This window comes from Panthera tigris, chromosome B3, assembly GCF_018350195.1.
Source record: "Panthera tigris isolate Pti1 chromosome B3, P.tigris_Pti1_mat1.1, whole genome shotgun sequence".
Classification (NCBI taxonomy): Eukaryota; Metazoa; Chordata; class Mammalia; order Carnivora; family Felidae; genus Panthera; species Panthera tigris.
The window spans coordinates 70,417,307-70,470,800 of NC_056665.1; the positions used below are offsets into that span (position 1 = coordinate 70,417,307).

Below are 53,494 nucleotides of genomic sequence, written 5' to 3' on the forward strand. Positions count from 1 at the left end.
ATGACTTGGATATAATACCTGAAACCAAAACTGTAAGACTCCTGGAAGAAAACATAGGAGAAAATCTTCTTTAGATTGTTCTTGGCAATAATGTCTTGAATATGACACCAAAAGCACAGGCAACAAAAGAAAAAAATAGACAAGGACTACATCAAACTAAAAAGCTTCTACATAGCAAAGGAAACAATCAACAACATGAAAAATCAATCTGCAGAATGGAAGAAAAGATTTACAAACCATGTATATGATAAGGGTTAATGTCTGAAATATATAAGTAACTCTTATAACTCGGTAACATGAAACAATCCATTAAAAAATGAGCAAAGGAACAGCACCTGAGTGGCTCAGTCGGTTAAGCCTCCAACTTCAGCTCAGGTCATGATCTCACGGTTCATGGGTTCAAGCCCTGTGTCAGGCTCTGTGCTGACAGCTCAGAGCCTGGAGCCTGTTTTGGATTCTGTGTCTCCCCGTCTCTCTGCCCCTTCCCCGCTCTCTGTCTCTTTCTCTCTCTCTCAAAAAATAAATAAATAAATAAATAAATAAATAAATAAATAAATAAATATTTTTAAGAAATGAGCAAAGGATTAGGGGCACCTGGGTGTCTCAGTTGGTTAAGTGTTCAACTCTTGATTTCAGCCTAGGTCATGATCTCATGGTTGATGAGTTTTAGCTCCCAGGCTGTGTGGAACCTGGTTGGGATTCTCTCTGTCCCTCTGTTTCTACCCACACACTGCTTATGCTTGCGTTCTCTCTCTCTCTCTCTCTCTCTCTCTCTCTCTCTCTCTCTCTCTCTCTCAAATAAATAAATAAATAAATAAGCAAACTTTTTTTTTTAAAGAGCAAGGAATTGAATAGACATTTCCCCAAAAAGTTATACAAATGGTGAGTGAGTATGTGATGAGATGCTCAACATCACTAATCATCTGGGAAATGAACATCACAGCCACAGTGAGATATCACTGCATACCTGCTGGGATGACTACTATCCAAAAAACCAAAAGATAACAAGTATTGGTGAGGAAAAGTCATCCCTTGTACACCACTGATTGGAATGTAAATTGGTATAGCCACTATGGAAAACAGTACTGAGGGTCTTCAAAAAATTTAAAAGAGAACTACCATATAATCCAACAATCCAGCTTCTGGGTATGTATCCAAGAATTGAAATCAGGATATCAAAGAGATCTCAAAAAGCTATCTGAACATCATTGTTTATTGCAGCATTGTTTGTAAAAGCCAAGACATGGAAACAAGCTAAATCTCCATCAATGGATGAATGGATATATAAAATATGGTATGTGTGTGTGCTATGTGGAAGAAATAATGCTAAATGAAATAATCCAGATACAGAAGGACTAATGCTATGTGATACCACTTAGATGAGGAATTTAAAAATAGTCAAACTCATAGAAACAGACAGTATAACAGCTGTTTCCAGGGGTTAGATCAAGGGGGAAACAGGTATTAATCAATGGGCACAAAGTTTCAGTTATATAAGGTGAATATTTCCTAGAAAACTACATCATGGTGTCTGTACTTAATAGTACTGTATTGAATACTTAAAAATTGCTAAGAGTAGATCTCATGTTAACTTATCACACGCACGCACAAAAAAATAAGAGTGGGAGGAAATTTTGAAAGGTAATGAATATGATTAGGCAATAGACTGTGGTGATGATTTCATGGATGTAGACTTATCTCCAAACATCAAGTTGTATACATTAAATATACACAGCTTTTGTTTGCCAGTCATACCTCAATAAATTGTGTTTTGTTTAAAGGAAAAAGAAAAAGGGATTGGGTGTACATAGCATATTGAAAAGATAATGTCCAGTGTTTTTTAGGTTGTGACTCTGAGCAAGCAATATGAAATCGCTTGTTTCACATTACTTCTTTGAATCTTTACACCCCTTTGTGGTTTTAGTGAGGTTAGAGATATCCAGTAACCTCAAGGCAATACAGATACTAACTGGCTGAATAGAGATGACATGCAAGGATTTCAACCTGGAACCAAATGCTTAAACATAACATATTATTTCCCCTCCCCCTAATTCCTTGGACTTAAGAAAGTTTGGGTGTGTGTGTCTTTTTTTGACAAATGTAATTGTATGTGTTTAAAGTGTACAATGTAGAATGTTTTGATGCGCTTACACATTGCAGAATGACTACCAAGATGAAGATAATTAACACATCCATTACTTGTCATAGTTAACAAAGGTAACTATTTTTGTGTATGTATGAAGAATGCTTAAGACCTACTCTCAACATATTTATTAACTGTAGTCACCATGCTATACATTATATCCTCAGAACTTACTGTTCTTATAACTGAAAATTTGTTCCCTTTGATCTAATCACCTCATATCCACTCCCCCCACCATCCCCTGGTAACCAACATTCTATTCTCATTCTATAAAATTAGCTTAATAAAATTCCATGTATTAATGATACCATACAAAATTTGTCCTTCCATTTATGGCTTATTTTTTAGCATAATGTCCTCTGGATTCATTCGTGCCATTCTATTCCACTGATCTATGTGCCTGTTTTAATGTTAGTACCATATTGTTTTGATTAGTATAGCTTTGTAACATAACTTGAAATCAAGTACTGTGACACCTCTATGTTGGTTTCTTTCTCAAGAATGCTGTGATCATTCAGAGTCTTTTGTGATTCCATACAAATTTTAGGATATTTTTTTCTGTTTTTTGAAAAATGTTGTTAGAGTTTTGATCCAGATTGCATTGGATGTATAGATTTCATTTAATGTGTATAGTTTCAGTATTGTTTTCACAGTATTAATTGACAGTGTTTCACAATATTCTTTCAGTCTTATGACACTATATCTTTTCATTTATGTGTCTTCTTCAGTCTTTTTACTCAGTGTCTTAGTTTTAAATGTATAGGTTTTTCACCTCCTTTATTAAATTTATTGCTATTTTCTATTTTTCAGTGTTGTTGTAATTGGGATAGATTTCTTTTATCTCTTTCAAAGAGTTCATTATTAGTGTATAGAAACACAGCTGATTTTTGTTTTTTGATCTTGTATCCTGAAACTTTATACACACACACCCACACCCACACACCCCCCCACACACACACACATGACATATACTTGTTCCTTTCCTATTTGGATGCCTTTATTTCTTTTTCCTTTCTAATTGCTCTGGATAGGATTTCTAGTACTATATTGAACAATAGTAATGATAGTAGGCACTCTTGTCTTGTTCTTGATCTTAAGAGAAGCTTTCAATCTTTCACCATTGAGTATGATGTTTGCTGTGGGTTTGTCATTTATGACCTTTATTAGATTGTGGTACATTAATTCCTTCTATACACAAATTGCTGAGATTTTAGCTTGAAAGGATGCTGTCTTTTGTCAAATGGTTTTTGAGATGGTCATATGACTTATCAGTCATTTTATTAATGTGTATCATATTTATTGAACGTGTATGTTGAACCACCCTTTCATCTCAGTGATAAATCCTTGATCTTGGTGTACAATTGTTTTTTTGTACTGTTGTATTTGGTGGGCTAGTGTTTTGTTAGAATTTTTGTACCTATATTCATCAGAGACATTGGCCAGTAGTTTTTGTTTTGTTTTATGTTCTTGTGGTGTACTTCTATGATTTTGGTATCAGGGTAATGCTGGTTTTGTAAAATGGATTTGGAATGTAACTTCCTCTTGAGATTTTTAGAAGAGTTTGAGAAGTGGTGTCAATTCTTTTTTATCTATTTGAATTCCAGTATAGTTAACATATCATGTTATATTAGTTTCAGGTGTACAGTATAATGATTCAACAGTTCTGTCCATTTGATTACTCAGTGCTCATCATGATAAGTATATTCATCATTCCCTTCATTTATTTCATCCATCCCCCCACTCATCTCCCGTCTGTTAACCATTAGTTTGTTCCATATAGTTAAGAGTCTGTTTCTTTTTTTTTTCACTTTTTTTTTGTTCATTTGTTTTGTTTCTTAAATTCCACATAAGAATGGAATCATATGGTATTTGTATTTCTCTGACTTTTTTCACTTAGTGTTATACCCTCTAGGTACATTAATGTTGTTGCAATGGCAAGATTTCATTATTTTTTATGACTGAGTAATATTGCATTAAAAAAAAATACCACATCTTCTTTATCCACCCAACTATGGACACAGATTACTACCATATCTTGGATATTATAAATAATGCTGCAATAACCATAATGGTGCATATATCTTTTTGAATTAATGTTTTTGTATTATTTGTGTAAATACTCATTAATGGAATTAATGAAATGCATTGTAGTTCTATTTTTAGTTTTTGAGGAACCTTTATACTGTTTTCCACAGTGGTTGCACCAGTTTTCATTCCCACCCATAGTGCAAGATGGTTGTTTTTTCTCCACATCCTTGCCCACATTTGTTGTTCTTGTTTTTTTTAAGCTATTCTTAAGTGTGAGGGGATATCTCATTGCAATGCTGGTTTGCATTTTCCTGATGATGAGTGATTTTGAACATCTTTTCATTCGTCTGTTGCCCATCTGTATGTCTTCTTTGCAGAAATGTCTTTTCATGTCTTGTGCCCATTTTTTAACTGGGCTATTTGTGGGGGTTTACGTACTGAGTAGGAGTTCTTTATATATTTTGATACTAACCCTTTATCAGATATGTCATTTGCAAATATCTTCTCCCATTCAATAGGTTTTCCTTCCCAGATCTTTTCTTTCTAGTTTCATAATGTTGTGTTCAGAAAAGATACATGGCATAAATTCAGTCCTTTTTAATTTTTTAAGAATTTTTTTGTAGCCTAATTTGTATTCTATTCTGGAGAATGTTCCATGTACATTTGAAGAGAATATATACTCTGCTGTTTTAGGCTGGGATGCTCTGAATATATTTCTTAGATCCATTTGGTCCAATGTGTCATTAAAAGCTAATGTTTCCTTGTTGATTTTCTGCCTGGATGATTTATCCATTGATGTAAGTGGGCTATTAAAATCCCCTCCTATTATTGTGTTACTATCCACTACTTCATTTATGTGTGTTCCTAGCCTTAAGTATTTGCGTGCTTTCATGTTGGGTGCATGAATATTTACAATTGTTATATCTTCTTGTTGGATTGTTCCCCTTATGATTATTTAGTGTCCCTCTATGTCTCTTGTTACAGTCTTTGTTTTAAAGTCTATTTTGTCTGGTATAAGCATTGCTATCGCAGCTAGTCACTTCCATTTGTTTGACAAATGGTTTTCCATCCCTTCGCTTTCAATCTGCATGTATCCTTAGGTTTGAAATGAGTCTCTTAGGCAGCATATAGATGGGGTTGTTTTTTTATCCTTTCCACCACCCTATGTCTTTTAATTAGATCAGTTAGTCCATTTACATTTAACATGGTTATTGATAGATATGTACTTACAGCTATTTTGTTACTCATTTTATGATTGTTTTTGCAATTATTCTCTGTTCCTTTATTCTCTTGCTCTCTTACACTTCACTGGCTTTCTTTAGTGATATACTTGGATTCCTTTCTCTTTATTTTTTTTCATATCTATTATTGGTTTTTGATGTGTGGTTACCATTAGATTCATATATAACATCTTATGAGTATAGCAGTCTATATTAAGTTGATAATTGCTTAACTTTGTACACTTCTTTACTCCTTCTCTCCCACATTTGAAGTATTTGGTGTCATACTTTACATCCTTTGATTTTGTGAATCCCTTGGCTTATTTTTACAGATACACTTATTTTTACTGCTTTTGTACTTTCTACTTTTCCTACTCTTACTTATGGTCTTTGCACTCAAAGAGTCCTCTTTGATATTTCTTGTAGGGTTGGTTCAGTTGTGATTAATTCCCTTTAATTTTTGTTTGTCTGGGAAACTATTTCTCTTTCTATTCTAAATGATAGCTTTGCTGGACAAAGTATATTCTTGGTTGCATTTTTTTTCTTTCAGAACTTTGAAAATGCCATGAGACTCCTTTCTGACCTGCAAAATTTCTGCCAAAATCAACTAATAGCCTTATGGAATTTCCCTGTATGTAGCTTCTTTCTCTTGTTGCTTTTAAAATGATCTCTTTATCATCATATCTTGCCAGTTAATTACTGTGTGGCTTGGCATGGACCTCCTTGGGTTGATTTTGTTGGGGACTGTGGATGCTGGATCTGGATGTCTGTTTCTTTCACCAAATTTGGAAATTTTTCAGCTATTATTTCTTCAAATAAGTTTTCTGCCCCTTTCTCTCTCTTTTTCTAGGATCTCTACAATGTGAACATTATTATGCTTGATTGCGTCATTGAATTCCTTTAGTCTGTTTTCATTTATTATTATTATTTTTTCTCTCTCCTCTTCAGCTTGATTGCTTCCCATTACCTGTCCTCCAGGTAACTGATCCATTCTTCTGCTTCTTCTAGTCTACTACTTATTCCCCCTAGTATATTTTTAATTTCACTTATTGAGTTATCCATCTCTGATTTATTTTTTATGTTTTCTCTCTGTTTGTTGAGAGTCTCACAGGGGTCCTTCTCTCTTTCTTAAGTGCAGTGAGTATCTTTATGACCATTACTTTAAATTGTCTATCAGACATATTACTTATATCCATTTCACTTAGGACTCTTTCTGTGATTTCGTCTTGTTCTTTCATTTGGGAAATATTCCTCTGCCTCCTCATTTTGTCTAACTCTCTGTATCTGTTTCTATATGTTAGGAAAGACAGTTTCATCTCCTGCTGTTGAAAGTTGTGGCCTTATGAATAAGAGTTCCTGTTGTGGCCTGCAATGCATTGTCCCCTATTCACCAGAACCTGGTGCTTCTGGAGTGTTCCTATGTGAGTTGCATGTGACCTGCTATTGTGATTGTGTCACTTTTGCCTTCAGTCCAATTGTCTACTGTGATTCTTTTTGCCTGTTGTAGGCAGGGTTTGGTCCCTGTGCTGTTAGTGGGCTGCCTTGGGCTTCAATTGAGTCAGACTAGGCATTTGCCAGAGATGCAGTAACTTAGAACTGCAGTGCACTTCCCTTGTGTTGTCCCCCGAGAAGCTTTCATTAGTGCGTGAGGCCTAATGTCAGACCCTATATCTGCCTCGAGTCCAGTGCTGGGGCCACAGTTAGACTGGTGTGTGGTTATCTCTCTCTCTTTCTCTCCCTCCCTCCCTCTCCCCCCATCTTCCTGTCCATGGGGCAGGAGTCAGTTTGGAGTGGTCCTGGTGCCTGTCAAGGATACTTGCAAATTGCTGGGTTTGTGACACTGCTTTGAATGGGGTCTCGCCAAAGGCATATTGGAAGGGGCAGGTCCACAGGAGAATGCAGAGTGGGACACATGATGCCAGCAAGGTCCATACTGATTGGCTGTGTGAGGAGACATGCAGGCTTGGGAAAACTCCTACCAAGGCCAACAGGGTTGGAGGGCGCAGATCTGCAGAAGAGAGCTGGGCAGGGAGGGGCATGCTGTTAGCAAGCTAGGTGGAGAGTGTTGGCACTGTGCTGGTTCCTGCAAGTGTCCATGTATCTAGGCTAGGGGGTAGGGGAAGTAAATGGTGCCAGCCCACTCTTTGGTTCTTGAAGTCTCACAAAGATCCTTGCCCCTCCAATTCATGCTCTGAGATTAGTAAATAAATATTTCTATATACCCCAGGTGTTTTTCAAACCACTGCTTCTGTGCAATATCTCTGTGGGTCTGTTTGTTGTGCTGTCTCTTTAAGCATGGACCCCATCCTCCTGGCTGTCCTAGAGCAAGAGGGTCCAAGAAAACCTGGACTCTCTGGTTTTCAAAGTCATATGTTCTGGGGATTCATCTTCCCTGTGTGGGTCCTCTTTGCCTGGGGTTCCCAGTGTGGGAGTCTGGTCCTTTCCCCACTCTCCATGCCTGCCAGATGATCCCTCCTGCAGACAGTCCAATGGGTCATTTTGGTGCCCAGACTTACCGCTGCCCTTTCTACCCTCTTCTGTGAGGCCTCTTTTTCACATTTAGCTGTGGAGAGTCTATTCTGCCAATCTTCAGGTCATTTTACCCTTGGTTATTTTTACCCTGATGTGAGTGTTATCTAGTTGCATCCATAGGATGAGGTGAGCTTAATATCTTTCTACTCCACCATCTTCCCTAGAAGTCTATCAATTCCTCTTTAATATTTGGCAGTATTTACCATTGAAACTATCTCGTCCTGGGCTTTTCTTTGTTGGAACTTGTTTGGTTGCTGATGTAGTCTCTTCATTTGTTATTGGTATATTCAGGTTTGCCATTTCTTCATGATTCAGTGTTGATAAGTTGTAGTTTTTCCAGGAATTTATCCATTTCTTCTAAGTTACCCAATTTGTTGGCATATAATTAATCATAGTAATCTCTTATGATTCTTTTATATTCCTGTTGTACCATTTATAATTTCTCCCCTTTTATTTTAGACTTTATTTATTTGAGTCTTCTCTCTCTTTTTCTTAGTCTAGCTAAGGATTTATCAATTTTCTTTATCTTTTTAAAAAACACCTTTTAGTTTTGTTGATCATTTCTATTGTGTTTCTGTTGTCTATTTCACTTGTATCTGCTTTGATTGTTATTTCCTCCTTCTGTTGAGCTTAGATTATTCTTTTTTCTAGTTCCTTGAAGTATAAAATTATGTTTATTTGAGATCTTCCTTTTTTTATTAAGATTCTTTTTTTTTTTTTTAATTTTTTTTTTCAACGTTTTTTATTTATTTTTGGGACAGAGAGAGACAGAGCATGAACGGGGGAGGGGCAGAGAGAGAGGGAGACACAGAATCGGAAACAGGCTCCAGGTTCCGAGCCATCAGCCCAGAGCCTGATGCGGGGCTCGAACTCACGGACCGCGAGATCGTGACCTGGCTGAAGTCGGACGCTTAACCGACTGCGCCACCCAGGCGCCCCTATTAAGATTCTTTAATGTTTATTTTTAAAAGAGAGAGAGAGAGAGACATGGTGTGAGCAGGGGAGGGGCAGAGAGAGAGGGAGACACAGAATCTGAAGCAGGCTCCAGACTCTGAGCTGTCAGCACAGAGCCCGACGCAGGCCTCAAACTCATGAACTGCAAGATCATGACCTGAGCTGAAGTCAGACGCTTAACTGATTAAGCCACCCAGGTACCCCTTTCTTCCTTCTTAATGAATGCCTTTATCACTATAAACTTACCTCTTAGAAGTGCTTTTGCTGCTTCCCATAAGTTTTAATATGTTGCATTAACATTTTTCACATGTTTTAAGATATTTTTATTTCCCATTGGTTTTTGACCCATTTGGTTTGACCCATTAGTTTTTCAGGAGTGTGTTATTTAATTTCCAGACATTTATGAATTTTCTTTGACCCATTGGTTTTTCAGGAGTGTGTTATTTAATTTCCAGACATTTATGAATTTTCCACTTTTCTTCCTGTTATTCATTTCTAGTTTCATGTCATTATGGTTGGAGAAGATGCTATTATTTCAATTTTCTTACATGTTTTAAGGCTTGTTTTGCGATTTAACGTGCTCTGGAGCATGTTCTGTGTGTGCTTGAGAAGAATTGTATTCTGCTAGTGTTGGGTGGAATAATCTTGTAAATATTTTCCATGATATTTGAAAGTATTCATCAATGGAACCATTTGGGCCTGGAATTTTTTAGATGGCTTTAAGCTAAAGATTCAATAGCATTAATATGCTTGACATTGTTAAAATTTACTGTATTTAATGGTTGTAGTTTGGGTGTACTCTGCACTTCAATTTTTTTTATTCATTGTCTGAAAGTTAAAATGTAATCAAGTGGTTCATAATATTCTCTTATTAATCATTTAATGTGTGTAGGATTTGTAGTTATACACTTTAAATTTTTCTATTATCCTTAATATCTGGGGTTTCCTTTTCTTTTTTAGTACTGTTAGAGTTTATCCATTTTGATTTTTTTTTCCCAAAGAACCAAACTGTTTTGCATGTCTGTCTGCTAATTTGTGTATTTGTGCTTTCATCCTAATTTTTATTCTTTAGTTTCTTAGGATTTAATAGTCTATGACTTTAAAGTTTAGATGCTTGACTTTCGACCTAACCTTTTTTATTATATGAATTTACAGTAAAATTCCCCTTAAAGCACTACTTCAGTTGCATTCCAGAAGGTTTGCTATACCATGCTTTTTATTAACATTCAGATGACAGTATTTTCTTCTATTAGGATTTTTCCCTTAGCCTATAAGATTTTTAAGTGCCAAATGTATATTCTACAAACGTTTGGATATATTCTGGTTAACTTTATGTTATTGATTTCCAACTTATTTTCACAGTGGTCTAAGAACATACAGTCTATGGTTTTAATCCTTAAGACTTGTATTTTGGACCAGAATAGTGCCTATTTTGGTAAATGTGCTATGTGTCCTTGCAAAAGAATGTGCATTCTGGGGTTATTGCCCAAGTATGATTTTACTTTTTACGTATGTCAATTAAAGTTAGTTACTCATGCTAAGATCTCTAAAATCTTACTGATATTTTTTTTATCTGTCTTCTTGGTTACCTAGAGTTGTGTGTTAAAATCTGAAGTGATTATAACTTGTCTATCCTGCTAACTTTTATGTATTTTGAAATTATAGGCTGTATACAAATTTGGGATTATTTCTTGCTGATTAATTGACCCTTGTATCGTTAAGAAATATCTATTTATTTTTGCTAAGTCTTGTATTTTATTTCTTTTCCATCCTCTTATTTCAAGGGTGAAATTCTTGTGTTCAAGGATGTGTCCTTATGTTTAAAGTGTGTAACTTAAACAGCATTTGCCTTGTCTTTTTAAAAAATGGAGTCTCGGGGCGCCTGGGTGGCTCAGTCGGTTAAGCGGCCGACTTCGGCTCAGGTCATGATCTCACGGTCCGTGGGTTCGAGCCCCATGTCGGGCTCTGTGCTCACAGCTCAGAGCCTGGAGCCTGTTTCAGATTCTGTGTCTCCCTCTCTCTGACCCTCCCCTGTTCATGCTCTGTCTCTCCCTGTCTCAAAAATAAAAACGTTAAAAAAAATTAAAAAAAAATAAATAAAACAAAATGGAGTCTCAAAATGTTTACTTTTAATTGGACTATTTAATCTTTTTATATTTAATGTAATTACCAATTTAATTCATTTTATCATTTTGCTGATTTTTATATTTCCATCTGTTCTTTATTCCTTTTTTTTTTTTGCTTTTGCGTTAAGCAAAATGAAATGAAAGTTAATTTGTTCTATTATAAATATGAGTTTTTTATACAAAAGCTCTTTCTTTTTTTAATTTTTAATGTTTGTTTGTTTTTTTTATTTTTGAGAGAGAAAGAGCTCACAAGCAGGGGAGGGACAGAGAGAGAGGGAGACACAGAATCCAAAGCAGGCTCCAAGCTCTAGCCGTCAGCACCAGCTGTCAGCACAGAGCACAAGGTGGGCCTCAAACCCACATACCTTGAGATCATGCCCTGAGCTGAAGTCAGACACTTAACCAACCAACTGAGCTGCCCAGGTGCCCCTATACAATGTCTTTCTTATATACTACAATTATAAAAGTATGCATGTTTTCTGGTGTTTTGATCTACTTTTGAAGTCAATCGCATTCATTGATCTAGGTTTTATCTATATATAGTAAGATACGGGGTCAGAATTTAATTTTTCAACACTTTGTATTTAATCATTTATCTTTTCTCCACATTTTAATTGAATATAACCTTTATCAGAATCTGAACTCTCTGAAATTGAGTATTTATAGATAGTACTATATACTGTCTACTTGGTCAATTAATTGCAGCAGTTCCTATGACAGTTATAATTAATTTAGTTTAAATATAATTTTAGTATATGATAGACCAAATTTTATCTCATTATTCTTTTTCAAAATACATGTCAAATCTCGAGAATTTATTTCAAACAAGATTTTAAAATATCTGTCAAGTTTCAAACACCTGTAACACCTATAACAATCCTCCCACAGTCTGACTGAGATTTGTCTAAATTACACTGAATTTGTATATTGACTTGTAGTTAAATATTTACCCTTAGCACTAAGTAGTCAGTCCATTGAGGAACATGGTATGTCTCTCCTATTAATCAGGTTTTCTTTTATATACTAATGTAAAGATTTGTTATTTTTTTCATGATTCTCAGTTATCTTGCAAAGTTTATTTCTAGGTTATTTTGAATCTGTGTTGCTATTGAAAATGAAATAATTTCCCCACATTAGTTTACAAATTATTGCATCCATAAAAGATAGACTGTATTTTCTACATATTTTATAACTAGCCAATTTATTGAATTGTCTTATATTTTAGTTAATTCTCTTGTTCATGGTATACATCATTTCTCCAGCCAGCAATTAAAATTTCTCTCTTGTAATATTCATACCATAAATTGTTTTTGTCTCATTTCATTTTTGTGGATTGGAAGTTATGACTATTGTATCAATTGCTTTTCCCAAATTATGTTGTCATAAAAATTACCTGTAAATATCAATGATGTATAACAACTTCCTTTTTCTTCCTTAATCATATTACTTGTTGACCCATGACTGGTTCTATATGTTACTTTCATTCTTGGATCTAGGACAAAAGAAAATAACTTTCTTCATTGCACAGGAAAAAGAGTTTTGGTGTATTTTCATAATTATTGTTAAAGTTTTCTTTAGAAATGGCACATTTAAATTTGCCTTACACTACATTGGGCAAATCAAGTCACATTGCCTAGTGTAACATCTGAAGACGTGGATATATAATCTTTTAGAGGAAGGCCATTGAATCACATGGAACAGTAACTCTGTTTACCATGGTGGCCATTCTTGTTTGTACTTGATTTTAATTAGAGTGCTTTTCATTTTACTATTGTATAATTTTTTAGCCAATTACTTCTGGTGGAGATTCTTTGCCAAGTAGAGAAATTTCCTTCTATTTCTGGCTTATTATAAATTTTATGAAGCGTGGACGCTCAATTTTATCTATTATTATTTCTGTATTTAGTTATATATTCCTGTATTTTTCTATCAATTAATGAATATAAAAAATTATATATTCACATATGATACAGTATTGGATACCTCTTAAGGAAATAAACCCTACTTGATCATATTCTATTATTTGGAAATACTCTGCTTGAGATATGACTTAATATTAGATTTAAAATCTTTGGGGGGAAAATAAATAAAAATCTTTGCAGGCGCCTGGGCGGTTCATTTGGTTAAGCATCTGACCCTTGATTTTAGTTCAGGTCATTATCTCCTGGTTCGTGGGTTCAAGCCATGTATTGGGCTCTGCACTTATGGTGTGGAGCCTGCTTGGTATTCTCTCTCTTTCTCTGCCCTCTCCCCCTACCTTAAAAATAAATAAAAATTTTAAAAAATTAACAAAATAAAAATTTTGTCACTCAGGTTATTGTACCTGGGTTTCAAAACCTGGGGATCATTATTTACATTTTTGTTTACTCATAAAATGTTAATGCTATCATATGGAGCCATTAAAGAATATTATCAAAGCAGTTAACTGCATGAGGAATTTCTGTAAATGTCTTTCTTATTTAAAGAAATTTACTCATAGCTAAAGAATGCATATCTCAGTGTAGTGGTGAGCTTGGACTGGGGCAAACAAGTTAGAGTTAAGATGATGAAGAGTCTGAAACAAAAGAAGGGAGTCTTTAATATGGAGTCTTTAATATGTTTAAATACCTAGGCTCCTAACCTCTGTGTTGGTCTATATTCCTCATACTTTTCTCTAAGCTTGGAACCAGGGCTCATTTACTGTCACAATTTTCCTTTATCGTCAGAGAGAATATTGCTTCTGATCACAGTTAAATAGCAAATTTATACCTGCCCAAATAATTTTGTTTCTATTTCTCTTGTTATTCCAAATGAAAATCCTTGAATTAAAGTAGGAAATGTATTAGAATTTGAAACAGATTCCAGCGTGCTAAGTAAGGAGGAGAATAGGAAATATGTTCAATGGGACTATTGTGTTATAAATTCCCTCTCTAGAGAGCCACTCCCCATAGATGATCTTCGCAGAAAGTAAAAAGGCTTAATATTTCGGATGTTCATTTAGTTCTGTGTAGATCATGAGACTATGATTCTCTTTTCAACTGTCAGGTTTCCTGTTGCTTTATTAGTTTATATAAATAACCAAGAGAACTGTAAGAGAGCAAGTCCAGAGAAGTCCATGACTGATTTCATAATGTTCTTGCTCCTAAAACGGTCAGCAGTTCATAGGAATCACCACAATAATGCATGGAACACTGTTATATTTGGCTTTTCCAAGATCTGAGATTAGAGATTTCACTCTGATATAGAAGATGATGTTCATCCATATGGGTTTCTATGATACCCATCATGTGTCTTCAGGTAAGGTAAAGCTCATTATGGCTCCAATATTCTCTAGCTTTATATTATACCCCTTAATATATGAATTATGAACATAGTCCTTCTCCAGAATCAAAGCCAAGCATTCTTTTAGAGCTTATAAACAAATGTTACTTCAAAAATGCATTAGAACTTGTAAAGTAGTTTGCCAGTCTCCCTTTGCATAGCTCTATGTAGGAGCTGGGCCTATGTCAGGGAAAATTCCAGTAAGTGAATGTGAATACGTATTTCTTCAGTGAAACTTCAAGTGATATATTGCCTATCACCTGTTAATTTCTGTTATTTTTAGAGGATAGGAAATGAAATTTTATTCATACTTTGCAAAATTTGAGAAACAGCCTTTGTGAGCACAGACATTTGACATGTGTTTATAAATGATACATACTTGACTTCAGTGTCTATTAAGGTATCAACTGTAATCTTAATGAAGAACAGTATCACACAAGCACTGAGTGTGTTATAAAGGTCAATATTAGATTGATTTGAAGGGCAATATTATTAAGGAGCTTGGTTCCTTAATTTTCTTGGGAAAATATGGCACATTGTCAATGACTCTTTTGTATTCAGAGACAATATTAACATTACCCCCTTTTCTAACATGCTACTTGTCTTTTATTGATTTGTAGCATTTCTTTGTATAGTGGATGTTATTTATTTACTTGAAATTATTTTGGCATTTCTTTTTTCATTATTCATGGCATCCTTTGCTTTTCAGAACTTTTTTTTTTTTTTTTTAGCCCACAGAACAGAACTTTTTAAAAATACCATTAAAATTATGTTAAGCCCTTCAAGATCTGTTTTTTCTAGCTTGGTTTAATGAAGTTTTCTAATTGGTAGCACAATATTCTATTAAACATTTCTATATTCTTTCTGTATTTTTAAGTACTGGCACTCACATTCCAGTCTTTAATTCATTCTGGAAAATATTTTTTTATATGTCAAAGATGAAGATTGTTTATGAGTAGCTTTTTATTTTAATTTAAATTCAAGTTAGATAACATATAGTGTAGTCTTGACTTCAGGAGTAGAACCCAGTGATTCATCTCTTACATATAACACTCAGTGCTCATCCTGACAAGTGCCCTCCTTAATGCCCATCACCCATTGAACTCATCCCCCACCACCACCCCTCCAGCAACGCTCAGTTTGTTCTCTGTATTTAAGCATCCCGTATGGCTTGCCTCCCTCTCTGTTTTTACTTTTCCTTTCCTTCCCCTATGTTCATTTGTTGAGTTTCTCAAATTCCACATATGAGTGAAATCATATGATTATCTATGTTTCTCTAACTTATCTCACTTAGCATGATGCCCTCTAGTTCCAGATTGTTGCAAATGGCAAGATTTCATTCTTTTTCATTGCCAGGTAGTATTACACATACCACATCTTCTTTATCCATTCATCAGTTGATGGACATTTGGACTCTTTCCATAATTTGGCTATTGTCCTTAGCACTGCTATAACCATTGGGGTGCATGTGCCCATTCAAATCAGCATTTTTGTATCCTTTGGATAAATTCCTAGTAGTGCAATTGCTGGGTTATAGAGGAGTTCTATTTTTAATTTTTTGAGGAACCTCCATTCTGTTTTGCAGAGTGGTTGCACCAGTTTGCATTCCCACCAACAGTGCAAAAGGGTTCCCCTTTCTCCTCATCCTCACCAACATATCTTGTTGCCTGAGTTGTTCATTTTAGCCATTTTGACAGGTATGAGGTGGTATCTCATTGTGGTTTTGATTTGTATTTCCATGATGATGAGTGACATTGAGCATCTTTTCATGTCTATCAGCTATCTGGATGTCTTCTTTGGAAAAGTGTGTATCATGTCTTCTGCCCATTTCTTCACTGGATTGTTTTTTAGGTGTTGAGTTTGGTAAATTTTTTATAGATTTTGGATACTAATCCTTTGTCTGGTATGTCATTAACAAATAGCTTTTACAATTCCATCAGTTGCCTTTTAGTTTTGTTGATTGCTTCCTTTGCCGTGTAGAAGTTTTGTTTTGTTTTTATATTGATTAAGTCCTAGTGGTTCATTTGTGCTTTTATTTCCCTTGCCTCCAGAGGTTGAAGAGGTGGCTGCCTGTTTTCTCCTATGGGATTTAGATGATTTCCTGTCTCACATTTAGGTATTTTACCCATTTTGAATTTATTTTTGTGTATGGTGTAAGAAAGTAGTCCAGTTTCATTCTTCTGCATATTGCTGTCCAGTTCTCCCAGCACCATTTGCTAAAGTCTTTTTTCCATTGGATACTCTTTCCTGCTTTGTCAGAGATTAGTTGGCCATATGTTTGTGGGTCCATTATTTATGAGTAGCTTTTAAAAATTTATTTTCTTTGGAAGAAAGACAGTATTTCACACATTAGTTTTTCAAATTGAAAATATTTTAAAAAACACATTCTTTTTCCATATATATGTGTATATTTGTGTGTGTGTGTGTGTGTATAATGAAATGTGAGTTTTACTTTCATATGTATTCAGTTACAGTTGGGAAACAGAGTAAGAAATTAAATGGTAAATATAAAGTTGGGGGAGGAAGCAAAAGAATGAACTTGATTGGATAGAAGGCTAGACTCCAGGCATGTATTATATGATATCTGGAAAAGACCTAATCACATGTGAGTGAGTTATAGAGATTGAAAGAATTAACAAAATCTTTTCTCTCTCCCTCCCTTTCTTTCCCTCTCTCTCTCTCTCTCTCTCTCTCTCTCTCTCTCTCTCTCTCTCTCTCAACAGAAAGAACCCAAAGGAAACAGGGAGAGATATATGGACACAGAGCTATTTAGAGACATTTCCACACACATATAGAAATAATAGAATAAATGAAGAAAAACCCAAAGTCACTGGCAAAAACAGTAGGAGATTATGGAGAGTTTATGTGGGCTGCAATTGTGTAACACTTTGCCACACACTAAATCTAAGGCATTAGTCTGGGTTATTATCTGTGATTACTTTGGAATTGCATTGAAATTACTGGCTTGGAAAAGTTCTTCCTAAGTATGAATCCATTACTTTTCAAATTTCAAAGCTTATTTTTAAAAATAACCTTAAAAAAGGTACATAATTCTATTAATTTAAAGGTATAAATATATGTGAATTCATGATTCAGACCTTAGTGCTGTGGATTCTTTTTCTTCTTTCTTTATTTGCTCTTAATTTCCAAACCATCCTATTTTATAGTTTATTTTTTTCCAACTTTATTGAAGTATAATAGACAAATAAATATTTTATGTATTTAAGTATACAATTACAATGATTTGATATACATTGTAAAATGATGGCTACCGTCAAACTGATTAATATATCCATAACTTCCCATACTTTAATTTTGTTTCAGTTATAAGGTGAATAAACTCTGGAGATCTAATGTACAGCTTGGTGGCAATAGTCAATAATAAAAATTTGTATACTTGAAATATGCTGTGTTCTCACATTTTATTTACAGTTTAGCATGCAAATAACTATGCTCTGCAATATCAAGCCAAAACCAAACCAAAACCAAAACTATAATCTCTCCATTTTATTTATAGATTGGTGTAATTTTTGCAAACTAAGGCTTCATCATTCTGTAATGTGTGAGTGTTGAAAAGGATTTAATTCTTCTGCAGAGGCCAAGGTTTATCTACAACATGTGGCTTTCAAACTTGTTGATTTCAGGACCCTTTCATAATCTTAAAACTCATCAAGGACCCCAGAGTAGTTTTGTTTGTATGAGTTATAGCTATTTGTATTTACCATTTAGAAATTTAAAAAAATAATGTTTATACATAAATTCATTAGTAGAGATAATAAACTAATCAAAATACCATAAATGCCAATTTAAAAAAAAACTTTTTTTTGCTTTGTCAAAATAATAAAACTTAATGAAGATTTGTGTTTTTAATATTTTTAATAAATCTCTTTAATGTTTACTTTAAGAGAGGTCAGTAGGATGTTCTTTGGTGTGAGATAACCAAACATTTATTGTGAGATCAAACAATTTGGTATGAGATCATGCAGCCTGGCAAACTCCATTCAGTAATCAAGAAACAATTAGAGTCTACAAAACAAATAATAGTATTGGTATGAAAACAATTTTGACCTCAATGCCTGATAAATCTTCAGAGACCTTCAGGGGTCCCCAACAACACTTTGAGAACCACTGTTTTTTAGAACACCACCTTTGAGTCTGTGTCCTTTTCCACATAAAATACCTGGGAGTTGAAGACTCGCCCTCCATACTAATTTTATGGTATTGAAGAGCCTCATTAAATACTGTCCTTTCTCTCTGATATTTAAATTAATGATGATGATAACTAAGTGTTAGAAAACCAACTTAGAGAAACTATCATAAGGTAGTATTTGTCATTAGATCTGAAATTTTAAAAGTGGAATTTCCTCCCTGTAGGATTATGAATAGGAGACATACCCATTTTCCTGGGCTTTGTTAATACAAATGCAATGATCAAGATCTCTTTCTGTGCAGCATGCCAAATACTGAACATTTAAAAAATTACATACATGTAGCATTTTTTAACATTTATTTATTTTTGAGGGAGAAACCAAGAGAGAGTGAGGAGGGGCAGAGAGACGGAGACAGAGGATCCAAAACAGGTTCCATGCTGTAAGCACAGAGCCCTATGCAGGGCTTGAACTTACAAACCATGAGATAATGACCTGAGCCGAAGTCAAGAGTTGGCCACCCCTACATGTAGTACTTTTAAGAGTGTATTTTTACTGAAGGGAGGAGTTGAAATTTGAAATCTTATAATTTCTCATTTTACTATTGACTTATAATCTATTCTAAAATAGATATAGGAGTATTTCCCATAACAATAAAATAGCAATTAATTATCTTGCATACAGTACTTGAAACTATTGGATATTGTCTTCAAATCAGCTTGACATATTTCTCTCACAAATAGAGCAAAGATTATTAACTATTATTCTCTTTAATATATTTTATATGTCAAAAACACTGAGTTTTCTCTTGACTATATTCATTCAGTCTGTATTCATTCACTGCTTGGCCTAACATTGTAGATTTTTGTATAGAATTGTTTACTGTCAATACCAACTGACTCTGATAGTAAACCTCAGGATGACAGGCAAGTATCTGTTCACTTTGTATTTGTTATATATAGAATAGGACTCTGAAGATCTAAAAATGATGAAAATATTTCTGCATGAGAGATATTTTATTTACTGACATGCAGAGTGATGTAACCCTAATCAAGGTATTTTCCTTAATGTGCAATACTAAAAGGCCATTTCTCATATGGAAATTTGTTATTTTTGCAGCATTACAGACAAATGAATATTCCAACATAAGTAATTGCTCTAGTTCTAGGAGTAAATTCATCCTTTGGGTTTCCCTTATACCTGGGAAATTCAGAGGAAAGAGGAAAATCTTTTCAGTCTTCTCTGGAATATATATATTGACACTAACTGGAAATCTGTTATGTGTGCTGTGATGTGGGACCATCAACTACAAATGCCAATGTACATCCTGCTGGCCAATTTTTCCTTCCTGGAGATCTGATTTATCACCTCCACTGTCCCTAATATGCTAGCCAACTTTCTCTCTGAGGCCAACACCATTTCTGTCTCTGGCTGCTTCCTCCAATCCTACTTCTTCTTCTCCCTGGGCACCACTGAGACCTTCTTCTTGTCTGCCATGGCCTTTGGCAAGTACCTTGCTATCTTCAGGCCCCTGCATTACCCCACTGTCATGTCAGTTCAGCACTGCATCAGAACAGAAGCTGGGTGCTGGGTATGTGGCTTCCTGTATTTCCTGTTGCCTATTTACCTGATCTCTCAGCTCCCATTTTGTTGTTCCAGTAAGATTGATCACTTCCTGTGTGACCCAGATATCCTCATAAATCTGTCCCGTATGCCATTTCCTGCCACTGAGATCATCTGTGCCATCTTTAACTCAGTCTTCATTTTCCCCACCTTTCTTTTTATTGCCAGCTCCTACGTCCTGATGAGTAGAACTGTGCTCAGGGTCCCTTCTCCACGTGTGGCTCCCATCTGGCTGTGGTATCCCTGTTTTATGGCTCTATCATGGTTGTATATGTAAGTCCAACAGCAGGCAATCTAGCTGAAGTAATTCCTTGCTCTGTCATCTCTGAAGTAAGGAGATGAAGGCAGCTCTGAGAAAATTAGAGGATTGTGAGATTTAGTCAGAGGTGTGGAAGAAATCTTTGAAGAATTTTTGTTCACATTTGAAATGATGTATGTGAAATAAATAATTAAAAGTTTGATATTCAATTGTATTAACTGAATTAGAAAAATATTTTGGGGGGAGGAGGAACAGCCATTGTAATAGATTTTTCTAAAGCTAACTGTATCCATCTCTTCATTTTCATTAGGGAAAATTAATAATAGTGAAATATTTCAAATTCAAATTAAAATAAGGGAAAAATAATCACTAATATTTCAGACATTTTTATTTAATACTAGTTAAAATTTTGCTGCTAATATCATATACACATGCATACACATAATTGGTCCTATAGTTTACAGTTATTACTAAAATTTTCTCAGTCTAAAGTTATGTATGCTAAGTTTAGAAGACAACATTTAGGTGTTAATTCTTGTGTCAATATTAAAAACAGGGCCAGATACATTCTTAGGAAAGGTGATTCATTATTTATGATATTTGTATTTCCTCCTACTTCCTCACCAAATTTTAGTGAAAATACTCTTAATATTTAGATCCACATGGCTGCCATTAATTTTTTCCATTATATATTCTAAGAATTGTTTTTGAAAAGAGCTCTATTTGGGATGAACCATGCTTTGCCTTTTCCTTATTTGCCATTTTTGCCCTCTCTAGGTTAGGGTGTAATGGCTAGGAACTGTCAGGTACTGATGCAGTTGCTGGAGTTCTTAGATTTGCGTCTACTCAATGTCTCAAGAATACTGTATCTCATATTCTCAACTAGAATTTTCATTATCCCACAAAGCCTATACTGAGTAACTCTCCCAGTATCCTACTTTTCCTTCTCTCAAGTTCTGGCAACACCATTTCTATGTATTTACCTATTCTGGACATCATATAAATGGGTGGTTCAGTGGGTTAAGCATCTGACTTTGGCTCACGTCATGATCTCACGGTTGGTGAGTTCAAGTCCCACATCAGGTGAGCTCGAGCCCCACATCACGTGAGTTCCAGCACTGCATCTAGTGAGCATGAGTCCTGCTTTGGGTGAGCATGAGCCCCGCTTCAGGTAAGCCCCCACTTCTTTCTTTGTCTCTCAAAAAATAAATTAATTAATTTAATTTAAAAAAATCATACAATATGTCTGGCTCCTTTCACTTAGGATGATGTTTACAAGGTTCATTTATGTTATAGAGAATATCAGTACTTCATTCCTTTTTAGGGCTGAATAGCATTCCATCATTTGGATGTAAAACATTTGCTTTGTCCATTCACCAGTTGGACATTTAAATTGTTTCTGGTTTGTGGTATTGTTAGTAATGCTGCTGTAACAGTCATCTTTTTTGAGAGAGAGACAGAGCGCGAGTGGGGAAAGGGCAGAGAGAGAGGGAGACACAGAATCAGAAGCAGGCTCCAGGCTCTGAGCTGTCAGCACAGAGCCTTGACGTGGGGCTCAAACCCACAAACCATGAGATCATGACCTGAGCCGAAGTCAGAGGCTTAACTGAGTGAGCCACCCAGGTGCCCCAACAGTCATGATCGTTATGTGAACCTGTTTTCACTTCCCTAGGGTGTATCCCCATAGGTTGAATTGCTGGGTCATAAGTTAACTCTAAATTTAACATTTTGAGGAACTGTCAGACTATTTTCCAAAGAGGCTACATGTTGCGACCGGCAAAACAAACACCGAGATCAGGGTCCTGAGGGTAGGGGAATGTAAGAAAAAAAGAAGAGAAGCCAGTTTGGGAACAGGAGGGTCCCCTGGGCTGATGGCCCAAGTGACGGCTTTATTGTTGCTATACACAATCTTTTATATCAAGACTCTTATGGATCAGGTCATTCTAAGAATAAACAGGTTTCACATGATCGCTGCCAGCCAAAACATTTAGTTCTGTGTACCTTGTGAACTTTCTAAACGGCTCACAACAAGACCTTGTTGATAGATGGCTAGCAAAACACAGTTCCCATGTTTGTTTCTATTTGACCCCGGGGTAGAAAAAGGGGGGTAACATTACTGCCAACACCCACAGACCACAGGCTTCAGGAATTAGCTTTCTCAGCCTTGACAAGGCTTTCGTATGCCTTTGCAAGTGGGGGAATGGGAGGGGAAACCACAGGGTTGGCTGAGTCAACAGGGAGCCGTTGCTCGACCCGGTCTCAGCCTGGCACCGGGGTCCAGCCTCCCACAGCTACAACAGTTTTATATGACACTAGCAATGTGTGTAATGTAGATTTTAGCTTTCTATGTATTCTCACCAGTATTTGTTTATTTTTACTTTTTTGACTTTAGTGATCCTGGTAGGTGTGAAGTGGTATGTACCTTTTTGTTTTAATTAGTGTTTTCCCTAATGATATTGGTCATTTTTTATGTGCTTATTTTGGCCATCTGTTTGTCTTTAGAGAAATATATATTCAAATCCTCTGAACATTTTTAAATTGGGTTTTCTTTTTATTCTTGATTTGTAGAAGGTATTAATATATTTTGGATATAAGTCCCTATTCAGATATATAATTTAAAATTAATTTCTCCCAATCTGTAGGCTGTCTTTTTTACTTTTTTGAAAGTGTCTTTTGACGTTTTGACTTTTAAGTAAGTCCGGTTTATCTACTTTTTTCATCTGTCACTTGTGCTTTTGGTATCAAACATAAGAAACCTTTGTCTAATCTATGGTCATAAAAATTACTCCTCTGGATATTTATAGTATTATTTTTCAATGCAGATTATTTTTATGACTTTTGAATTTATTTGGACATTTTAATAGGAAATTGTTAAGACTGAAATCATATGTGAGTCCTAAATAACTACTTTGAAGTAAAAGCTCCCCAGACACTTCTTGGCATGTTCAGGTGTGTTTCACAGTTTACATGGCTGTAGAAGTCACTGCACAATCATTTATTCCTTGTTTTGCAATCTTGGTATTCTTGAATAGATAATGTCATATCACACATTTTCAAGTGAAACCTATTTGATTATATCTTTCAGTTTGTAAAATCTTGATATCTTTTAAAACTAAATTATTTTCATAATTTATTGTCAATACTTCTCAGAGACATATGAAGCATTGATTCAGGGTAAGAGTAAAGGATAAGAAATAAATTGCAGAAAAAAAGAAATGGAAAATAGGCCAATTCTAGAATACAGCATGATAGGAAAGATGGAATTGATAGAATTATTATAATAATTATAGTGAGATATACTAATAATTTTGTTCTTTAAATATAAAGAAATAAGAGATGGGTTTTAAAAAGGCTTATTGTGTTTAAACTATTGGTAATGTTTTAAAAGTTTTCACTTTTTTGCTTCCATTGCTATATGATGAATAATTTTCACACTTTCAGATATAACTGAAAACCATGTTCTAATGATTTGATACAATTTGTCATCCTTTATTTTTTAGCATTAGTATTAGAAAGCTTTTTTAAAATTGTGATATATTGGTATAATTAAATGTTGTAATAGGAGCATTTGATGGTGGCCATCTTGCAGAATATCACATGCTTATTACTGTTTGAAGAGAAGGAATTAAAGCAGCTATTCACTCAGACACCATTCCTTGGGATAAAGAGATAATGACTGCATAGACTTAGACTTTTTTTTCTTTAATTTTAGAGAGAGTTCGTGAGAGGGGGAGAGGGGCAGAGTGGGAGAGAGAATCTTAAGCAGGGCCCACACTCAGCATGGAGTCCAATGCAGGACTTCAGCGCATGCCCCTCAAATCATGGCTTGAGCCATAATCAAGAGTCAGACACTCAACCAACTGAGCCACCCGGGTGCTCCCCCCATCAACTTTTGTATGACAGCCGTACCTCAATAAAACTGTTTTTGAAAAAAGAAGACAAAGGAAAATAAGATTGTGCACACATAGCATCCTGAAAAGGGTATGTCTAACATTTTTAGGCTGTGACATTATGCTAATTTCTTATTCCACATTACTTCATAGAATCTTTATTTTTTCCTGAAATATAATTGGTACACAGTATTACATTAGTTTCAGCTGTACAATAAGGTACTTGACTTTCTCCATCTAACTTATGTCATTCAGCATAACACCCTCTAGTCCATCCAGTTGCCACAAATGGTAAGATCCCATTATTTTTTATGGCTGTTTAATATTCCATTATACTGTTTTATATATATTACCACTGTATGTATGTGTTTGTACATGTGTATATCACCCTTTTTTATCCATCTATCCATGAACACTTAGGTTGCTTCCATATCTTGACTATTGTAAATAATGCTGCAATAAACATAGGGTTACACGTATCTTTTTCGATTAGTGTTTTCAGGGTTTTTTGCTGTGGCGGTAAGGGGATGTGAATATCCAGTAATGGAATTACTGGATCCTATGATCCTATGGTATTTATTTTGTTAATTTCTGAGGATACTCCATACTTTTTCACATTGACTACACCAACTTACATCCCTACCAGCAGTGCCCAAGGGTTCCTTTTTCTCTACAACCTCACCAACACTTGTTATTTTCTTTCTGATTCTAGCAGTTCTGGCAGTAATGTGATCTGAGGTGATATCTCGTTGTGGCTTTGATTTGCATTTCCCTGATGATTGGTGATGTGGGAATCTTTTCATGTTTCTGTTGACCATCTGTACATATTCTTTGGAAAAATATGTATTCTGGCCCTCCATTTTTAGTGGGATTATTTGGGGGTTTTTTGGGTGGTCAGTTGTATAAATTTTCATATACTTTGGATATTAACTCCTTATCAGCTCTATCTATCATTTGCAAATGTCTTCTCCCATTTAGTAGGTTGCATTTTTGCATTGTTGATTGTTTCCTTTGCTGAGAAAAGCTTTTTTTTTTTTTTAGGTGTATTTTTTATTTTGTTTCCTTTGTCTGAGGGTATCTATCTAGAAAAATACTGCTATGGCAAATGGGAGAGAGATTAGTGCCAGTGTTTTCTTCTAGGATTTTTATGGTTTTAGGTCTCATATGTAGGTCTTAAATCCATTTGAAGTTTATTTTTGTGTATAAGAAAGGCATCTAATTTCATTCTTTTGCAAGCAGCTGTCCAGTTTTCCCAGAACCATTTATTGAAGAGACTGTTTCTCCCCCGTATATTCTTGCCTCCTTGGTCATAGATTAATTTACTATACAAACATGGATTTATTTCTGAGCTCTCTACCCTGTTTCCTTGATCTATGTGCCATGTGTGTGTGTGCACGCACGTGTGTGTGCATGTGCCAATACCATACTGGTTTGATTAATACAGCTTTGTAGTATATCTTGAAATCTGGAGTTGTGATACCTCCAGCTTTTATCTTCTTTCTTGAAATTGCTTTGGCTATTCAAGGTCTTTTTTAGTTCCATGCAAACTTTAGTATTTTTCTATTTCTATGAAAAATGCTGATAGGGATTGCATTGAATCTGTAGATTGCTTTGGGTAGTATGGACATTTTAACAGTATTCTCCAAATCCATGAACGTAGAATGTCTTTCCATTTGTTTGTGTCATCTTCAATTTATTTCATCAGTATTTTATAGTTTTTGGAGTACAGGTATTTCACTTCCTTGGTTAAGTTTATTTCTAGGTATTTTATTCTTTTTAATGTAGTTGTAAATGGAATTGTTTTCTTAATTTTCTGCTACTTTGTTACTACTGTATAGAAATGCAACCAATTTTGTGTATAATTTTGTATCCTGAAACTTTATTAAATTAAATACTTCTAATAGTTTTTTGGTGTAGTCTTTAGTGTTTTCTATGTATAACATCCTTTCATTTGCAGATAGTGACAGTTTAGCTTTCTTACCAATATGGTTGCCTCTTTTTTTTTTCTTGTCTGTTTGCTGTGAAATAGGGCTTCCAGTACTATGATGAATAAAAGTGGTGAAAGAAAATGTCCTCGTCTTGTTCCTGATCTTAGAGGAAAACTCTCAGTTCAGTATTGAGTATGATAATAGCTATGGGTTTTTCATTATGGCCTTTATTATGTTGAGGTATATTCCCTCTAAATCCACTTTATTGAGTGTTTTTATCATGAATGGATGTTCTACTTAGTCATATGTTTTTTCTGCCTCGATTGAGATGATCCTATGATTCATATCCTTCCTTTTATGATACAGTGTATTACATTTATTTATAATACAATCCAAATTCTTCTTGTATCCCCAGAATAAATCCTGCCTGATAATGGTGAATTATTTTTTTAATGTATTGTTGGATTTGGTTTGCTAATATTTTGTTGAGGATTTTTGCATCTGTATTAATGAGGGTTTTGGCTTGTAGTTTTCGTTTTTTTGTGGTGTCTGTGTCTAGTTTGTCCTTGTAGGATGTGTTGTAATTGAAAGCTCTCCTCCTTATGTTTTTTTTGGAATAGTTTGAGGAGAATAGGTATTAACTCTTATTTTTTTATTATTATTTTTTAATTCCGGTATAATTAACAGTGTTATATTCATTTCAGGTCTACAATATAGTGATTCAACATTCTATACATTTCTGTGATTAGTGTACTCTTAATCTTCTTTACCTGTTTCACCAATTACCGCCCCCTCCCCCCACCTATCCTCTGGTAATCATTGGTTTGTTTTCTATATTTAAGAGTCTGGGGTTTTTTTTGTCTCTTTTTTTTCTTTGATCATTTGTTTCCTAAATTCCACATATGAGTGAAATCATATGGTATTTGTCTTTCTTTGGCTGACTTATTTCACTTAATATATACACTGTAGATCCATCTATGTTGCTGCAAATGACAAGATTTCATTTTTTATAGCTGAATAATATTCCATTGTGTATATATACGTACCACATCTTCTTTATCCATTTATCGATAGATGGACACTTGGGTTGGTTCTATAATTTGTCTATTGTAAATAATGCTGCAATAAAGGTGGGGGTGCATATGTCCTTTTGAATTAGTGTTTTTATTTTCTTTGGATAAATACCCAGTAGTAGAATTACTGGATCATATGGTAATTCTATTTTTAATTTTTTGAGAAACCTGCATATTATTGTTTACAGTTCCTGCACCAATTTGCATTCCCAGCAACAGTACATGTGGGTACCTTTTTCTGCTACTTCATTATTAGTGTATAGAAATGCAATGGATTTCTGCATATTGGTTTTGTATCCTGCAACCTTACTGAGTTCATTTATCAGTTCTAGTAGAATTCTGGTGGAGTCTTTAGGTTTGTTATAGATAGTGTCGTGTCATCTCAAGTAGTGACAGTTTACCTTCTTCCTTGCCTCTTTGGGTGCCTTTTCTTTCTTTTTCTTGTCTGATTGCTGTGGCCAGGACTTTCAGTAATGTGTTGAATAAAAGTGGTGAAAGCAAGCATTCTTGTCTTGTTCCTGATCTTAGAGGAAGGGCTCTCAGTTTTTCACCATTGAGTATGATGTTTTTCATATATGGTCTGTGGGTTTTTCATATATGGTCTTTATTATGTTGAAGTATGTTCCCACTAAACCTACTTTGTTGAGGGTTTTTTTCTATCATGAATGGATGTTGTACTTATCCATTGCTTTTTCTGCATCTCTTGAAATGATCATATGGTTTTAATTCTTTTTCTTGTTGATATGACATATTATGTATTAACTATTCTGTGAATATTTGATAGAATTTACCTGTGAATCCATCCAGTCCTGGGCTTTTATTTGTTGGTAATCTTTTGATTGTGGATTTCATTTTGTAGTAGTAATTGGTATGTTCAGGTTTTCAATTTCTTCCTGACTCGGTTTTGGAAGATGTTTTTAAGATGTTGGATTATGTTTTTAGGAATGTATCCATTCATTCTAGCTTGTCCAATTCATTGGCATATGATTTTTGATAGTATTCTCATATAATCCTTTGATTTGTATAGTATCAGTTGATACTGCTCTTTATTTCTGATTTTATTTATATGTGTCCTGTGTTTTTTTCCTGATGAGTCTGGCTATACAGTTAGCAATTTTGTTTATCTTTTCAAAGAACTAACTCTTAGTTTCATTGAAATTTTCTAATATTTTTTAGTCTCTTTCATTTATTTCCATTCTAGTCTTTCTTATTTCCTTTATTCTGCTAACTTTGGTCTTTTTTTTTTAATTTTTTTAATGTTTGTTTATTTTTGAGACAGAGACAGAGTGTGAGTGGGGGAGGGGCAGAGAGAGAGGGAGACATAGAATTTGAAGCAAGCTCCAGGCTCTGAGCTGCCAACACAGAGCCCAATGCGGGGCTCGAATCTACAAACTGTGAAATCATGACCTGAGCTGAAGTCAGACGCTTAACTGACTGAGCCACCCAGGCATCCCTAACTTTGGTTTTTGTTTGTTGTTTTTCTCTTTTCTTAGGTGTAAAGTTAGATTATTTGGCACTTTTCTTATTTCTAGATATAGCCCTGTATCTCTGTAAATATCCCTTTTAGAATTGCTTTTGCCTTTATGTCCACAATAAATTGATACCCTCTGACTCAAAAGTTAGAACTTATTGTTTTCTCTCAGTAATAGCAATTATAAAATCCCTTTAGGAGATTGTAAGGATTGGGATCTAGAAAACAGGTAACATTATAGCAGATTGTGAGAACACAGTAGAAAAAATAGGAAAAACCTCAATGCAATAAGAGTAAAAGCCTAAAATAACCTATAATGAGCAATCATAGAAAATCTTATTTTCATAAGTGGTCATGGAAGAATAAGTTCATGGCTACCCTGAAGTTCCTGAAATAGAGTTCTGTCATTTTCTGGACCTGAATTACACAATATAAAAATAAAATTTTAATTAAGTCCACATAGAAAAATGATTATTCCTACCAGCTCTTAATATATAAAACTACTTTATCTGAGAAGAAAAGAATCATGAAGTTTCAGGCTCCCATCATCATGATGACAAGTGGTAGAGAATTTTAACTCATCTCTGATATTTTATCACTATTAAACAGAAATTAACATAATACAAAACACTCTCATGAATAAATTTATTCAGCGAGTTGCTTTCTATGAATAATATATATTAAACAGCACCATTGTAGAAAGATTTGTGAAAGTGTTGACTATAAATGCCTTTGCTGGATAGCCTTGCTATTTTACATGTTACTGTTCCATTAACACCAATCATAGAATTGTCTTCCTGTGCTGTTACTTACATAGTACTGTGTGAAAGGCATTTTTATCTAGGTTTATTCATAAATAAATAAATAAATAAATAAATGAATGAATGAATGAATGAATAAATAAATAAATCTATTATCTCTGTTGTACAGAGGTATATATCTAGTATAACTCCAAAATTGGCATCTGAGCAGTACTGTTTTGAGAGGGAGTACAGCTTATTTATCCTATATGAGTAAATGCCATTTCTCAATGTATTCGAAGGCTATATATTAAATTAAAAAGTTTTAATTAAAAACTAGGAAATAGAAACAAAAAATCACACAATAAAGGAAGAGAATTTAAATATCAGTAAGGTCCATTATCTGGCTTTTTGTTCTTATCATTATTCTTTCATTCAAGTTAACCCTTCCCCTGGTCAAAATGATCTGCTTGAACATCATAGGGATTCCGTTTGTAATTGTTGAGAGAGGAGGCTACAGTAGATACAGTTGTGAAGTTTACTTTGTTTCCAGAAAAAGAACATTTCTTATGGCTGCAGAAACCTGGCCAGACTTCAGATACCGACTCTTCAGTTTTAACATAGCTGCCTTCATTTCTTTGTTCCTTAGAGTGTAGATAATTGGGTTTAAAATAGGAGTAAAGATTGTGTAGAACACAGCAAGGACTTTGTCAACAGAATAACTGCTGAAGGGCCACACATAGATGAAGATGCATGGTCCAAAGAATAGGGTGACCACAGTGACATGGGCAGTCAACGTGGAACGGGCCTTTGCCATGCTAGCAGAGGAGCGTTTCCTGACTGTGATAAGTATCACAGTGTAGGAGACAACCAAGAGGAGAAAGGAACTCATAGAAAGAAAGCCACTATCTGCAACTATAAGTAGGCTGACAACGTAAGTGTCAATGCATGCCAGCTTGGTCACTAAAGGGAGGTCACAGAAAAAACTATCTACCTGATTAGGGCCACAAAAAGGCAAGTTAATTGTAAATGCCAACTGGCTAGTAGTATGGATAAAACCCACAAGCCAGGAGATGAGAACAAGAATAATACACACACGGCGACTCATGATTGTCATGTAGTGGAGAGGTTTGCATATAGCAACATAACGGTCATAAGCCATGGATACAAGGAGCACCATTTCACTGCCAGTGAAAAGGTGAACAAAGAAAATCTGGGCCAAACAGGCATCAAAAGAAATAGTCTTCTGCTCAACCAGAAAGTCTGCAATCATTTTGGGTGTAGCAAAAGAGGCAACACATATATCTACAAAAGAGAGGTTTGCAAGCAGGAAGTACATGGGGGTGTGAAGGTGAGAATCTGTGGTTACAGTGAGGATGATAAGAAAGTTTCCCAGCAGTATTGCTAGGTAAAGTAGTGAAAATATGACAAACAAGAAAGGTTGGAGCTCCTGGGAATTAGAGAGTCCCAGCAACACAAACTCTGTCACCCGGGAATGATTTGTCTCATTCATTGACTTGGCAGGAACTTGTCTTGCTACCTGAATAGAAGAGAGACAGAGATCAATCAGTGGGTTTCATTTCCCAGTTCTGCTCCCTTCCTTAGGGATTCAAATTTCTACTTATGTTTATATATCTGAATTTTCATATATCATTTCATAATTAAAAATTATATAGATAGCATAACAGCAATACTAAAGAGGGATGGAGGAGAGAGTCATTGAGGGGATATTTGACATTGGTATATTCAGTTACATGAATTTGAGGAATGTAGTTTACTTTACAAATGAAATTGGAAATCTGAAATGTTTTTCTTGATATTATAGAAATCCAGTCTAAGAAACTACAGAAACAAAATCTGAATCTTTTTTTCTACAATAAATGATATAACCATTTTTTAAATGACTGACACAGAGGAAGATAATTTCACAATGTTGACCCCAAAAGTTAGACACAAAGACCGTGTACTGTATGAACCTATTTAAATAAAGTTAAAAAATAGGCTAAACTTATCTATGGTATTAAAAAAGCTCCTGTGGTCATTATCCTAGAAGGGAATAGGGACAGGAAGATGACGGGAAGGGCTTCTGAAGTGCTGGTAATGTTCTGTCTTGAGGTGAAAATGTTTGCTTTGTGAAAACTTACAAGATATGAAATTCTCTTTGGTGTACTTTTGTGCTTATTTTATTAATAAAAAATAAACCAGGAGATAAAGAGACACCATTACATTTGTGTAAGAGCTCAATAGGCAGACCCATTGCCTTGAGTGACTAGATCTTACTCCCTCCTCTATTCATTTACAAATTACATGACAGTACAAAACCTAGTTAAAATCCAAATGTCTAGAGCTGTGACTTAGCTCTTCCTGGAGTTCTCTTATATGAAGGAAACTAGTGCATTTGTTCTCAATTATTCCCTGATATTATTTCACTAATCTCAGATATTGCTGTTAATGACTATAGGCATATTTTTGAATTATGGTTGACATTTCATTTGATTTGGTGGGGCTTTAAAAAATTAGTTATATTGCATAATAGTATTCATAGTAAGAACTTTAGACCATGAAAAAAAAGTTTCTTCTTTTCCACTCAGTTAATCTACTTTGTTTTATCAGCACTTTTCCCTATTGCTTTTTTTTTACTTTTTATTTTTGCTTTTATAAGAAAAGCAAACTTGGAACTACCTACCTGAAAGCAAACTACCTAGAACTTGGAAACATTATATAGTGAGTAAGAAAAATAAAAGGTGAAATTTAAAGAAGTATCTCCCTCTACATCTAAATCAGACGTTTGGAAGAAAGTGTCTTTTATTGATTTCTAATTATCTGTATTTTTGATATTAATATCTTCTTAGACCTAATTTGCAAATTGCCTAGTGTTTCCTTGAGTTTCATGGAGGATTTACACATAAGGACAGAGCCTGTGATGAATAATTTTAACTCCCAAAAACCACATTCAGGGACTCACTCCTATATTTCAAATCTCCAGTTTTCTAGAAAATTCCCCCAAGTAATTAACTCACGTATCGTCACTGATTATATAAGACTACAACTTTAAGAATTTCAGAAGAGATTAACAGCAGTCTGAAGTCAGAGCAAGCTGGAAGTAAAATTATACAATGGAATAAGTTTGTCTTTGAGAAGCCACTACATTCTCCTCAGTACATTTCTCCCTTCCTCATCATTTCTTGGTAGCCTGTTTTTAACTTAACTTCGGGCACACACCATGGCTTGTTGTCCCTGGGAAACAGCCTGACCCACAGATTTCTTGACCCAAATACTGTATTGAATGCCTAGAAGAAGGAAAGGAAATGATATCCAACAAGACCAACTAATTAGGGGTTCATATGTGTCCTGTCAGGAGCAACAAAGCCTCAAATTAAGCACAGGAAATGATTCTCCCAGGGAGGTGTTCTAGAGATACAGCAGAAACAGGTAGCAGAGAAGACTTCTAGTTCCTTAGGAATAAAACCCATAATCCATTTATGTGAGAAAATCACAGGAATCATACCGATAAATCTTCAGCAAAGCACTGTTGTTTCATCAGCAATGGCTTCTTAGGGGCCCAGAAAAAGAAAAGACCCTGTTTTCCATGGAGGAAAATACTAGGCAAATTGATTCAGTCAAGAACTGGGTTTCTTAACATAAAAAAACCAAAATGATGAGCAACAGAAACTCTAAATAAATGCACTTTCAACATAAATTCTTCTGATATAAATGCATTCTAGGGGCACCTGGGTGCTCAGTTAAGTGTCTGACTCTTGGTTTCAACTCAGGTCTTGATCTCATGATTTCGTAAGTTCCAGCCCTACTTTGGGCTCTGTGCTGACAGTGCAGAGCCTGCTTGGGATTCTCTCTCTCTCCCTCTCTCTCTCTGCCCCTCCCCTGCTGTCTCTCTCTCTCTCTCTCTCTCTCAAAATAAACTTTAACAAAATACAAAGAAAATGAATTCTTTTTTAGTTCATTTGCTATGTAAGTGTGTAAATGCCCCTTTGCTCAGGGCACTGTGCTTTGCACTAGTGATAGAGCAGTTAGGTTTGTAAGGTGCCTCTTCTGAGATCATTTACCAATATTTATCTCTTGTTTATTTAGAGAAGTTGGTGAGTCCTCATTTTCCTTCACTCACTATACATTTCTTTTTAGATGAAATGGACTGTCTTTTACACCAAATAAAATGGCTGTAATGTGGTGAAAATGTAAAGCTATTAAAAAAAAAAACTGTTAAATTTAAAGCTGTATAACTGAGCAGATTATTTAGCCTTTCAGGGCTCATTATCCTCAAATATTAAATATGGGAACATTATTATTCTAAAGAGACACTGAAAATGTTTCTTAATTACACAAATGATAAATCTTTTTTTTCTTTTTTTTCTCTTTCCCCCAACTTAAAAATATATAATTAATTGCTCCTCACAATCACCATGAAGCTCTTTCTGCCCACTGGTCCTGTCTCTGTCCTTTAATAAAAACACCTTTTACACCAAAAAAGTCTAAAGAATTCTTTCTTGAGCATTTGCTACATGGCCCCACATCATGTATGCACCATGCAGTGTTTAAGCATTAAAATATATTGACATGCACGACAAACATTTCTGATTCCATAGAGTTGATATTGTAGTGGAAGGGAGCAGAAAATCCAGCTGGGAGAAAAGCAGGTAGGTACACCTTACACCAGCAAAGACATTTTATAAAGCAATAAATAGGCTCTTAAAAATGGATCGACTTGGTTTAAGTGCACAAGGTGATAACCAAGGGCATTATGTGAAAAGTTTTTTAACTTTCAAATAGTTGCTTAAAATATGAAGTAGGACTTTTTCCTACTGAAATAGAAACGAGCAAGAATTAACATCAAACTCAATTTTTTGAGAAAGGTGCCTATTTCTTCCTCAAAAGTTATCACAACGCTTGCCATATATTTTGTGTTCAATAAATATTCACAGTAAAGTAATCAATGGACTGTGTCATAAATACCAATTATATATGTGCATGAGTGTGTAAGTTTTTTTTATCAGTTGCAGATATAGTTGACAACATCTAATTGAGCTTTTCCATTTTATTGGATGGCTCTTCTGAGAAAGTTCAACAATCTTGAGAAATTACAACTTCATGTGGCTATCAAATGTTTGCAAGAGTAGTTTTTATCAATTTCTCCATTTGAAAATACTCTGAACAAGTGTATGGAGAAATCTTTAATCAATTGTAATGACTAAAAATACATAAATGTTCTTAATAATGTATTGTTTCAGATCAGACTCAGTATTTTCTGATAATTTTACATACTCAAAGATAGCATTCATCCAAGATTGATTCATCCAAGATTGAGTTTCTAATTAGTAGATGTGTTACTGTAAAGACCAATCTTTCATTTCTTGTACTATTTGAAAGTAAATTAATACATGCATACAGAGTTGTACTAGGTGTGCTAGGTTGTACTGGGTGACCCTCAGGTCCCTCCTTTCTGAAATTCTGTCAAATAAATCTTTTCCTACTACTTCCATCTTGGATAATATGACTGGTGGATTAAGTGAAGTAAGTAGGAGTATTGTTTACAGAGGCCAGCAAGTTTTCTCAGATAAAAATACATCTTTCACAAGCTTTCCAGCATTACTACTCCCTTTCCCCTCCCTCTCTAAATCCAGATCAGAGATATAACAGTCACTGTGGAGACAAATGCTGGTGCGTGGTGTTTGTAAAGATACTGACAAAGTGCTTTCACTTACCTAAGATGAAATGGGAAGTGTGGATATATCCTGTAATTTATAGTCCGTAATGCTTAGTAAGAATTTAATTGTTACTTCCACATATCCTAAGAAAGTACACCTGGCTCTTAAAAATGAATCATAAAGTTTCATTTTAAATAAGAAGGAAATAGACTCAGGATGTCCATAGCCAGGATAGACTGTCTTCATAGATGTGAGAGAGGGCAAGATGCAGTAGTATTTGAATTTATGTCCAAAGTAGCTGGAAGAGTACTTGGAGCAGTCAGGAATCTAAGAGGCAAAGAAGTAGACAAAAAGGAAGAAAGGCTAAAACAAAATCTTCTGGTTCACAGTTTTGCAAATAATTTAACCTAACTTTAGCTATCTTGCTTATATTTTCAGTACAGTACACTAGATGATTACAAATAGAGACCTGTAGAAATCAATACCAATTATATGTAACTAAAAATCACATGAAAAGTATTATTTCTTAGTCTACACTGCACTTCAAGTATAGAATATTTACCCACATATATTAGGAAAATGCTTTTTTTTCAACTTAAGCTCATCAGGTCCATAAGTATGGATGAAATTCTTCAGAGATTTAAACATTGTTCATAAATGGAAGTTTCAACAACTTAATCTACAACATTTCATTTAAGTTTTCTTTTAAATATCAGCAAGAATATTTTTACAAAGTATCACTTATAATACAGTATTTATTATATGATTTGGGGTCTGTAAACAGAGGTAGTGGAAATATTGCATCATTTTATCAAAACCATGTTTAGGGAATATTTAGGCTTTTTCTTCCCTTTGTCTTAATTCTCCTTCATTCAAAGTGTAGATAAGTTTTTTCCCTGTTTCTCAGGGATGTGTTATAAATGATCATGAAGTAATTGAATCAAACATTTTGTATAATAGCAATATAATGGATTTACCATAGTATTAATAATGTTTTAAAAGATAGTAATCACATATGGGCTCTCCTCCTTTTTTTTCACAAGTAGGATATATATCAAGCAGGATATTTTAATTTTCATGTTACTTATATTTGTATGTTCTAGTCATGAATTAACAAAGAACATTCTAAATTATAATATTTCAAATAGCCTAAAGTCCAAATTAATAGATTATGTCCAAAGATACTGTAGACTATAAGAGAAATATTAACCTGAGTTATAGAAAGTGTTCAAATTTTAACTCTCAATGAGTAACTTCACCATTTGAGGCAAATCACCTACCCTTCACCGTGCTCCATTTCTCTTCAAAAAAGGAGGGAAAAAATCTCCCTCATAATTCTAATATTCTCTAATTCTCTGGGTTTTGAAAGCATGGCACCCCTCCAAAAGCTAATTCAATGATAAAATTACAAAAGGTTGTATTGAAATAAAAGTATGTTAAATTAAAAGGGTAAACTCATTCTGGTTTCAGGAAAGTGATATGGCCATCAGTCACTACTCGGAGTTAGGATATGTGGACAGTTAATAGGCAAAGTGGACATAGAATATTCAAAGATTAATTGAAAGGGTGAGGGCTAGTTTTCTCTGTTCTCTGTTGTGACTGGAATTAGGAGGCTACCGAACAACAGTGCTCTTCTTATCCTTATATTGCACCAAATGGGAAAACAACATTCTTCAGGATCTACTGGATGGGGTGTGAATGTAAGGAACCCATGTCTTTCCATACTTTAATCTCTATCATTTATACTTTGAAGTATCCTCGGCACATAGATACAAGAAAAGCCATCAAAATAGTTAGAAGCTAACTAGCAATTTAATGTCACTGGATTGCAGTGATCAAGAGACCCAGAAGAGAATTGTAATAATAGAAATCACCTTCATTAGGACTAATTACATAAGAGAGTTTGTTTGCACACAAGAGTTACACTGCATCACCTTGAGAATTTTGCAAATGGAGAAATGGAGAAAGTTACAGGACTGCTGGAAATACTTTGTCCTGTTGGAGAAAATGTAACATGGTGGAAAGAAAAGCAATGAATAATTTTATTGGTTATTCCTTTCTGCTTCAGGAGAACTTTAGAACAAGGGCTTCCAGGAGTCTCAAAAATTGATGAAAAGATATTTGTGCCTTTGCATGGTACATAGCAGTGCAAGGTCTTGGTATTTTAATAGTTCTAGAAGAGCCACATGCTTGGTTTCCAGAGCAAGCATTCTAGGGTAGAGCACCGAGAGCTGTTTTACAGTATAAACACTACATCCTACAGATTAGGATAAAGTAACTGAAGGGACTTAAAGCCCCTTGTGAGATTAAAGTAATCTCACAAAAATTTGAATTTTTTTAGTTGAAATTTTTAGAAAAAAAATGCTGTTGAGTTAAGCTCTGATTTTCTCTTTCCATGAGGTTAGTTTATATTCAAGGACAATATAAAAGAATAAAGAGTTTTCTTCGTACTCTCACATAGAATCTTGATGCTCACATGAACACTAGAAATGAGCTAGATGGGTTGAATGAATTCTTGAGGAGTGAGTTATTTGACTGAGATTGTACTGCCCAGTTTGGAGACATATCTTCTAATCCTTTGTCTAATACCTTTCCTGCTCTACCTTGATTCATTTTCCACAGGTTGGAACATTTTGAATTTATGATTAGAGCCAAGCTGAAGTTTCATCTCTTCCCATATACGTGAATTTAGAGTACTCCTAAATGTCTCTTTGACCAGTACTTCCAGTACCCTTCCTGGATACCTGTTCTTTCCAGTACTCTTTTCATGTATATAATCTCTAAAAATCTGTTTTTTGGATTTTCTTTTCTCCTTAGGGTGTCCTGCTGGGAGATTTAATAGATTGAAATAACTTTACATATTTATAAGAAAAAGCCTAAGAGTAAACCACCTCTAATTCTAAGATTTAGAATATGTACCACAAATTTAATATCTGCAAAATTAACTTGTTTTCTTTCACAGTAAATTCCAACTCTGCTTATGTGATCATTATACTCTGAAACATCCAGGCTTAAATCATCAATATGATAGATGATGTCTACTTCTTTCATATCCCTATATTTAGTTCCAAAATTTATTGTATATGGGATCATACTGTTTATATAGTTTTTTTTAATGCTTATTTTCTCTGAACATGAATCATGAACATTTTAGCTGGCTGTTACATATAACTGGTAAACTTGATTTTAAATGGTTGCATTATGTTCCAATTTATAAATAAAATAATTATTCCTACATTGTAGAAAATATAAAGTATTTTTTCCCAGTTGACAATAAGTGTGATTGATTGATTCATGGATTTAAAGTTTATTCATTTTGTGAGAGAGAGAAACAGAGAGCACATACAGGCAGGAGAGGGGCCGAAAGAGAGGGAATGAGAGAGAATCTCAAGCAGGCTCTACACTGCTGGTGCAGAGCCCAACACAGGACTTGAACTCATGAACTACAAGATCATGACTTGAGCTGAAACCAAGAGTTGAACACTCAACCGACTAAGCCACCCAGATGACCCAAATGTAAGTGTGATTTAATATAACTAATATAAAAGTCATATTGAAAAATCCTAATTGCCTTTCAGGACAAGTTTTTGAAGGTAAAAATACTGGAATCAAGACTTTGAACACTTATGAGTCTCAATTAATACCCAAAACTCCAGATGAACTATACAGTTCATCACCACAAGAAGTTCCCCTGGTATTTGATCACATACCCCTTCCAAAAACCCCTAGCAACCATTAACGTGTTCTCTGGGTCTATAAATGTTCCTTTTCCAAAGCATCATATGTTTAGTGTATACAGTATGTAGCCTTTTCAACTATCTTCTTTCATTTAGTGATATGCATTTAAGATTTGTCTATTTTGTTGAATGCATTAGAAAATCATTCTTTTATATTATGGTATAGTATTCCATTGTATGTATGTACCTCAGCTCATTTTTCCATTTATCTATTAGAGGGCATCTTACTTCTTTTTTGTGTGTTTTGGTGATGATGAATAATATTTACATTTCTGGAAACATTCATGTGCAGGTTTATGTGTGTGTATATAGTTTTTCAATCAGTTGGGAAATCTAACTTGGTAACAAGAAATGTTTACCTCCATTAATTATAAGGCTCAGATATTGGCACAAATAGATTAGGATTGTTACATCTTCTTGATGTATTGAGCTCTTTAACATTAGGACATATCTATCTGTAGTCTTGGTAATATTCATTGACCCAAAGTCTTCAGAATCAAATATTGATGTAATAACTGCCTCAGTTCCCTTATTAATTACTGTTTGCATTATCTTTCATCCATTCGTTTACTTTGAAGCTGTCTATGTCTTTAAAGTTGATTCCTTGTAGACAGCAAAAAGTTGGGTCTTCCTCCTGCTTCATTCTGCCAATATCAGACTTTTAGTAGAGTCCTTAGATCACTTACAGGTAATTTAATAATTTAAATTGTTCTACATCTACCATCTTGCTATTTTTTTTCTATTTTACCTATTTTTGCTCCTTTTCCCACTTTTCCTGCTCTCTGTTGGGTTTTTTCCCACAGTATCTCATTTCATTTCCATTCTTCATTTTATTTTATTTTTTAAAATTCTATAACCTTTATTTTCCATTTTATTAATCTATATTGTAGCATTTTACAATATAAATAGTATTCCTTTTTATATTTAAACTTTTTATTCAAAATATTTGTTAAATGTTGTATCATTTTTTAGAAAATAACTAAAATAAATTTTCTTAACCAAATTTACTTTTGGGGTTAAGATGACAGAGTAGTAAGGGACCCTGGGCTTGTTTCATCCCTCAAACACAACTAGATCTATATCAAACCATTTTGAACACCTAAGAAATTGATCTGAGTGAGGATTAACAGAACAATCTGCATAATTTGAGGGAGAGAACATGGCAGACACACAGTGAAAAGAGGTGAATTGGGGACAGAAGAGCCGTGGTGCCAGCGAGGGATAGGAGCCCTTTTCATGGAGAGGAGAAAGAGAGCAGGGACATTGAGCAGTGCCTTGTGTTCACACAAGAAAAGCATTCCCACTGAAAATGACTAGAGAGGAAAAAAAAAAAAAAAAAAAAAAAGAAGAGTGAAAGCACACTCAGGGGACTGCACAAGAAAACTGTTCTCCGCAAACTGAGGGTTGATGGGGGGTGGGAGGGAGGGCAGGGTGGGTGATGGGTATTGAGGAGGGCACCTTTTGGGATGAGCACTGGGTGTTGTATGGAAACCAATTTGACAGTAAATTTCATATATTAAAAAATAAAAAAAATTAAAAAAAAAAAAGAAAACTGTTCTCCAAAACCATTGATGGCAAAAAAGTAGAGGGTTTCAATATCAACAGTCTAAAGTTTCCAAGCACAGTCTAAAGTTTCCAAGCTCAGTGCCTGGCAGTGCTCTGGGAAGGAAAAAAGTCAGAGCCCTAGGAGTAGGCAGCGTGGTCTGAGGATCCCCTGGATCTCCTGAGAAGAAGCAGTTCCCCTGCTTAGAGTACATCGATGGAGGTGATTTGGCCTCTCCTTAGGCAAAAGACTGGCAGACACCATATAGCTGCTCCAGTCACTGGTTTAGGAACAAAGATGCTGACTGAAGGCAGCAAAGGCTGATGCCAGCTATGTATTGCAATTTACCATAAACTGAGGTGCTGCCACTGTGCAATTGTGCAAACATTTACTGGGACAAGCCAGTACTGGCCACAATGCAGGGAGACCCTCCTCCAGAGGATCAACGTAGATCTGAGCCATGGGAGGTCTCTGAAGTATTGGGTTTTGAAACACAGCCATGCCTGAGATAACACCCTAGCAGACAGACAGCTCAGGCACATATGGGGCGGGGCAGGGGGAGGTGGTGGGTGAGGGGGTGGTGGCTGACATAAGCCAGAGATTCAGGAAGTGTATGTGCATCTGTGAGGGCAAGAACTTCCTGCATTAGAGGCTAGAGAGGAAGGTGAAGCCATTTTAACCATTAGGCCATCAACACTGATGACCCCAGTGAGCTAAACAGTACCACCAAGTGAAGAACTGAGCCATTAAAACAAGCCCAGCCCCCTGTGCCCTTCAGGCACATCTCCACTAGGGCAAGTAAACCTGAGAATCAGAGCTGCATGCTCCTCCCCCAAAAGACCATCAAAAATTCCCTCCATGCACTAAGGCAACTGATCATAGAATGCTGTAAAACTCCAGGTCTAGGGGAAATAGAATCTAGCTTCATTTGGGTTTTTACTTTCTTTCTTCATTTGTTTGTTTGTTGCTGCTATTTTGCTCTTTTGTTGGGGTTTTGTGGATACAGAGCAAAATTTTTTCTATTTTTAAAATTTTTAAAAAGTTTATTTATTTTGAGACACTAAGAGAGTGCAAGTGGGGGAGGGGCAGCGATACAGTGAGAGAGAATCCCAAGCAGGCTCCATGTTATTGGAGCAGAGCCTGACACAGAGCTTGATCCCACGAACTGTGAGATCATGACCTGAGCCAAGATCAAGACTCAGACACTTAATCAGCTGAGCTGCCCGGCACCCCTATTTTTTTTTTATTAAATTTCTTTTCTCTTTTATTTCTCTTAACAAGCAGACCAAAACACAACTAGGATCCAGCTTCCTTATTTGATTTTTTTAATTTTTAATTTTTATTTTGTTATTTTCTCCTCCAAAATGGCAAAAATGAGGAATTCATCCCAAAGGAAGGAAGAGAAAGGAGAAAAAAAAATGAAGGCCAAGGATTTAATCAATACATTTATAAATAAGATGTCTGAACCAGATTTTAAAATAGAAATTATAAGAATTCTATCTGGGCTTTAAAAAAACAAAAACAAAAAAGAAGACACTAGAGAATCCCTTATTGCAGAGATAAAAGACCTAAAATCTAGTCAGGCTGAAATTAAAAATGTTGTAACCAAGATGCAAACCCAAATGGATGCCATTAAAAAAAAAAAAAAGGAATGATGAAGCAGAGGAGAAAAATCAGTGACCTAGAAGATAAAATTATTGAAAATAAGCTGAAAAGAAGATAAAGATAACTGAAAATTAAGGTAGATTTAAGGAACTCAGCAACATATGAAAAAAAAATAACATTCTTACAGGAATACCAGAAGATGAAGAGAGAGAAGGGGCAGGTTTATGTGAACAAACTATAGCTAAAAATTCCCTTAATCTGAGGAAGGACACAGACATCAAAATCCAACAAGCACATAGAACTCCCATTAAATTCAACAAAAGCTGGCCATCATCAACACATATCATAGTCAAATTCACAAAATACACAGACAAGGAACGAATACTGAAAGCAGCAAAGGAAAAAAGTCCTTAACATACACAGGAAGACAGATCAGGTTCACAGCAGATCTGTCCACAGAAACTTGGCAGGCCAGTAGTGGCAAGATATATTCAACATGCTGAATGGGAAGAATATGCAGCCAAGAATTCTTTATGCAGCAAGGCTGTCATTCAGAATAGAAGGAGACATAAAGAGTTTCCCAGACAAACAAAAACTAAAAGAATTCATGACCACTAAACCACCCCTGCAAGAAATATTAAGGGGGACCCTTTGAGTGGTGAGGGAAAAAAAAGACCCAAAGCAGCAAAGACTAGAAAGGACTAGAGAACATCACCAGACACACCAACTCTACAGGTAACACAATGGCACTAATATATTTTCCAGTAATCACCCTCAATGCAAATGGACTAAACCATCTAATCAAAAGACAATGGGTATCAGAATGGATAAAAAAACCAAGACCCATCTATATGATGCCTACAGGAGACTCACTTTAAACCTAAATACATCCGCATATAGAAAGTGACAGGATAGAGAAACTCTGTCATGCTAATGGACTTCAAAAGAAAGGCAGAGTAGGGGTGCCTGGGTGGCTCAGTCGGTTACATGTCTGACTTTGGCTCAGGTCATGATCTCATGGTTTGTGGGTTCGAGCCCCACGTTGGGCTCTGTGTTGACAGCTTGGAGCCTGGAGCCTACTTTGGATTCTGTGCCTCCCTCTCTCTGCTCCCTTCCCACTCCTACTCTGTCTCATTCTCTCAAAAATAAATAAATGTTGAAAAAAATTAAAAAAGAAAAGGAAGGCAGAATAGCCATGCCATTTCTTCCAGGTTGTCCAATTTGTTGGCATATAGCTTTCCATCATATTTTCTTATGGTTGTTTGTATTTCTGTGGTGTTGGTTGTGATTTCTCATCTTTCATTTGTGATTTTATTGATTTGGGTCTTTTCTCTTTTTGACAAATCTGACTAGGTGTTTATCACTTTTAATAATTTCTTTTCAAAGAACCATCTCCTGATTTCATTGGTCTGATTTTTTTTTTAGTTTCTATGTAATTTATTTCTGCTGTAATCTTTATTATTTCCCTCCTTCTGCTAGCTTTAGGCTTCATTTCTTCTATTTCTACCTCTTTTAAGTGTAAGATCAGGTTGTTTTTTGGAATTTTCTTGCTTTCTGAGGTAGGTTTGTATTGTTAAATAATTCCTTCTTAGGACCCCTTTTGCTGCATCCTAAAGGTTTTGGACCATTGTGTTTTCATTTTCAGTTGTGTTCGTGTTTGTTTTTTTAATTTCTTTGATTTCCTTGTTGAACCATTCACTGTTTAGTAACATGTTTTTTAACCCCCATGTATTTGTGGTCTTTCCAATTTTTTTCTTATGGTTGAATTCAAGTTTCATTAGCATTATGGACTGAAAATATGCATGGTATGATCTCAGGCTTTTTGTACTAATTCATATTTGATTTGTGAACTAGTATTTGTACTATGGTGGAGAGTATCCCATATGCACTAAAAAGAATGTGTATTCTGTTGCTTTAGGATAGAATCTTCTGAATATATGCATTAAGTCCATCTGGTCCAGTGAGTCATTCAAATCCATTGTTTCCTTGTTGATCATCTGCTTACATGATCTTTCAATTGATGGAAGTGTGATGTTAAAATTCCCTACTATTATTGTATTATTATCAATGAGTTCCTTTATGTTTGTTATTAATTGTTTTATATATTTGGGTGTTTCAGTCAGTTAAAAGTATGACTCTTGAACTTAGCTCAAGTCATGTTATTATGGTTTGTGGGATCGAACCCCGTATCGGGAACTGTGCTAACAGCACAGATCCTGCTTGGGATTCTCTCTCTCCATCTCTGCCCCTCCCACACTTGTGCGCTGTCTCTCTCTCTCTCTCTCTCAAAATAAATAAATAAACTTAAAAAAAATCTAGGGGTGCCTGGGTGGTTCAGTTGGTTAAGTGTCCAACTTTGGCTCAGGTCATAATTTCATGGTTTGTGAGTTCAAGCCCTGCCTCAGGCTCTGTGCTGAGAGCTCCAAACCTGGAGCCCACTTTGGATTCTGTGTCTCCCTTTCTCTCTGCTCCTCCCCTGCTCATGTTCTTTCTCTCTCTCTCCTTCAAAAATAAATAAACATTCAAAAAACTTTTTAAAGAAGTCTAGTTTCTCTTATATAAGTATTGTTTCTCTGGCTTTATTTTGCATGATAAATGTTTCTCCATCCCCTCACTTTCAATCTTCAGGTATCTTTAGGTCTAAAATGAGGCTTTTATAGGCAGCATATAGATGGGTGTTGTTTTTATATCCACTCTGATGCCTTGTGTATTTTCTTGAAATAATTTAGTCCCTCTATATTCAGAGAAATTATTGAAAGATATGTATTTAGTGCCATTTTATTACCTGTTCTGTCATTGTTTCTGAAGATGTTCTCTGTTTTTTGTTTTGTTGTGTTTGTTTGTTTTCTGGTCTTTGCCACTTTTGGTCTCTTCCACTCAGAGAGTTGCCTTTAATATTTCTTGTAGGGCTGGTTTAGTGGTCATGAACTCCTTTAGTTTTTGTTTGGGAAACTATCTCTCGTTTTATCTGAATGATAACCTTGTTAGATAGATTATTCTTGGCTGCAGATTTTTCTCATTCACTACTTTTAATATCTCATGCCACTCCCTCTGGCTTGCCAAGTTTCTGTTGAAAAATCTCTAGCCTTATGGGTCTTCCCTTGTGACTTAGGGCCTTCTTTTTTCTTGCTGCTTTTCAGATTTTTTTGTTATCACTATATTTTGCAAATTTAATTACAGTATGTCTTGGTGTTGACCTGCTTTAGTTGATTTTTAATAGGAGTTCTCTGTGCCTTCTGGAATTGGATGTCTGTTTCTTTCCCCAGATTAGGGAAGCTTTCAGGTATTATTTCCTCAATAAATTTTCTTCCCCCTTTTCTCTCTTTTTTTTACTCTGGGACTCCTATAATATGAATGCTATTTGTTTCATGGAGTCACTGAATTCCCTAAGTCTATTTTCAAGTTCCATAATTCTTCTTTATTTTGTTTAGCTTCATTGCTTTCCGTTGTTTTTTCTTCTATAGAAATACCATTTATTTGTTCCTCTGCTTCTTCCAGGCTTGTTTTCATTGCATTGTCTGTTTCCAGTCTCATTTATTGTATTTTTCATTTCTGACTGATTGGTTTTTAACTCTTTTATCTCTGCAGTAAGACCTTCCCTGAAGTCTTCCATCCTTTTCTCAATCCCAGTGAGTATCCTTAGTATTATTGCTTTAAATTCTCCATCAGGCATGTTACTTGTATCTGTTTCGCCTAGGTTTCTGGCTGTCACCTTATCTTGTTTTTACATCTAGGATGAATTCCTCCAACTTGTCATTTTGTCCAAGTCTCTGACATCTCTGTGTTAGACAAGCCCATTATATTTCCTGTTCCTGTGAGTAATGGCCTTATCAAGAAGAGGTCATATAGTGTCCAGGTCCTGGTGCTTTAGTGAGTGTCTCTATCTTGGCTTCTCTGTCCTTCAGGACAGTAGTCTGCAGAGGCATTCCTTGCCTGCTGTGAGCAATGTTTGTTTTTTTTCAGAATGTGTCAAGTTTTAGGTAGGTGTGCTCTGGTCTGCTCTGGCCTGATGCTACTTCCACTAGAACTGAAGCCCTGCAGAACTCTCTAGCCAAGAGACATGGTATGGGCAGAGGTTTCTGCTCGTCCTATGGGGAAGGGACCTGCTGCACTGACACTGAGGCAAGCTTGACCAAGAAGGGCAGTACTGCTAGAGTGCAAGGGTGTGGGACCTGAAGTACACAGGTTAGGAGACCAGTATGGGCTTTGTGCTGCTTACTGAAGCTGGCTCTGTGTTTACGCCGAGAGGCAGAGGAGGGGAAATGACACTGGGCAGTTCCTTTGTTCCCAGACAGGTGTCTCCTGTAAATGCTGCCTTTCAGGGACACTCTCTGACAAGAGCAAATAATCTCCTTTCTATGTGCCTGAGGTGCTCTTCATTTTGTGGTTTCCACACTGTTGGCCCCTAGATTGTTTTCCTGTTTTCTCTCCAGGAGCAACACATGCCCTCTGGACTCTATCACAGCCCAGCCTGCTGACTTAAAATTCCAGTCTTTAGAGACAAGTGATTGGGCAGGGGCCTGTGCTGTTCTGGCAGAGGGCCCTGCCACACTGGGAATTAAATAAATTTCACTGAAAAGAGAATTTTTGACAGAATGCAGGGGCATAGGACTTGGTGCAAGCAGGCTAGGCAGTCAGTTATGGGCCTGAGCTGCCCTTTGCAGGTGGCTCTGCTGTTTCAGCTGAGGGGCAGGAGAGGAAAATGGTGCCTGCAAGCTCCTTTGGCCCCAGAGAGGTGTCTCCATGCATGCTGCCTCTCAGGGATGCACTCCAAGAAGAGCGAATAATCTCTCCCTGTGTGCCCCAGGTGTTCTTCAGATCCCCTTTTTCACACCATTTGCCCCTGGGTCATTTCCCTGCCTTCTGTCCAGGATTAGGGAAGTACCTTCAGGGCTCTTCCCAACCAAGCCCACAGACCTTTAAAACTCGAGTCCTCAAGCCCTGCTGGTTGCAAGAACTCACTAAATTTCAGCCCCTCTCATTTTACAGCCAAAGGCTTTGGAAAAATGTTCTCCTTGTACTTTCCTCTCTATACTCCTTTCTCACCTTTCTCAGCAACCAGGGCTCCCCTCCACAGCACCTGCGACCCATTTCTTCCCCAAACCAAGCGTCTACACTCCCTATCTTTTCTTTCATGTGGCTTCTTTTCTCCTTTTAGTTGTGGAGTTTGTTCTGTCAGTCTTCGGGTTGATTTGTGATGTATTTAGAATGATTTGATAGTCATCTGATTGTGTTCATAGGCCAAGCTGAGCCTAGGGTCTTCACCATCTTCTCTGCCTCCAAGTTCTTTATATCTTCAATATCAACCCCTTATCAGATATATCATTTGCGAATATCTTCTCCTGTTCAGTATTTTTGTATATGGTTTAAGTAAGTGGTCCAGCTTCATTCTTTTGCTTGTAGCTGTTCAGTTTTCCCCAATATTATTTATTGAAGAGCCTGTCTTTTTCCCATTGCACCTTCCTCTCCTTTGTCAAAGATTAATTGACCTTATAAGTGTGAGTTTATTTCCAGGCCCTATATTTTGTTATATTGGACTGACTCACTCTCTCTCTCTCTCTCTCTCTCTCTCTCTCTCTCTCTCTCTCTCTCTCTCTCTCTCTTTTTGGCCAGTTCCATATTGTTTTGATTACTACAGGTTTGTAATATATCTTGAAATCTGGGCTCGTGAGACTGCCAGTTTCATTCTTCTTTTTCAAGATTGCTTTGGCTATTTGGGGTTGTTTGTGGCTCCATAGAAATTTTAGGATTATTTGTTCTAGCTCTGAAAAATGCTGGTGATATTTTGATAGGATTTGCATTAAGTGTGTAAATTGCTTTGGGTATTATAGACATTTTAACAATATTTGTTCTTCTAATCCATGAGCACAGAATGTCTTTCCATTTCTTTGTGTTGTCTTCAATTTTTTTCATCACTGTTTTATAGCTTTCAGAGTACATGTCTTTCACCTCTTTAAGTTTATTCCTAGATATTTTATTGGTTTTGGTGTACTTGTAAATGGGGTTGTTTTCTTAATTTCACTTTCTGTTGTTTCATTATTAGTATATAGGAATGCAACAAATTTCCATACATTGATTTTGTATCCTTGAACATTACTGAATTTATTTCTCTGTTTTAGTAGTTTCTTGGTAGAGTCGTTCATGTTTTCTTTATATAACTATCAGTTTGTCTGCAAATAGTGAAAGTTTTACTCCATCCTTGCCAATTTGGGTGCCTTATATTTCTTTTTCTTGTCTGCTTACTGTGGCTAGGACTTTCTGTAACATGTTGAATAAAAGCAGTGATAGTGGACATCCCTGTCTTGTTCCTGACTACAGAAGAAAAGCTCTCAGTTTTTCCCCATTAAGGATGATATTAGCTTTGTTTTGTTTTGTTTTTGTTTTTGTTTTTTTTTGTATATGGCCTTTATGATGTCGAGGTATGTTTCCTCTAACACTACTTTGTTGAGTGTTTTTATAATGAATGGATGTTGCACTTTGTCAAATGCTTTTTTTCCTGCATCTGTTGAAAGGATCATACAGTTTTTATCCTTTTGTTGATTGATTTATGAATATTGAACCACCCTTGTGTCCCAGGAATAAACCCCATTTGATTGTGTTGAATGATTTTTTTAATATATCATTGCATTTGGTTTGTTAATATTTTTTGGAGAATTTCTGCATATAAGTTCATAAAAGATACAGGTCTTTAGTTGTTTTTCTGGTGGGAGGTCTTTATCTGATTTGGTTACCAGGGTAATTCTGACCTCATAGAATGAATTTGGAAGGTTTCCTTTCTCTTCTATTTTTTGGAATATCTTGAGAGTAGGTATTAACTTCTCTTTAAATATTTGGTAGAATTCACCTCTGTATTCCTCTGGTTCTGGACTTTTGATTGTTGGTAGTTTTTTATTTACTGATTCAATTTCATTGTTAGTAATTGCTGTGTTCAAAATTTGTATTTCTTCCTGACTCAGTTTTGAGAGGTTATATGTTTCTAGGAATTTACTTGTTTTTTCTGGATTGTACCAGTTTGTTGTCATGTAATTTTTTCATAATATTCTTTTATAATCCTTTATATGTGTGGTGTTGAATATTATTTCTCCTCTGTCCCTTCTGATTTTATTTATGTAGTTTCTCCCTCTTTCTCCCTCCCTCTCTCTCTGCTTCTGTCTTTCTTCAGAATAAGTCTGGCTAACAATTTGCCAATTTTGTTTATCTCTTTAGAGAACCAACTCTTAGTTTCATTGAGCAGTTCTGATGTTGCTATTGTTTTAGTATCTATTTCATTTATTTCTGCTTTAATCTTTATTACTTGCTTCCTCCTACTGTCTTTGGGCTTTTTTCTTCTTTTTCTAACTCCTCTAGATGTATGGTTAAGTTGTTTATTTGAGATTTTTTCTTCTTGATGTAGGCTTTTATTGCTCTAATCTTCCCTTTTAGAACAGCTTTTACTGCATTCCAAAGATTTTGGACCATTGTGCTTTAATTTTGATTTGTCTCTATGTATTTTTTGATATCCTCTTTGATTTTTTGGTTGACTGTTCATTGTTTAGTATCATGTTACTTAACCTTTGTGTATTTGTATTCTTTCCAGATTTTTTTCTTGTGGTTGATTTCTAGTTTGAAAGGTTGTGGTCAGAAAACATGCATATGATTTCAGTCGTTTTGCATTTTTTGAGACTTGTTTTGTAGCCTGCTATGTGATCTGTTCTGGAGAATGTATTATGTGCATCTGAAAAGAATATGTGTTTCACTCTTCTTGGATGGAATGTTCTGAATATATCTATTAGATCCATTTGGTCCAATGTGTCATTCAAAGCCCACTGCTTCCTTTTTGATTTTCTGCCTGGATGATCTATCCATAGATGTAAGTGGGGTGTTAAAGTGCCCTGCTATTATTGTATTACTATTGATTTCCTCCTTAAAATTTGTTAGTTGTTGCCTTTTGTATTTGGGTGTCTCCATGTTCAGTGCATAAATATTTACAATTATGTCTTCTTGTTGGATTGTTCCCTTTATGATTATGTAGTGTTCTTCTTTGTCTCTTTTTACAGTGTTTGTTTTAGTATACTTTGTTCAGTATAAGTTTTGCTATCCCATTTTTTTGGCTCCATTTGCCTAAGTGTTTTTCCATCCCTTCACTTTCTTTGTGTATATGTCTTTAAGTTGGATATGAATCTTTTGTAGGCAGCATATATATATAGATTTTGCTTTTTTAGCTCTTCAGTTGCCTTTTCATTGGAGCATTTATTCCATTACATTCCAAGTTACTGTTGATAGGTATGTACCTTTTATACCTCTTCGGCTGCAACCTCTGTACTAGTTTTTAGTAATTAATCTACCACTTTTATTTTGTTTATACCTGTGAAATTATTTTCTTTTCCTCATATTCTTACTCAAATTAATGGCCTTTCCTTGCCTCTCATAGAATTCCATTTAATGTTTCTCTTAAGGCTGCTGAACTCCTTTAACTTATGTTTGTCTGGGAAACTCCATCTCTCCTATTCTGAGTGATAGCCTTGCTGGATAGAATATTCTTGGTTGCAGGTTTTTTCTTTACAGATCTTTGAATCTTCAAGGTTTCTGCTGAAAAATAAGCTGATAGCTTTATGGGATTTCCCTTATATATAACTGTTTTCTTTTATTTTGCTGCTTTTAAACTTCTCTCTTTATCAGTACTTCTTGCTGTTTTAAGTATTATGTGTCTTGGTGTGGACCTCTTTAGGTTGATTTTGTTGGGGGGTTCTCTGTACCTCTTTGGTGGATGTCTGTTTTCCTTCTCCAGATTAAGGAAGTTTGCAGCTATTATTTCTTCAAATAAATTTTATGCCCCCTGTGTCTCTCATCTCCTTCTGGGATCTCTATAATGTGAAGGTTTTTATGCTTGATGACATCACTGAGTTTTCCTAACATCATTTTTTTTTTTACTAGTTTCCTTTTTCTGTTCAGCTTGGTTGCTTGCCATTACTCTGTCCTCTAGCTCACTGATCCATTCTTCTACTTCCTCTAGTTTACTGTTTATTCCCTCTAGTGGCTTTTTAATTTCAGTTATTAAGTTCTTTATCTCTGGCTGGTTCTTTTATATGTATGTGTATATATACATAAACATACATATATACACATTTATATATGTGTTGAAGGTCTCACTGAGATCCTCTACTTTTTTTCCCAAGTCTAATAAGTATCTTTATGATCATTATTTGAATTTCCTATCAGGCATATTGTTTATCTCTGTTTCACTTAGCTCTATTGCTGTAATTTTGTCTTTGTCTTTCATTTTGGACATCTTCCTCTGTCTTCTCACTTCTCATTTTGTCTCACTCTCTGTGTCTGTTTCAATATATTGGGGAAATCAGCTACATCTCCTAATTTTTAACATAGTGGCCTTGTGTAGAAGTCCAATGGTTCCCTCTAGTACAGTGCCCTGTGTATCAGATAACCTGGTGTTTCATATTTGTCTCCTGTGTATGTTGTGTGTGCCTTACTGTTGTGGTTGAGCCTCAGTCCTATTGGCTGCAGTGACCCAGTTTGCCTCTTGTGGCCTAGGTTTCATTCCTGTACTATCAAGGGGCCAGTCTGAGGCTGTGTTGGGCTTGTAGTTGTGTCACACCAAGTGACTTATCTCATCCCATTTGCTGGAACTGTGGCAGCACTGAACTGCAGGGCACTCTACCTATGTTACCTCTGAGAGGCTTTCATTGGTAGATGGGGCCTGCAGTCAGGACAGATGTCTACCCCCATTCTGTCTGTTGAGGTTGCAGTGACCCTAACTATAGAGCTATCTCCTTATGCTGCTTCCTGAGAGGTTTTTGTTGGTGGATGACGCTGGCAGTCATATTAGATATCTGCTCCCAGCCCACTGTTGGGGCTATAGTCAAACTGATGTATGTGGTTATCTTTGCCTCTTCCCAGAGCATGAGTCACTTTGGAGTGGTATTGGCCGGTCAAAGAGCCATAAGTTTCCACTTTAGATGGATTCCTGCTTAGTGGGGCAGATTTGAAGGTTCTCTTATAGGAGACAATGAGGGTTTAGTGCTCATTGTTAGCAGTGTATGTGCCAATGCTTAAAGTATGAGGACTGGCCTGAGTCACTTTGCAGGGGCTCCTTTGGGTGGGTTGGATGACGTGAATCAGCAAAAGAACAAGGGCAAGGAACATGGTGGCAAGCTTCATGGGGAGTGTTTTTTCTGGTCTCAGAGGGTGTCTGGGTATCTAGGCTTGGGGGAAGGGGGAGATAAATGGCACCCTTTAGTTCTTTTGTTCTTGGAGAAGTCTTCTAATGATCCCTACCCCTCCAGCACATTTTCTGAGATTAGTAAATAAATCACCTTCCCCTATATCCCAGGTGCTTTTCAAACTGCTGCTTCTATGCTGTATCTTGGAGGGGTTGTTTGTTATACTGGCTCTTTAAGGACAAGCACTCAGTTTCCTATCACCCTCTGTCTCTCTCAGAACAGGGCCCACTGATTTTTAAAGTTTCTGGTGTTAAGCCCCTACTAATTGTAATAACTTGCAGAATTTGGCCTCTGGTTTTCAAAGCCAAATGTAGGGGGACTAGTCTTCCCAGTGCAGGCCCCCCATGTCTGGAGTGTTTGGTGTTGGGTCTGTTCCTCTCCCTTATCCATGCTTATGGTGTCCCTCCCTCTTGTGGTTAGTCTCACTGGTTAATTTGGTTCCTAACCAGGGCTCTTCCCTTCCTTCCATTTTTAGATGTGACTTCCTCTCTGTGTTTAACTGTGGAGTGTCTGTTCTAGCAGTCTTCAGTTCATTTACTGGGTTAGTTACATAGATGTGGCTGTTACCTAAGTGTATCTGTGGCCTGGAGGAAGTGAGCGTAGGATCTTCTTACTCCACCATCTCCCCACATTCCTCCTTATAACTTTGTTTTTTGAGTGATATTGGACTAAAAACTTTCCTTATTATATGATATGATACTTGTAAAATTGGAATCCAGGTTATTGTGGCTTCATTAAATGAGTGGAGGAATGTTCTCCCAATAAATAGTACAAGTAGCAGTCTCTATTTTCAGAGAGCACTCTTTTGCATAAAAAAAGTTACAGATTATCTTCTTTATTTATGACTTGCTTTAACCAGTTCTTAATGGGGACTATACTTCCTAGAGTCCATGCTGCCCAACATTATGCATATCTAATTTTGTGCTTCAGAACAGGGAGATACAGTACTCAAGAGAGAAGATCCCCAGAAATAAAATTACTGGGTCATGAATGCAAACACATTTTGATAAATACACTAAATTGCTTTCTAAAAACTGTTCAGTAAATTTTGACCAAATAGAACTTCCACAGTTCCAAATTTTCAGTCCTATTCAGTATTATTCTTTTGTTTTATCCTTTATCAATCTAATAGGGGGCATGACACATCTCTCTTGTTTTAATTAACATTTCATTACCTGTTAAATTGAATATTTTTCTATTTTTACTATTTGTATATTTTTTCTTTAGATTTGCTGCTTATTATATTTGACTCATAACTTTTATAAATAAATAAGGTTGCCATTTGAAAGCTGATTTC

At 35.6% G+C, this 53,494-nt stretch overlaps 1 protein-coding gene and 1 pseudogene across 1 annotated transcript; one reads left to right on the forward strand and one right to left on the reverse strand.

Moving 5' to 3' along the window:
• The first annotated feature begins 19,479 nt into the window (after window positions 1-19,479).
• On the forward strand, window positions 19,480-20,416 carry LOC102955351 (annotated as a pseudogene).
• Window positions 20,417-29,973: 9,557 nt separating this feature from the next.
• LOC102963131 (olfactory receptor 4K15) lies at window positions 29,974-30,993 on the reverse strand. Its single transcript, XM_007091392.1, has one exon. The coding sequence runs from the start codon at window positions 30,946-30,948 to the stop codon at window positions 29,974-29,976; it is 975 nt and encodes a 324-aa protein (XP_007091454.1). The 5' UTR covers window positions 30,949-30,993.
• Window positions 30,994-53,494: the final 22,501 nt, after the last annotated feature.

Bases quoted from the DNA above. Each gene is read 5' to 3' on its own strand.
- LOC102963131 (XM_007091392.1), bottom strand. From the start codon at position 30,948: ATGAATGAGACAAATCATTCCCGGGTGACAGAGTTTGTGTTGCTGGGA.